The following is a 62,388-nucleotide window of genomic DNA, read 5'->3' as shown; positions in this document are numbered from 1 at the left end:
TACCCACCCTTTGGTATCCCTACCCACGTGGCTCCCTGGGCTTGTACACCTCCCAAGACAGGGAGCACTCTCCCTTTCCGGGCAGCCAGCCACTGTTTCGAAAGTGACCTCTGGGAGACGTGCTTCCTTGTGTTGAACTCCAGTCCAGGTTTCCAGAAGGTTCTACCAGCCGGCCCCTTCTTTCCCCCTCCCTGAGAGGCCCGGCAGTCTCTGTTCTCATCCCAGCCTCCAGCCTTTCCAGTGGAGGATGCTTGGGAGGAGGCACCATGATTTAGTGGTGGTGTGTGCAGGTCTTCAGCAGCCGTCTCCATGAGCTGAGGGCTGGCCAGCACGTCCTCCGCTCAGGACGATGGACCCCATGACCTCTCAAGACGGTTTTCTCCCTTCGAGGCCCTGCCAATCCCTCCACGTCCCACCCCATGCCATAGACGGAGCTGCTGAATTGGGGAAGGGCTGCTCAGAGTACTGGCTCCATCGGGCTGGGTGGAGAAGGGGAACTTTCTTCCAGAATACACAGGGGCTTGTTTCTTCCTGATCCTCAGGAGCAGAGGATATGGGGAGGGTGGGGGAGGCCACCACACTGCTGTGGTTTCTCCCGCCAAATTCCCCAGTCCTAGGAAAGATCCACAGAAAAACCCACAAGAATTTGAATGTCTGAGCTGGGGCTGTGATTGAAATGAAATTTTTTAAAAAGAAAGAAAGAAAAACAAAAACAAAAAGAGAAAGAGAGAGAGAGAGAGAGAGAGAGAGAGAGAGAAAACGATTTAAAAAAACAGCCCAAAGCCCCTCCAGCCTTCAGCTGCCAGAGGGCCCAAGGCAGCAGGCCTGCTGGCCAGGGGAAGGGGCCTTAGGGTGGTTTGCATGAGCCTTCAGCTCACTTGCAAGGCTCTGTGTCGTCAGAATAGCTCGGAATTCCGAGTTCAGTAGGGAACCGGGCCCTGCCCCGCAAGGCCAGGCTCGGGTGTGTTTGTGTTGACCCTGACTCCTGCATACCCCCGGGCCTGGGACGGAGCTGAGAGACATTTCCGGTCACTCACATGCCTGCAGCTGCCTCTGCCAGGTCCCTGGGTCCCTCGTTTCTGGATTTGCCTCTTGATCCCTCTCTCCGGGAGGTGGCAGGGCAGGACACAGAGGAGGGAGACCCTCCGGAGAGGGCTGAGTGGGCAGCAGCTGCTTGCCACAGGCTCCCGACTCCCTAGGCACCAGGCACCCTTCAACCTTTCCTGCTCCTCACATCAGTAGGCCCCAGGGATGGGGTGTTGGAGTCTGGGGGCCGATGGGTCGTCACATTTCGTGCCAGACTCTTTGAGCTTGAGGGCTGTGAGAGATGCAAAAATATATATATAAGTGGATGGGGCAGGAAGGAGCCTCAGAACCTTCCAGAAGTATGAAAGACAGAATGGGGGAGGAGGAGGGGGAAGTAGCAGGATCCAGCATCATAACAGTGACCATCCACATAGTGCTTTGTCCGCGCCAGGCATTGTCGTAGGAATCATTACGTCACCCATGTTCATAGCAACCTAGTGAGGTCAGCGCCCCCGCTATTCCCCACTAGGTGAGGGCAAGGGGGCGCAGAGAGGGTAGGTGACGTGGCCAGAGTCACTCAGCTGGTGACGAGGGGGGCCGCATTCCCACGCAAGAAACTACAGCAGCGACTGCGGAACCGGGAGCCAGAGCCCCGCACGGGAAGCGGGACGCAAGGCCCAGCTCAGGCCCACCCGCCAGGCGGCTCTGCAGCGTCCGGGCGAGCCGGGCCCGGGCAGGAGCGCCCTCTCCTGGGGGCGCCGGGCAGGGGCGGCGGAGCGCGGGCAACGACGAGGGCCCCGCCCCTCCCGGGCCCGCCCCTCCCGGGCCCCGCCCCTTCCCGGGCCCCGCCCCGCCCCTTCCCGGGGCCCGCCTCCTGGGCGGAGCCCGGGCGCACGTGGAGCGGCGGCCCAATGGGAAGGCGCGGCGGGGCCGGGGGGGCGGGCGGGCCGCGGGGCTCCGCGTCGGATTGGCAGACGCGCCGGCCAGTGCCTCCGAGGCGGAGGTGGGCTGCGGCTCAGAGCGCGAAACATGGCTGGGCTGGGCGGCGGCGGCGGCCACAAGGCCGGGGACTACGAGGGCGTGCTGAAGGCGGCCGTGGAGGTGTTCGGGAAGCTCAAGGTGCCGCGGGCCCGGGCAGGCAGCCGGGGCAGCGGCGGCCGGGCGGCGGGCGGGCAGGGCCTACCGCGGAAGCCGGCTCGGTCCCGGGCCGCGGCCTGGGGCCGGCCTCCGCTCCCTGCGCGGCCTCGCGCCTTCGCGGCGGCTGCTTCTGTGGCGGGAATCCTGCAGGCGAAGCAGACGCAGACGCGGGGAGGGCCGAGGCCCTGGCCTCAGGGAGCTCGCGGGGTCCCGGGGGACACCGGCAGAGTCGGTGCCACCTTGCCGAGTGGGCGTCCGATGCCCGCGGTAGCAGGAGTGAGGAAACCGGTCCCAGGAGATCCGATAGCCGTCCCAGGGGCCGCAGGCACCCGCCCCGCTACGCCTTCCCCCTCCGCCACCCCTCCCCGCCTTCTCCCTCCCCCTCCTCCTCGCCCTCCTCCTCGCCCTCCTCCTCCCCCTCTCCCTGCCCTGGACTCCAGATAGGCGCTATGTTCCTCGTGGTCCCATGCCTGGGACCTTGGACCAGAGTCTCGGACTCATGCCGAGGCCCCTAGTTGCTACCAGGTTAAACGGGGATACGAGCCTACAGCGGGCATACTTAAAGGAGGTGGGTGGCAGGCCACTGGGGATGTGGGCTGAGAATGAAGAGACCTTAACTCCGGGCAAGATGGACGGAGAGCCCTGCCAACAGGCCACTTGCACTCAGTATGGGGGGGCCTGGGGGTGCGGACTGGATGTGTGCTAAGAAGCTCACATGTGCCTGCAGGGTAGTAAACGTGTGTGAAGAAGGAGCATTTCAGCCCTTAAGTCCTCCTCGATTTGTAAAGCTTCCCTGTTTTCCTTTTCTTTGCTTAGGATCTCAAGTGCCCTGTCCTTGAGGGTCTGTATATCACAGAGCCTAAGACCATTCAGGAGCTGCTGTGCACTCCCTCGAAATACCGCTTGGAAATCCTGGAGTGGATGTGTGTTAGGTAACGTCTTTGTTGCTTCCTCCCCATCCCTGGGATGTGCCAGGCACCACTCAGCCCACCTGGGCAAATTGGGTGTTTGATACTGTGATAAGCAGTGGTACTCCGAGATGTCTCCATGCCCTACCGCAGGTCCTCATGAGAACAGCTGTTGCTAAGAAGTGCCAACCATGGAAACCATGCTTGAATTTGCCTTGAAAGTGCCGCCCCCACCCCCCATGCCAGGGCTTCAGGGGGTCTGTTTGCCACATTGCTAAACTGTTAACTTGGGCTTCTCACTGTTCTCATTTTACTAGTTTCAGGGCTGGCAGGGGCCTCAGTCTTTCCCTTCTCACACCGGATGTGTGAACTGTCTTGTGTCTTGCCATTGAGGAGTGAGAAGTAGAACCAAGACCCTGTTTCCCAGTCCTTCACAGCAAGCAGTGTCCTGCTGGGTGTGCCTGGCACTGTGCAAGGAAAGGAAAGCCTACTCAGATGGCGAGGGGCAAGATCCAGAAAGTCCCAAGTAATGTCTGTCTCTTGGGAACAGCAGTCCATGAGTTGAGCATCTGTCTTAAAGCTACAGTGGGGAAGGCTTGACTAAGCCTGTCATGGAGCACATGCTATGGTGGTGTTGAGCGTGACCCCCAGGGCCCTCTCTGGAGTGGCTATGGTTGGTTGGTACAGGAGTCTCTCAGGAGGCCAGGCCTGTTCCTCTTCAGCCTTGCTTCTCTGCCCTTGTAGCTAAGGGAGATGCCTGGGCAGGAGCCTGGTGGTGGAGCGGTGACGGTGCAGCCTACCCACAGCTGGCGCATCTGTCAAGCCACGGGACATCACCAGGCCTGGCCTTGGGCTGGGTGTCCTATGAGTGGCTGAGAGGGAGAAGAGGCATTTTTATGTTTGAGCCTCTACCTTTCCAGCAGCCTGTCCTGCTGTCCTCCAGCCCTCCCCCAGGTCCTACCTCGGGCCTCTGCTCACAGCGCTCTCATACCCTATTGTTCTCTTCCTGTACACACCCTCAGGTCTCTGCATGTCGCACATTCTCTTATGTAGCTCACACATCCCAACTTCTTTTAAAAAGTCTCCAGCTTCCAGGGAAAAGCATATCCTTCTTCCCCCACCTGGATACCCACATTTTGATCATGCCTCTCGCAGAGCCCTCAGCCCATTGGTTCTGTCTTGGCCTGCTGTCCTGTCTAGCTATCCAAAGCACTGGGAGCTGCTGGAGGCCAGGTACCAGGCAGGACTCCTGTGTCCGCCCCAGGCTGCGGCACGATGTTGTACATACTTGAAATGAGCTCCATGCTGTTGGCTGACAAGCAGGTGCATGGACATGTGCACACCCGTGTATCATTCCAGGCACCTCAGGCACGGATGGGTGTCCCCAAGGCCTGGGGGCTCTGGCGACTGCAGAAGGCCCAGGCATGAGTCCCACTGTTGGGCATACCTCTGCAGTCTGAATGTTGCGGATGTTGGCACGGAGGAGGTGGCATCTGGGAGGGGATGGGTAATGGTGGATGCTCATTTCAATAGGAGTGAAGAATCGAGGTGTGGAAGGGAGAGCTGGGCAGCAGTGGCCTGAGCAGCAGCCTAGGGCAGCTCATGCAGAGCCTTGCAAGCCCCGTGAGGGCCTTTCCACTTTATGCTCTGGGCAGGGCAGTCATGGGACCAGGGAAGCATCACACTGAAGTTAGCATTTTGGCAAGGTGACTCGGGAGTTCTGTGGTGGATGGATTTGGAGGGGTGAGAGTGGAGGCAGGGAGACTGACATGGAGACTGTTCCAAGAGCCCCAGGAAAAGGTGACAGGAACCTGGCTTGGAGTGACAGATGGCTCGCATCATGGCCACTGCCAACCCTGAAAGTGCATGGTCCAGGAGTCTGGGAGGAGAGGCAGTAGTGGCGATGGCCTAGACTAGTGCAGGGGTCTCAAGTGTTCTCCCAGGACGAGGGGGGCATAGCCATGTCTTGGAGGTGCTCTCATGGAGGGAGCCCAGATTTGCTGGGCTTAGGCTGATGCTGGGGACTGGGTCACCCTAGTGGGTGGGAGGGGTGGGTGGGAATCTATGGGTACATTCTTCAAATGCTTTCAGTACTTTTATAAATACAAGGAGCTGAATTCTTGGAGGAATAGATAGGGAATGTACAGTTGTATCCTACCATCCCAAGCTGGCAAAGGACCATAGGGTTTTCAAGGTCCCCAAAAGAGGATTGGATAGAGCTCAGCTTCTCCCACATTTCATGTTGGCTTTCTTTGCACATAGATTCACCAGTTCAGCCCTCACTTAGGGCTGCCTGGTCCACCCCGCTCTGGGTGGAACCTGGAAGCTGCACCCAGCCTTGGCCTTGGGGCTCAGCATGCTGGCTCTGGGGGACCCGTGGGCTGAGCTGGCCCTCGGTGTGGGGGCAGGGCCGAGCTGCAGGGCCCCCTGCGTGGCTGAATTCAAGGCACCTGGGTTTCCTTGACTCCCAAAGAGCTGTACTTGCTTTTAAGACCTTGAGTGCCTTTAGTGTCTGCCCTGCTCCCTGCTGCCTCGGGAAGATCAGCTTTAATGAAAGCCCTTTCTGAGTGAGGTCACTTAGGCTTCTGTGGATTTGTTCTTTAGTGTGGTGAAGTGGTTTGCCATAGTCCAGCCTGATGGATCGCTGAGTGTGCTCTGCTGCTTGCTGTTTCAGAAGTGGGAATGTTGCCCAGCAACCAGGCCCGGGGCCCAGCCTCGTAGCATTGCGCATGGTGGGGGCTTCTTCTGCCCCTCCTGCCCCACCCCTCTTTGGCAGAATAGCTGGTTGCCTTAGTGAGTCGTGAAGACAGGCGGTGCAGCCGAGGCCCCCCCTCTGCTCTAGTCCTACAGCGTGGGGCCTGGGACCTCAGGTCCAGGGTGGCCCCGCCAGCTCGCAGGGTGCCAGTACGGTCAGGGTAGGTGTGACCTGGGACGCAGGCATTCATTTGGAGGCATGGTCCCAGGGAAGAAGTGAGCCCTCTCCACGCTAGGTTGGCAGGTCCTGAGCGCCGGCGGGCCTCTGCACCGCAAGGGCAGAGTCGAGCCTGGCCCTCACTATCCTGTGGAGAGAACCTCTATCTTTCCGTAGGGAGGGCCTGCCCTGGTGGTGGGCCCCGAGGCCCCCTGGCAGGCAGGCGGAGCTCTTCCTCCCGGGCCTTGGTGCTGTGCTAGGCCCAGAGCTCAGGGCGGGGATGTAGTGCTCAGACTGTCCCCTGCTCATGATAGAGACCCCCTAGGGGGCCTGCCGGGGTATTATAGCTCTTACTGCCTTTATTATTTTTTTTAAAGATTTTTATTTATTCATGACATTCAGAGAGAGAGGCAGAGACACAGGCAGAGGGAGAAGCAGGCTCCACGCGAAGAACCCGATGTAGGACTTAATCCCGGGACTCTGGGATCACGCCCTGAGCCGAAAGCAGACGCTCAACCGCTGAGCCACCCAGGCGTCTCCCCTTACTGCTTTTAGATGTGGTCTGTGTCTGGAAACGATTTTGCCCATTAGCTTGCGGTCTTATGGCAAAGTGCTTATGAATGGCCACTGTCGCGTTTATCTCTCTGGTATCGTCAAGGTTGGGGCTCTGCTGGACCCTCGAGGGGACAGCTGGGATTGCTCTCTCTCAACCTGGGAGGCTGAAGCTGTGATCCCAGAGCCTATCACACTAGGAGCCCCCAAAAGGTTTAAAGCTGTGACCTGGAGCAGCATAATCTCACAACGATTGAAGCTTTTCTAAAAAGAGAAAATGTCCTTGTTTTGAAAGAGCTAAGCATGGACATTTACTGACGGCAGATTACTCCATGGCAAGAGGTCATGGTCATTCACTTATTAATATACACTGGCTGCCTGTTTTGTGCTGGTCGCCATGGCATTAGACCCCAAAAGCATAGAATAGAAAGTTGTCTCCGGGCCTCAGTGAGCCTGCAGTCTGGGAGGTGAGAGCCCAAGGGGAGGACAGTGCTCAGGTCCTGCTGTGATGGCGGGACACCAGAGTGTCTGTGGGCATGCCTGGCTCTTCCCCAGCTTCCCTGGGGAGGTGAAGTCAGTCGTGGCCTTCTCGGGACTCGTCAGAGCCAGTGTGCCTGGGCCAGGTGGGAAGAAAGTACTCCAGGCCGAGAAGAGCAGATGCACACGTGTACATCGTGGTGTGAGGGGACACCCAGGCAGGGCCTTGGGGGACATTCTTTAAACAAACTGGTATCATGGTTGAAAGAAAAGTCAGCCCCTTGGTTCCTCCTGAGAAACAGCTTCCAGCTCTGAGGAATTGAAGATTTTCCTCTTGGGCAGCCGTTTTGGTTTTTTATCATGAGAATTTAAATTGCAGTATTCAGATTCACAGTTCTGAGGTATGCTTTCAGAAATATTTTGTGTTTTTCTTCCGTGATACTTATGGAGTTGAAAGTCACATCACATAAAATCATCCATTTTGAAGTGAACATTTCAGCGGGATAGAGCACGTGCACAAATAATTCACTTTTTCAGAGCGTGTGTAAGGAGGGGTCATGAGGGGGCCTCTGCTGCCCACTCGGGACTGACCAGTTTTGCTCTTTCCCCGCAGGGTCTGTCCCTCCTGGCAGGAGAAGTCCAGCTCGCTAAAGGGGGCCCCAGTTGAGGTGAAGATCCAAGGTGGGTCTGTGTTATGGGAGTTTGGAGTGGGGTGGTGGATTCTGGACAATTCTGAGCTTATACGTGGCCTCCTTAGCAAGTTGTACTGAATTTCCCATGAGATGGTGTTTACTTCTGGCTGGTGCATACCCTGGAGATCTTGCCAGAGCCTTCTAGAATCGCAGCACACCCCTCCGCACTCACACACTGCAGATGGACAACGGGGACAGTTCTTATATGGGCATGTGAGCAAGATCAAGGATGTGTGACCCTGTCCGGCCCATCCATGAAGGCACTGGAGGCAGAGACTGGTTCTTGCCAATGCTTCCGACGGTTCACTCCCCATCTTCCCGCTACGTGCACGCTGGGCAGCTCTCCACAGGGGCTTGTCTTATAACTGTTTCTTTTCTATCCTTTGTTGGCAGAAACTGTCCTTAATCCGGTAACAAATATTAGGTAACGGGAAGTAAATTACAGCCCTCACCTTGGGGTCTCTAAAAGTCTAATTTTCTCTGGGCCTGCATTTGGCTCAGCAGCTCTGGTAGGGGGGTGACCTGGACCTTGGAGCCCAGCCCTCACTGCCAGATTAGATGTCCAGGGACAGTTGTCCTCGAGGCCAAAATGGGCCAGAAGAATGGGGCGTTGTATCTTGGAGCCTGCAGGGCTGGCCTGTGGGCCGGTCTGGGCTGCACAGAAGCACCGCCCTCCCCGGTGTGTTACATCTGGCACTTTCCTACTGCTGGGACCACGTCCAGGCCTGGCAAACCTGGCTGTCAGACGACATTGGAATTCTTTAACTGTGCACCCCTCAAGGATTCCGACCCTGCCCTTAGCCCAGCCAAAGCCTTGACCTTGCCATCCCCAGCCTTGGCTTCTTCTTCCGTGATGCGGGGGTGATAACCTCAGCCTTGCCCACCTCATGGGAGTGCGCGGAGTGTCAGAGCAGGTGGTAGACACAAGTGTCTGTCCATGGGTAGATTCCTCCAAAGAGGATTTGGAGGATTCATGAATTCGTTTGACCAGTATTTGTGGAGCATTTCCTGTGCACCTGGCATTGTGCTTGGTGCTGGCTGCGGCTGTGGATCGTGCCGCTCACAGTGGCACTTGGGTGCCAGATGGGGAAGACAGGTGGTAAATGAAGGCAGCAAAATTCTGTACTGGATGGTGAGAAGTGCCATAAACCGAGCCAGGTGAGGGCAAAGTGGCGCATGGGTGGGTTGGGAGAAGGGTGGTCCTGTTCAGTTAAGGTCATTGAGGAAAGCCTCCCCATTAAACACACCAATAAAAAATAAATTTATTATTAAAAAAACAAAGAAATTGATTTTAAAAATCATCTCCATAAAAAAAATAAATAAACACAGACTTGCAGTGAGGGAGGAAGCAAGCTGGGCACATAGCAGAAAGAATAGCGTTCAGGGCAAGAGAACAGCAAGTGCAAAGGGCCTGAGGTGGGTTTGCATGTGCCTTGTGGCTGTGAGGAGCACCCAGGAGGCCCGGGTGGCTGGTGCAGAGTGGAGGGCAAGGGGAGAGTGGCGGGGTGAGGGCAGAGAGGCAGCTGGGCTGGCCACATCAGGCCCTGGAAGGACAGCTTTTATGCTGAGGAAAGCTGCGGCCTGACTTCAGGTTTAACAGGGTCCCTAAGGCCACTGAGCTGAGAACAGGAGGCCTGGGCAGAGGCAGGGAGACCGCTGGAACGCTGTTGCAGTGATGCAGGCAGGAGACAGGAGGGGGCCTGCAGAGTGGAGCGTTGGCCAGATCCTGGGCTTACCGTGAACGGTGGGTTGGCCACACTCACTAAGACTTGGATATGGGCTAAGCAGGAGAGGAGCCGTGGAGGACACGAGGATTTGGGGTGAAGGGTTGTAGGCAGTGGGCATGCTTAGGGGTGTAACTGCTATTCATACAGTGTTTCCAGGGTTACTAATGCTTTCACGCGGACGCTCTGCTTGCTTCTTGCCCGGATCTTTCCAAAGCAGATGCCAGAGTTATGCCTGTTCTACTGCTGAGCCATCGGGGGTAGGAGCTGGGCCTTGCCTATGAAGGAGTAAGGGCATTGCTACAGGGCCAGGTCGGGGCTCAGAGCAGGCATTGGCCCCAGGCTTTCTAGCTCCAAGTCTTGGCCCTTCTCCATATACCAGATGCTTACTCAGAAAATGTCCAGAGCACCCTGTAAGATGTGGCTGGGCAGTCCCTGCACCACGCTGTGACTCGGTTTCCCAATCTGTAAAATGGGGCTGTGGCCCACCTCCTAGAGTTGCCAGCAAAGTGAAAGGAGATGATGCTGATAAAGGCCTGTGGGAAACTGATGCACATGAGCCGTGGTTCCTTCTGCTTTGACCTGGCGAGTTCTCTGGAAGGGTGGTGGCATACAGCAGCCTGGGAAGGTTCCCTGACCACTGTCAGCTTCTCAGGTAGCTGGCTGGCCTCTGCTAGATGCCAGGGTTCCTTATGTGGAAGAGCATCAGATGCGACCCCTTATTTCCGTCCAGGAAACTGGTGCCCAGGGATGTGCAAGTCATACAGCAAGGAGCAGTCCTGAGGGTGTTGTCCCCCTGCCTCCTGTCCGCCCAGGCCTTCTGGGCCCCAGCCTGGCTCCTTGGGCAGCAGCCTGCCAATGCCGGAGCAGGAGTGCTCTCACCAGAGTGGCGCCCGGCGCTCTGCACGTTCGTGCACCCCTGGGTGTTTGGCTGGGCGTCTGCAGTAACAGGAGACCCTGTGTTCCAACAGAGATGGTGAAACTAGGCCATGAGCTGATGCTGTGTGGGCTGGCTGACCAGGAGCTCCTGAAGGTAAGACAGGGTCCTCTCTGTCCCCACAGACTGGGGTCCTCAGTAAGGCTGGGTTAGGGGTGGGAAGGGTTTCTTCCTCCAGGCCTTTGCTCCTCAGGCCAGGGAGCCAGCATCCCCAGCCACTGCTCCTGAGTCTCCCCACCCCGGGGTGGGGGGCGGGCAGGAATCTATAGGATTCCCTTGCACAGACCCCAGCCCTCCCTAGGGCCAAGGGGGGATCACAACTAAGGAGGCTGGAGGCAGATCTCTGGTTATGGTGACCCGAGGGACAGAGCCTATCCCGTCCTTGGCTGAAGACTTCAGGCACAATGGCACCGTGGTGCTTTGTGTGTCGGCAGTTGGGACACTCATCTGTGGCGGGAGGTACTTGTCCTCGTCCCATTTCACAGGGGAGTTGTCAAACCTAGTCATGCTATGGTCACCTAGTGACAGGGCCTGGCCTCAAACCCAGGCCCCTGGTCCCCAGCCCGCGCACTCATCCCTGACTAGCTGCCCCCTGAAACTCTCTATACACAGGCGGCCCTAATCCACGCCCACGTCACTCAAAGAATCCGCACCCCCGCCCTTAAAATCTCATCAAAGTTTGAAACTATTAGGTTTACATTTTGGCAATGATAAATAATGCTATGAATGCCACTGTGTGTGTTTTTAACTGAAGACATGTTTTGAGTTCTTTTGGGTATATAGCTATAGGTGTAGAACCGACAGACCAGTGTAGTGATGTACGCTGAACTTTTTGAGGAATTTTGTGCCTAGGCTTTTCCAAAGTGACTGCACCATTTTACATTCCTACCAGCAGTTGTGTGAGGCTTCCAGTTTCTCCACACCCTCACCAACATCTGTTCATTGTTCGTTGTTTTGACTCCAGCCATCCTGGGGGGGTGGTGGTGGTGGGGAGGGCCATCTCATTGTGGTTTTGATTTGCAGTTCCCTGGTGACTGATGATGCTGAGCATCTTTTCACGTGCCTATTGGTCATTTGTAGGTCTTTACAGAAATGTCTATATTCGGTTCTTTGGCCCACTTGATTTGTCTTTCATTGTTGAGTTGTAAGAATTTTTTATATTTCCTGGATACGAACCATGTCAGACCATTCCCATTCCCGATGCATACTCTGGAGCACAAGTTTCTAGTTTTGATGAAGTCTATAATTTATTAACTTTTTCTCGTGTTGCTTGTGCTTTTGGCATTGTATCTAAGAATCCAGTGCCAAATCCAAAGTCATGAAGATCGACGCTTGTATTATCTTCTAAGAGTTATAGTTTTAGTTCTTACAATTAGGTCTTTGATCCATTTTGAGTTAGTTTTATATATGGTGTATGGTATGTGTCCCTCCTCGTTCTTTTGCAAGTACCTGTTTAGTTTTCCCAGCACCATTTGTTGAAAAGACCATTTGTGCCTCATTGAATTGTCTTGGCATCCTCGTTGAAAATCATTTAGCTGTAAATGTGAAGGTTTATTTCTGGATTCTCCATTCTGTTCCATTGATCTGTACTTCTGTCCTTATGCCACACTGTCTTGATTACTGTAGCTTTATAGTCAGTCGTAATGTGTGAATCTTTCAATTTTGCTCTTTTTAATGATTGTCTTGTCTATTTTTAACCAAATCCAATTCAGTGAGCCAATTCAGTTCCCTTGGATTTCCATATGAATTTTGGAATCAGGTTGTAAATTTCTGCAAAAGAGCCAACTGGAATTTTGATGAAGATTTTGTTGAATCTGTGGATCATTTTGGAGAGTATTGTCATCAACTATATTAAGTCTTCCTATACATGAACATGGGGTGTCTTTCCATTTATTTAAGTGTTCCTTAATTTCTTCTGAGGCTGTTTTATAGCTTCCAGTGTACACATCTAAATATATTGCTAAGCATTTTATTCTTTATGATGCTGTTATAATTGGAATTATTTTCTTTAACTTTCATTTAAATTCACCTTAGTTAAAAAAATAAAAAAATAAATTCACCTTAGTTAACACATAATATATTATTATTTTAGGGGTAGAACTTTGTGATTTGCCAGTTGCATATAACACCTGGTGCTCATTACATCAAGTCCCTCCTTAAGGCCCATTACCCAATTACCCTATCCGCCCACCCCACTCCCCTCCAGCAACCCTCACTTTGTTTCCTAGAGTTGAGAGTCTCTTATGGTTTGCCTCTCTGTTTTCATCTTATTTTATCTTCCCTTCCCCTATGTTCATCTGTTTTGTTGCTTAAATTCCACATATGAGTGAAAACATATGGTATCTGTCCTCTCTGACTGACTTATTTCGCTTAGCACAATACCCTCTAGTTCCATCCATGTCATTGCAAATGGCAAGATTTCATTCTTTTTGATGCCTGGGTAATACTCCATTTGTGTGTGTGTGTGTGTGTGTGTGTGCGCGTGTGTGTGTACACCACCCCTTCTTTATCCATTTATCTGTTGATGAACATCTGGGCTTTTTCCATAGGTTGGTTGTTGTGGACATTGCTGCTATAAGCATTGGGATGCAGGTGCCCCTTCCAATCACTGTTTCTGTCCTTTGGTTAAATACCTAGTAGTGCAATTGCCAGGTCTTGGGGAGCTCCACTTTTAACTTTTTGAGGATCCTCTATACAGTTTTCCAGAGTGGCTGCACCAGGTTGCACTCCCACCAACAGTGTAAGAGGTTCCCCTTTCTCTGCATCCTCCCCAACATCTGTTGTTTCCTGACGTGTTCATTTTAGCCATGCTCACTGGTGTGATTTGCATTTCCCTGGTGACTAATGATGTGGAGCAGTTTTTTCATGTATCTGTTGGCCATTTGTATGTTTTCTTTGGAGAAATGTCTATTCACGTCTTCTGCCCATTTCTTGACTGGATTTTTTGTGTTTTGGGTGTTGAGTTTGATGAGTTTTTAAATAGACTTTGGATGCTAGCCCTTTATCTAATATATCATTTGCAAATATTTTCTCACATTCCATAGATTGCCTTTTAGTTTTATTGACTGTTTCTTTTGCTGTGCAAAACCTTTTTATCCCGATGGAGCCCTAATAGTTCATTTTTGCTTTTGTCTCCCTTGCTTCTAGAGACATGTCTAGCAAGAAGTTGCTGTGGCTGAGGTCATAGCGGTTGCTGCCTGTGTTCTCCTTTAGGATTTTGATGGATTCCTGTCCCACATTTAGGTCTTTTGTTAATTTTGAGTTCATCTTTGTGTCTGGTGCAAGAGAATGGTCCAGTTTCATTCTTCTGCGTGTGACTGTCCAGTTTCCCCAACACCATTTGTTGAAGAGACTGTCTTTTTTCCGGTGGATATCTTTCCTGCTTTGTCAAAAATTAGTTGACCTTGGAATTAAGGATCCGTGTCTGGATTCTCTGTTCTGTTCCTTGATCTATGTGTCTGTTTTTGTGCTAGAACCATACCGTCTTGATGATCATAGCTTTGTAATGCAGCTTGAAGTCAGACATTGTGATGCCTCCAGCTTTGGTTTTCTTCTTCAACATTCCTTTGGCTATTCAGGGTCTTTTCTGGTTCCATACAAATTTTAGGATTGTTTGTTACAGCTCTGTGAGAAATGCTGGTAGTGTTTCAGTAGGGATGGCATTGAATGTATAGATTGGTTTGGGTAGTATAGACATTTTAATAGTATTTGTTCTTCCAGTCCATGGGCATGGAATGTTTTTCCATTTCTTTGTGTCTTCCTCAGTTTCTTTCATAAGTGTCTGTAGTTTTCAAAGTACAAATACTTTACCTCTTTGGTTAGGTTTATTCCTAGATGTATCTTATGGGTTTTGGTGCAATTGTCATTGGGATTGATTCCTTGATTTCTGTTTCTGCTGCATCACTGTTAGGGTATAGAAATGCAACTGACTTCTGTGCATTGATTTTATATCCTGCAACTTTGCTGAATTCCTGTATCAGTTCTAGCAATTTTGGGGGGAGTCTTTTGGGTTTTCTACATGGAGTATCATGTCGCCTGTGAAGAGTGAAGAATAAGTTTGACTTCTTCTTTGCTGATTGGGATGCCTTTTTGTTGTTGTTGTCTGATTGCTGAGGCTAGGGCTTCCAGCACTATTTTGAACAACAGTGGATGAGTGGATCCAAGAGTGGATGTCCTGTCGTGTTACTGACCTTAGGAGAAAAACTCTGTTTTTCCCTGTTGAGGATGATATTCTCTGTGAGTCTTTCATATTTTGCCTTTATGATGTTGAGGTATGTTCCCTCTACCCCTACATGGTGGAGGGTTTTTATCAAGAAAGGATGCTGTATTTTGTCAGATGCTTTTTCTGCATCTATTCAGAGGATCATATGGTTCTTATCCTTTCTTTCGTTAATGTGATTTATCACACTGATTGATTTGAACCACCCTGTAGCCCAGGAATAAATCCCACTTGGTCGTGGTGAGTAATCCTTTTGATGTACTGTTGGATCCTATTGGCTAGCATCTTAGTGAGAATTTTTACATCCATGTTCATTAGGGATATTGGTCTGTAATTCTCCTTTTTAGTGGGGTCTTTGGTTTTGGAATCGAGGTAATACTGGCCTCATAGAATGAGTTTGGAAGTTTTCCTTCCATTTCTGTCGTTTTGGAATAGTTTTAGAAGAAGAGGTATTAATTCTTCTTTAAATGTTTGGTAACTCCCCTCGGAAGCCATTCGGCCCTGGACTCTTGTTTGTTGGGAGAAATTTGATTACTGATTCCATTTCTTTGCTGGTTTGGGTCTGTTTAGCTTTTCTATTTCTTCCTGTTTCAGTTTTGGTAGTTTATATGTATCTAGGCATGCATCCATTTCTTCCAGGTTGCCTAATTTGTTGGCATATAATTGCTCATAATATTCTCTTATAATTGTTTGTATTTCTTTGTTATTGGTTGTGATCTCTTTCATTCCTGATTTTATTTGGATCCTTTGTCTTTTCTTTTTGATAAGTCTGGCCAGGGGTTTATTGATCTTATTAATTCTTCCAAAGAAACAGCTTCTAGTTTCATAGATCTGTTCTGTTTTTTATTTTATTTATTTTTAAATATTTTTTTAAATTTATTTATTCATAGAGATGCAGAGAGAGAGAGAGAGACGCAGAGACACAGGCAGAGGGAGAAGCAGGTCAATGCAGAGAGCCCGACATGGGACTCGATCCAGGGTCTCCAGGATCACGCCCTGGGCTGCAGGCGGCGCTAACCGCTGTGCCACCGGGGCTGCCCTGTTCTGTTTTTTAGAAAAATTTCTACATCATTGATTTCTGCTCTTCTCTTTATTATTTCTCTTCTCTTGCTGGCTTTAGGCTTTATTTGCTGTTCTTTCTGTAGTTCCTGTAGGTGTAAGGTTGTGTATTTGAGACTTTTATTGCTTCTCGAGGAAGGCCTGTCTTGCTATATACTTCCCTCTTAGGACCACCTGTGCTGCATCACAAAGGTTCTGAACTGGTATGTTTTCATTTTCATTTGCTTCCATGTGTTCTTTAAGTTCTTCTTTAATTTCCTGGTTGACCCATTCATTCTTTAGTAGGATGTTCTTTAACCCCCATGTATTTGTGGACCTTCCAAATTTCTTTCTGTGGTTGACTTCTAACTTCATAGCGTTGTGGTCTGAAAACATGCATGGTATGATCTTAATATTTTTATACTTGTTGAGACCTGATTTGTGACCCAATATGTGATCTATTCTGGAGAATGTTCCATGTGCACTTGAGAAGAATGTGTATTCTTCTGCTTTAGGATGGAATGTTCTGAATATATCTGTGAAGTCCATCTGGTCCAGTGTGTCATTTGAAGCCTTTGTTTCCTTGTTGATTTTCTGTTTAGATGATCTGTCCATTGCAGTGAGTGGGATGTTAAAGTCTCCTTGTGTTACTGTATTATTGTCAGTGAGTTCCTTTATGTTTGTTATTACTTGGTTTATATGATTTGGCTGCTCCCAGGTTAGGGGTATAAATATTTACAGTTGTTAGATCTTCTTGCTGATAGACCCCTTTATTGTGATATAGTGTCCTTCATTTCTTATTATAATCTTTGGTTTAAAATCTAATTTGTCTGATATAAGGATTGCTACCCCAGCTTTCTTTTCGTGTCCAGTAGCACGATAAATAGTTCTCCACCCCCTTGCTTTCAATCTGGAGGTATCTTTAGGTCTAAAATGAGTCTCAAAAAAAAAATAAAATGAGTCTCTTATAAGCATCATATCAGCGGGTCTTTTTTTTTTTTAATCCAATCTGATACCCTATGTCTTGTGTTTGGAGCATTTAGCCCATTTACATTCAGAGTAATTATTGAAAGATATTAATTTAGTGCCATTGTATTACCTATACACTGTTTCTGTAGATTCTCTCTATTCCCTTCTGGTCTGTGTTACTTTTGGGTTCTCTCTCTCCGCTTATAGAATCCCCTTTAAAAAAAAATCCCCTTTAGTATTTCTTGTGAGGCGGCTTTAGTGATCACAAATTCCTTTAGTTTTTGTTCGTCCTGGAAACTCTTGATCTCTCCTTCTATTCTGAATGACAGCCTTGCTGGAGAAAGTATTCTCAGCTGCATATTTTTCCCATTTAGCATGTTGGATCTATCATGCTAGTCCTTTCTGGCCTATCCCAGGTCCCTGTGGACAGGCCTGCTGCCAGCCCTATGTGTCTACCCTTGAAGGTTAAGGACCTCTTGTCCTGAGCTGTTTTCAGGATTTTCTCTTTATATTTATAATTTGCAAGCTTCACTATGTCAAGGTATTGATCTATTTTTGTTGATTTTGAGGGAGTTTCTCTGTGCCTCCTGCACTGGAGTGCCTGTTTCCTTTCCCAGATTAAGGAAGTTCTCAGCTATAATTTGTTCAAATAAACCTTCTGCCCCTTTCTCCTGCTCTTCATCTTCTGGAGCTCTTATAATACGGATATTATTTCCCTTTATGGGATTGCTGAGTTCCCTCAGTCTCTCTTCGTGGTCTAACAGTTTTCTTTCCCTCTTCTTTTCAGCTTCATTATTTTCCATCATTTTATCTTCTAGATCACTAATTTGCTCATTTGATTTGTTCATCCTCATTTTTGTGGCCTCCATTTGAGACTGTGTTGGTTGTAACATTTTTAAATTTTGGCATGACTAGATTTTAGTTCTTTTATCCCTACAGTCGAGGATTCTCTATTGTCTTCTATGCTTTTTCAAATCCAGCTAATATCCTTATAATTGTTGTTTTAAATGATAGTTCAGACATTTTACTCATCTGCATTGATTAAATTTCTGGCTGTTATTTCTTCCTGTTCTTTTTTGGGGGGTGAATTCCTCAATCTTGTCATTTTGGAGGAAGAAAAAAAAGAAATAATAAGAAAAAATAAAAAGTAAAAAATAACGTAAGATAAAATAAAATATGTCTCAGAAGCTAGATCCTACGTGTGCTTTGGTCTGCTTTTTATGAGAAAATTCCACGGGTTGTTTTCCTGGTTTCTAGTTGTGCAGCTTCGTTCTCCAAGACTTCTGATCGATTTTGTGGGTGTTCAGAATGATCTGATCTTTATCTAGCTGTGTTCTAGTGAGGAGGCAGGCTTAGGATCGCCCTACTCCTACACCATCTTACCACTCCCCCTGGAATTTTCTTAATTTCATCTTTGTATTACTCATTGCAAGTGTGTAGGAATACAATTAACTTTTGGATATTGCTCTTGTTTCCTGTCAGATTGCTAAACTTGTTTATTAGTTCTAATGATTTTTTTAGTAGATTCTTTAGGATTTTCTATATATGAGGTTGTGTCATTTACAAATAGAGATAGTTTTGTGTCTGCCTTTTCAATTTGCATGTTTTAATTTCTTGTTCTTGTATAATTGGTCCGGACAACATCTCCAGCACAGTGTTGAATAGAAGTGGTAAGAGTAGGCATCCTTGCCTTGTTCCTGATTTTAGGAGGAAAGCATTTGATCTTCACTGAGTATGATGTTAACTGTGAATTTTTTTAAGATTTTATTTATTTATTCACGAAAGACACACACACACAGAGAAAGAGAGAGAGAGAGAGAGAGAGAGAGAGAGAGAGGCAGAGACACAGGCTCCATGCAGGGAGCCCGACGTGGGACTCGATCCCGGGTCTCCAGGATCATGCCCTGGGCCAAAGGCAGATGCTCAACCACTGAGCCACCCAGGGATCCCTAACTGTGAATTTTTTATAGATAACCCTTTATCAGGTTGAGGGTGGTCTGTTCTATTCCTACTTGATAAATGTTTTTATGACAAGAGGGTGTTGAATTTTGTAAATGCTTTCTCTGTATCTACTGAGTTGATTATGTGGTTTTGTCCTGTATTCTTCCTTTGAGTTATTCCAAGTTTGTTTCTGGTATTATTTCACTTCTGTCTGAAGGATAGCCTTCAGCAATTTTTTCAGTCTGCTGGGTCCAAATTCTCTTAGAGTCCATTTATTTGGGTATGTACAGTTCCCCTTTATTTTTGGTGTATAGCTTTACTGATACAGAATTCTGGGTTTGCGATTCTTCTTTCTTTACCAGTTTCAATGAGTAATCTGCAATCATTTGAATAATTTTTTCCCTATGGGTCATACATTGTTTTTCTCCTGCTGCTTTGAGAGTTTTTCTTTGTCATTCGTTTTCAGCAGTTTGATTATGTGTTTGTGGAATATTTCTTTGGGTTTGTCCTGTTTGGATTCTCTCAGTTTCTCAAATCTGTAAATTTGTGTGTTTTTCTAAATTGGGCAGTTTTCAGCCATTGTACTTTCAAATATTTTTTTTTTCAGCTCACACAGTTTTCTCCCCTCTTTTTGGGACTCCTATGACACGTGTTAGACCTTTTATTATGGTACACAGGTCCATGATGCTCTTGATTTTTTTCAATGCTTTTTTTCCTCTCTGTTGCTCACAGTGGAAGGTTGCTATTAATCTGTTTTCAAATTCACTGACTCTTGCCTCTGTCCCCCCATTCTGTTGTTTGGCCCATAAGTGAAATTTTTATTTCAGTTATTCTGTTTTCCAGCTCAAAAAGATATTTCCTGTTTTAAACAATTTTTTTTCTTTGCTGTTTTCTATTTTTTGTTTCAGGATTGTTCATGATTACTTATTTAGCATTTTTATGACTGCTTTAAATTTGTCAAGTAATTCCAACATCTGTACCATCTTGTGATTGGTATCTGTTGATTGTGTTTTGTCACGCAAATTGAGGTTTTCACGGTTTTCTTCATGGAGCCAAGTAATTTTGGATTGCATCCTGGACATTCTGCCTCTGACTTTGACTCTGGGCCTTATGAGATTTTATGGAGAGTGTTGGTATTTGTGTTTGTGCAGGAACTTGACCTTCTTAGGTTCGAGCTGCACGTTCTGCCTCCTTCCCTGGCCTGTGGTTCCAGCCAGTGTCAGCTCGGTTTCCGCGGCCTGTGTGCTGCTATTCCAGCCTGTCCTGTGTCTGTACCCCCCGATGCTCAGCCTGGGACCTGGCTCTTGGTCCCTCCCCTGTAATCATGCTTCCGTATGCTCCTCAAGATCAGATCTACCCCTGCATGGGTGGGGATGAGCCTAGGCATTCGTAAACAGATTTATAGGGTCACTTTCCCTAGATCTTCCTTCCCTGTCATCTCTTTGATACTGTCTGGCTCCTGAGGAAAGAGCCAGCCTCTGCTGTCCTGCAGCCATAAACCACCCACTTCTGTGAGTGTACCACAGTGGTGGGAGGACAGAGTGGAAGAAGCAGTAACACGGTTTGGCCCCCCTCATAGCTCCACTGAATGCAGAGGAAGGTTCCCTGCTCCCAGAGTGGTTTTCTGTTATCAGCCGCTTTTGTTGCTGCTGCCCCCCCTTGACATGGTGTTGCCTGGTGTCTGGGGCCATAGAGCACAGGGAGAGAGAAAAGCCCTTCCAAGACTATAGACACCTGCCACATGCTTTCTGTCATGTGGGAGGAGAAACCTGGTCCCTCTGGCTTCCATGGATCTGTAACCCCTCCCTTTTTATCTGTAAGGATTTTTTTCATTGTGGTAAAATGCACATAGCATAATATTTACATTTTTTTTAAAAGAAGATTTTATTTATTCGAGAGAGAGAGAGAGAGAGAGAGAGAGAGAGAGAGAGGCGCGCAGAGACACAGGCAGAGGGAGAAGCAGGCTCCATGCAGGGAGCCTGACGTGGGACTCGATCCCGGGTCTCCAGGATCATACCCTGGGCTAAAGACGGCGCCAAACTGCTGGGCCATTGGGGCTGCCCAATATTTACCTTTTTGAAAAATAATTTACCTCTTATTTGAGAGAGAGAGAAAGCACAAGCGGAGGAGGGTAGGGGGAGAGGGAGAAGCAGTGGGGAGCTCAATGGAAGACTTGATCCCAGGACCCTGGGATCATGATCTAAGCCAAAGGCAGATGCTTAAGTGACTGAGCCATCCAGGTGCCCAAGTATTTACCATTTTAACCATTAAAAAAAATCCCAGCAGTCTCCAAAGGGTTCTTTTTAAAAATATATTATTTTTGTTGTGGTAAAATACACATAAAGTTCCCCATCTGAACTATTTTTAAGTGTGCAGTAAGCAGCACTAAGTATATCTATCTAGTCCCAGAACATTTTAATCACCCTAAAAGGGGATCCTGTGGTCATTAAGCTGTCACTCCCCATTATCCACAGGCCCTGGTACCCACTATTCTCCTGTCTCTATTTCATATAAGTGGAAGTCATACAGTATATGGCCTTTTGTAATGGCTTCTTCACTTAGCACAATATTTTTTTTAAAGATTTTATTTATTTGAGAGAGCATGAGTGGTGGAAAGGCATGGAGAGTAGTAGAAGAGGGGGAGAGGAAGAAGAGAGGACGAAGGATAAGCAGACTCCTGGCTGAGCAGGGAGCCTGACATGGGGCTCCATCCCATGACCTTGGGACCATGACCTGAACTGAATGCAGTTGTTTAACCAACTGAGCCACCCAGGTCCCCCTAGGCACAATATTTTCAAGGGTCATTCATGATGGAACATGGATCAGTACTCCATTCCTTTTTATGGAATACAGAATAAATACAGAAGAATTATTTATGTTGGTATTATTGAGAGCTGGGAGTTGGGGCATGGGGGAAAGGAGATACTGGTGTAATATTATTAGGTTTGGTCAAACCCTGTAGTCTGGAATTTGGATTGGGAATATCAGTGTGAATTGTTACTGTTTATTTTCACTTAAAAAACAGTGCAGGAATATCTGTGTATGTCCTTGCTTTGTCCTCTTAAAAGGCCAAAGACAATGACACTCCAATTGTAAGACAGGCCTGAGACAGGAAATGTAGCAATTGAGTCTGGAATGGCTTGTACACGAGAGAACAGGTACATCTGAAGGAGCCAGCTAGTGAGAGAAGCCCTCATTGGCCAAAGAGAGGACATTGTGCGCATGGTGTATCATGTGTTGTAAGTACAGTGACTGTGGTAGACTGAGGACCTTTGTGTGAATTCTAATGCATGAGTTCACAATGCCTTTAAAAAATCTACTTTGATACCAAAAGGACTAGTAAAGAAAAAAAAATAGATCAATTAGACTTCACTAAAATGAGCAACTTTTTTTAAAAAAGATTTTATTCATTTACTCATGAGAAACACAGAGAGAGAGAGAGAGGCAGAGACACAGGCGGAGGGAGAAGCAGGCTCCCTGTGGGGAGGCCGATGCAGAACTCGATCCCAGGACCCCGGGATCACGACCTGAGCCAAAGGCAGATGCTCAACTGAGCCACCCGGGTGCCCCTCCTTTGGTGTTTCAGAGGACATCAAGAGAGTGAAGAGAATGCACAGAATGAAAGAGTCTTTGTCATCCGTGGATCTGACAAGGATCTAGTATCCAGAATGTATACATAAAGAACTCTTAGAACTCAGTAAGAAAATAGCAAGTAACCCAACTCAGAAATGGGCAGAGGATCTGAATACATTTCTCCAAAAATATGAGCAAATGGCCAGGGAGCCCACGCAAGCATGCTCACCATTATGAGTCGTCAGGGAAAGGCAAGTCGCAATGTTGATGAGCTCCCCTTTCCTGCACCCTGGGCTGGGCAGACCCTGGGGCCGTCGCACCTTGCTGCTGGTGTAGCCACTGTGGTCTGGTGGCTCCTCGGAAGGACAAACCCTAGAGTTCCCGCACGACCAGCCATTCCTGGCTCTAGGGCCGGGAGAATGGATGTCCACACAGAAACTTGGACATGAACAGGAAATACTGAATAAGAGCCACAAAATAGGAAAAAAAAAAAAACCCTCGATTCCCCTTAGGTGGTGAGTGAATAAACTAGCAGTAATAAAGGACAAACTACTGACCTGTGCTGCAGCCTAGAGGAACCTTGAAAACATGCTGAGCAAAGGGAGCCGCTCACAAGAGACCCCATACGTGAGATTCCATTTCTAGGAAATGTCCAGAAGAGGCAAATCCATAGACACAGAAGAGCGATCAGTGGGTGCCAGGGGCTGGGGCAGGGGGTGTGGGGAGTGACTGCTGGAGGGGACAGACGTGCTTTTGGGAGTGATGGTAATGTCCTGAACTTCCCTGGTGGCAGTGGCTGCACGGCTCTGTGGCTGTCCTAATAACCACTGCACTGGCCACTTAAAAAGGATCACTGGTGCGCTTAGCACCACGGTCCCAGCCCTACCCCAGGCTGGCACAGCCCTGAGCGGGACACCTATCCTTTCCTGGGCACCGGGGGTCTCTGAGAGTCAGGGCTGTGCAGAGGAAGGGGAGCAGGTTGGGTGTCCCAGGCCTGGCCACTGCTCAAGGCTCTGGGAGACCCCGAGCCATACTTGCGGTCGTGTTTCTGTCTTGGCTGTCTGCTGTCTGGACGGTGTCCCACCCACCCCCACCTGTACCCTCAGGCCACCCTCATGCGTGTCACTCAGACAGTGTCACTTGGGCAGATGGGGAGAATGAGTCAACGACGTAGTAATCAGGCCCAAGTAGCCAGTTTTACTCGGAGGAGCTTCCAGAGTCGCCGGCCCTTTGACGTGGCTCCATGGCCCCGAGCAGGCTTGCAGGGCAGTGCCAGGCGGCTGTAGCCCAGAGGCCCGGCGCCCAAGGGCAGGGAGCTGGGCTGCAAACGCGAGAGCCGAGCACGCCCCCGGCCCCACATCTGCTGCCCCCCCCAGGGCTGCCTAGCCCGAAACGCCACCACAGCCCGAGCCTCCCTTGCCCACCTCAAGTGCAGACACTTGGAGGAATCTGTGGTGATGCTGGCTGTGCAGATCATTCCGGGGCGTTCCTCAGAATAGTAGGCGTGTCAGGGCGAGGGGCAGCGGGGACCTAAAAGGGAGAGGCAGGCTCAGCGTTCCCCTTGATTCCACTGCTCACACGGGGCTCTCTGGAGCAGGCCAGGCCGCTCCGGTTGTCAGGGTTTGGGTCCGGAGGATCGGTGGTCAGCCTCCCCCTCCCTGAAGCCCTGAGCTCCAGGCCAGGCGGGTCCCTGTCGGGGATCCCAGTTGCCCTCGGGGTGGGGACTATGTCCGCTGGGAAGTCTGGCCAGCTGTTCTTCCTGTGAGGACCAAGGTCGTCACGGGCCTCCCCTGCCTGGGGTGGACGATTTGCCAAGGAGAATAAGCTTCTCCCGGAGGTGTTCCTGAGGAGTAGACTACCATCAGGTCCCCCGCAGGCTGTGTCGTGCCTTCAACACTCTGGATATTTCTACAGCGCTGGCCAGAGCGTGGTCCCCGGCACCATCACAACCCAGGCCAGTCCCAAGCACTCCTTTGCAGGGGCCCCAGCAGGGCAGGTGCGGGGCGGGGGCCCCCCGGCCTGGCCGGCTAGTGAGCGCCACGCTCTTCCCTGCCCAGGGCCGGGCCTGCGCCCAGAAGCAGTTGCAACTCATGGACCAGCTGCTGGATGCGGTGCGGAGCCTGAACGTCGGAGGCGCCAGCTGCTCCAGGTAAAGGCTCGGGATGGGCCCTTCCCAGGATGGCTGGCGGGCGAGCCCAGGGAGGTCATCGCCCCTGAAGGTGCAGTGCCAACTGCGGCAGGTGGCACCGGTGCTGTCCCTGCAGGGAGGCGGGCTCTCCAAGGCGAGGGGCTCGGTCCCGGCTGCTAAGGCAGGGCAGGGACGGGGGATGGGGGAGACACTGTCTCCTGGCCTGTATGCCTGGTGTCGTTTTGCCCTTTCGGTCTCCCCCAGGGGCTGAGGGCTCCCTTGGCCCGAGGTCTCAGGCAGTCTGCCGGCCGGTCCCTGGCGGCCATGCTCTGGCCAATGACACCATGGCCTCGGGGCTGCCTTGGCAGTGCGAAGGAGCACTTGGAGGACACCAGAGAGAAGAACGAGGCGCTGCTGGGGGAGGTCCTATCCAGCCCATGCCTGCAGACGCTCCTGAGCCCAGAGTGTGACCCGTGGCCCGTGGATGTGCAGCCCCTCCTTGAGCAGCAGAGCGATGACTGGCAGAGGTACGTGTCCGCCTTGGCTCTGTCACCCGAGACCGGCCCTTCCACGGGGGGCCTGTGGGGGCCCCGATGCCTGCCGTGGCACAGAGCTGCCTGGATCCTCTCTTTCCCTGCAGGGCCTGCCCCTCTGTGGAGTTGGAGGAGGAGAAGGTGATGGAGCTGGCCAGGCAGCTTCAGGAGAGTGTTGCCAAGCTGCAGACGCTCAGGGTAGAGGTGAGGGGTGCCAGCTTCTGGGGGCCGTGAAGCTTGGGAGTGGGTGAGGGCCTGACTGGAGAGGCCCCCCACTGTGTGTCTTAGGGCAAGGAATATCACTTCCCCAGCCTCGGGTGCCCCATCTTTACAATAGATGTGTTGTGAGGCTTAAGGGAGGTGGTATATGCCCAGGGCTCAGTGGGTTCTAGAATGGTGTGGATGCTCAATGCATGTGAAGGGGAGAGGCAGACAAACCTTGGGCAGCTGTGGGGAGGCGTTCTGAAGAATGGAGAGGATCCCCCTCCTGCGGGCTGTGCACCAGGCCCTGGGGTCTGGGCTTCCATGTGCTTTCTTACATGTGGCCTTCCCAGCAGCCCTTGGCCTGGCCTTCTTTTCTCAAGGGGGAGACTGAGGCCCACACCGGCCGCTGTGGGGGGGCTGAGGCTGGTGGGGAAGCCAGGCGGCTTTGCTCAAAACCAAGCTGCTCTTTTTTGCGTCTGGTTTTCTGTACGATGCGGGGCGAGCCTCGGTGGCCCGGGGCCAGGCGGGGCAGCCTCAAGGGCCCCTCCGCCTCTGGCTTTGCAGTGCTTTGCGCAGCAGAAGCAAGGAGCTGCTGTGAGTGGGGCCGACACCAGCACCCTGGACCAAAAGCTGCGCCTGGTCATCTCCGACTTCCACCAGCTGGTTGTGGCTTTTCTGCAAGTGTACGATGACGAGCTGGGCGAGTGCTGCCAGCGTCCGGGCCCCTACCTGCACCCGTGTGGCCCCATCATCCAGGCCGTGTACCAGACTCTGACTTCGTGCAGCCAGGTAAAAACCAGCCTTTCCTCCCCTCCTCCCAGCGGCCACTGCCACAGGGGGCTGGGAAGGGCTTGGCACAGGCCTGGGGCGGGTGGAGAAGGCGCTTCTCCTGGTGCCCGGGAGGGATGAGGACTGCCAGGGATGTCTCCTGACAGCCCTGCTCCCCTTCAGGGGGCTCTTAGCTGAGCCAAGCCCCCAGGCCCAGAAGAGGCCCATGTCCTGCCCACGCTGGGTCCTGCTTGACCGTGTGGGACCCTCGTCCCCGCCTCTGGCTTTGGTCTCCATACTGGGGTCGCTGTCTTCACAGTACGCACAGATGTATCATGGCCTCTTTATTCTGGTGTGCAACCAGGAACGACGCCAGCCAGCCAGCCAGATGTTTGGCTGGCTGTGCTCTTGACCCAGCTCAGACAGATAGGAAAAAGTGGTCTCACGCTGCTGAGCTGACTACATAAATATTGACTTACTCATTTTGTTGTTCACGTGTCAGATCCCTAGAGTCCAACCTAAAACCCTGGGTTGCTTAGGATTATGAGTGCACCTGCCACACGTGCCACACGTGCCACACGTGCAACTCGGACATTGACTCATGGCCTCCATGACATTTGTCTCGGTTTCCCCCTATTTTAGTTTAAGTGCTGCTGAAGCAGGCCCTGGCTTGGTTGTCTAACACAGAGACTCCTAGACTTCCAGACCTCTGACGGGCCTGTCCTTCGCAGTTCTGCCAACAGGGCAGGATAGGATACATTCCCTTCTCATCAGGAAGCCCCCCCCCCTTTAAATCTTGGGAGATTGATTTTCCCACTGCACTGGGCCTGGAGGAAGGGACCAACCATGGGGAACTCTGGTTGGTGACTCCCCAGCTGGCCGGGAGTCCTGTCCTCACCCCAGGCTGTCCGTCTTGCGGGTTGATGCCACATGCTCGAGGGTCTTGGGAAGAGCATGTGTCCCACGTGACCCTGGGTGGGAAGCGGGATCAGACCACCAGCATTTCATGCCTCCCTCTCACCTTTCCTCCCAGCTGTTGAAAGCGGTCACGGAGGTCACTGACACCTCGGCAAATGCCGTGCAGATGGTGGAGCAGCAGCAGGGCGAGCAGATGTGTTGGGGCAGCAGCAACTCCATCATGAGTCTAGGTACGTGGGTGCCGCTTCCTGGGGCTATGCCCACCCGCATGCCGGCGCATAGGGCTGTGCCACACAGGGCTGTGCCAGTGTACTTTGGCCGAGTGCTGGCCTCACACACAGCTCCTTCTTGCTTGAGCAGCATTTGGGGAGTGTCTGGGGACCGTCCCTGACTTTCTTCTTCTGACGCATAAGGTTTTTCTTCCCTTAAAAAAAATTGCTTTCTACAGATTATAATATAAAAATATTATTTGTGGGAAGTTGGGATAACTCAGAGATGGTTGATGTTCATATTTTGGTCTATTTAGCTCTATTTTAATATTTTTGCCTCTCATCGTTTTTTATTTCTCTGTGTAAGCGTAATCTGAACACATTTACACTTTTATGTTATGTTCTTTCCCTGGGACCACATCATAAGCATTTTCCTGAGGCGCCTGGCTGGCTTAGTAGAGAGAATGCGACCCTTGGCCTTGAGGTCATCAGCTCAAGCTCCACGTTGAGGGGTGTGGATGTTACTTAAAAGAATGTTAGAAGTATTTTTGCATGTTCTGGAAGTGAGGTTTTTAATTATCAAACACTCTTCTACTCAGGTATTTGCCATAATTTGTTTGACATTTCCTATTATCCAGCCTGTAGGTCATTCTCAGCTTTTTACTGTTACGCATGGTGCTTGGCCCGATTCACAGTAGTAGAAAATGGAAGCAATCCAGTTTTACCATTGGGTAGAGCTTGGGTAAATAAGGGTACGTGTGTATGGTGGGGTCATTGTTATTGCAAAAGTCGGTTTCGAAGACAAGAAGGACTGACTGCACACTGCAGAAGGTTAAAGGGAAGGTGCAGGATCATGTCACCTTTGTAAAGGACAGGAGTGTCGAAGACCCCCTTGTGGGAAGCGAGCTGGGACGTGGGCACTGGTTTACTCTGTGCGGGAGTCAGAGGTGGTGTGGTTTCTCTACCCCGCTCCGTGTTCTGCGGATGCTCCCTCATGAGCCTGGGTCACTTAGGTAAGCCACCCCTCTCCCCCGGGCAAGCTTGCCAAGAGATGCAGGAAACACATTTAGACATAAAGCATGTTTCTTTCTTTCTTTCTTTCTTTCTTTCTTTCTTTCTTTCTTTCTTTCTTTCTTTCTTTCTTTCTTTCTTCATTCATTCAATCCACCAACAGGTTATGTTTTATTTATTTATTTTTATTTAAAAGAATAGTTTTATTGGTGTTCAATTAGTGTTCCCAGTTTAGACTGTGTCCTGAGGACGGGGCTCCCGGCGTCATGGTGGTGTGGCCCAGTCAGCATTTGTGTCTGAGGCCACGCTGGGTCTGTCTGTCTGGTCAGTGCTAGGTCAGACCCTTCTGACATTTCTGTTACTGGATGTGGCAAATTGTATCTGCAAGTAGTCTCAATTAAACTTTTTTTTCTGAATGAGTTTATTGTTTTATTACAGAAATATGCATTCGGAGAAGGTCTTTTTTATACAAATAATACTGTTCAGTTAGGAACCTCAGTTCACAGGAAGAGAAATAGAAAACAGTTGCTTATTTTCCCTGGGCTCTGGCCAACCCCCTTTATTCCAATTGAAGTGATTTTATTCTTATTTATTTGTCTTTTAAAGATTTTATTTATTTATTCACGAGAGACACACACACACACACACACACACACACACAGAGAGAGAGAGAGAGAGGCAGAGACACAGGCAGAGGGAGAAGCAGGCTCTATGCAGGGAGCCCGACGTGGGACTCGATCCCTGAACTCCAGGATCACGCCCTGATCATGACAGCAGAGCTTAACCGCTGAGCCATCCAGGCATCCCCAATTGAAGTGATTTTAAAGTGACTACTTGTCTAACCATGACCCAGGTCAAGAGAGAGAGAATGTGCTAGCAAACCTAGAAAGCCCCACGTCTCTTCCTGTCAGCAGCTTCATCTCCCACGAGTGTATCTGTCATTTGTTCGTTGTCATCGCCGCGTAGCTGACAGTGGCAAACTTGTCTGGTGTAGAGCCAGATAATAAAGTTAGGCTTTGTGGGCCACAGTAGCTGGCGATGTGAAACTGGCGGTCGATGTCATAGAGATCCTCTTGGTCTGTGGCTCTGGACAGTCAGGTAATAATCTGCCTCGGTGTGGGTTGCTTTGACTTCACCCCATCTGGAGTTCGTGGAACTTCTTGGACAGGTAGCTTCATTTCTCATCCACACTCAGCCAGGCAGCGCACAGCTCTTGCTTGTCGTGCACTTCCTGCGTGCTCCGAGCCTCGGGGCCTGGCCAGGTCTCCCGGGGGTGTCGGCACAGCCTGGGCGCACCCGTGGCCCGCTAGACAGCCGGGGTGGGGAGAACTCGGAGCCCTTGTGGACATCTCACTCCCCGGCCCTCTTCCCCAGCCCCAGCTTGTCCAGCCTCAGGCAGTAGCAGTGAAAGAAAGCATTGGACTGTAAAAGTTTCTCCTGAGCTCCGGCCCCCCCCCCGCCCCCGCCACCAAGGGGTGGCTTTGGGTCCCAGAGCCTCTGAGTCCTCCCAGTCCTCCCTGTGCATGGACTTCCCAGCCAGCCCTCTCCCCGGGCAGCCAACCTTCTTGCTGCTCTTGGCCTTGGCACACCTACTTGCCACATGTATACCAGGCACTCGGGAGTCTCTTCTCCCTCACTGGCCGGCCACAGAATCATCCGTTGTAAAATTTGTCCCAACATTTATCTTAGTCACCACTGTCACTGACTCCCCCCCCACTAAAGATAATTGCTGTTAATAAAATGCTCCGAACCATGCTATCATTCATAGAATAGTGGTCATTCGTGTCCTTCGCCGCATGCCGCCTCACCTGTGATTGCAGGCCTGCCGGCAGGGCTAACACACCCAAACTATGTGTCTCCCGCTCCCCCAGTGGGAGGCACCAGGGGGGCAGGCCTGGGGCTCGACTCTTGTCGCTGCAGCCTCCAGATTTTGTTTGAGATGAGTTCTTGGGCTGCAGACACACCAGAGAAGCGGTCCGTGCCGACTCCAGGCCAGGACCCATCATCAGAACAGCCCTCCCACCTTCCCTGTTCCCACCTGACAAACCCAAGGCCTCGACCTCTGTGACCTCTTCAGGCCACTGTGGAAGGTCCCTGTGTCTGTGGCGTGTCCCTTCCTGGTAGAAGAAGCTGGGCCACTGTTCTGTGTGCTGGTAGCCACGCTGTGTTGGTGGCACATCACTGCCTGTGAAGTGAGGGACCTGAGTGAGGGGTTGGGTGCACCTGCTGGGCCTGTGCCTTGGAGAGGGCCTCGGTGACATGGCGTGGGCAGCTCGTCCCTTCGTCACTCACCAGTCACCATCTCAATTGGGTGGACCCGCAGTCCCATTTCCCTCTGTGCTGAGAGTCAGGGTGGGGGGGGGGAGTTGACAGCACCAACACGGAGGGGTGGATGGTAGCCATCTGATGGCTGCAATGGTGGGGGAAGCCACAGCCCGAGAGAGAAGAGGGGGGTGTGTGTGGCAGGGTGCGGCAGGCCCAGGGAGGGGGCCGTAGCAAGGGTGCTGGAAGCAGAGGGTCCATACGAGGGGTGGGGTGCACCCAGTGAGACCCTTGCCCATTCTTTCATAAAAAAAAGTGACCGAAATGAATGGCAAACCCAGTCCCCTGGCTGGCCACCTGGCCGAAGCCATCTTTTTCTGGATGGGGGTCCGGGGCATGAAGGCTTCTTCCATTGCCTCCCCGCCCACGGAGCTCCTGCTGGGAGAGTCCACCTGCACCCCAGCTTCCCAGGCCTCCTGTCCCCAGCCTGGCCCAGCACCATGGAAGGGAGAAGAAAGACCTGGAAAAGCAGAGCTAATGGGTCATTCGGAGAAGAGACCTTTCCAGCACACCTTAACCTAGAAAACTGAAAAACCAGCAAAGAGAAAAGCCAACAGCCTTCGCAGTTACAAGTGGTTGCCAAAATGCTGACAAAAAGCAAGGGGAAGAGCTCTGTGGGGGCAGGACGCAGGAGCAGGCAAGTGCTGTGTGAGAATAGAAGAGAGACAGGTAAACAGAATGAGGGCCCAGCTGGGTGGCTAGCGGGCCCTCCGGAGGAGGAAGGGAAACAGGGCAGAGGTGACCCGTGAAGCGATGGGCGTGCGGATCACACAGGACCCCAAGCGTGCTGGGGTCCAAGCTTCCAGAGAGCAACCGCGGCCTCCAGAAGCAAACGCCTCGTATGTTCAGAGGGTCCAGGGCTTCCGGCCTCAAACCAGCAGCAGCCAGACTGAGCCGAGAGCGCCTAGGACAATGGGGTGACGTGGGAACAGAGGGAGCACCCAGCGTTGGGGGAGCCCCCGGAGGAGGCTGGGAGAATGTGAGGTTTCGGGAAAGGCAAGTGATACCCAGAGGGACCTAGGAAAACTGTACCTGTGGAGAAATGTGATCAGGACAGGGAGTGCGGTCAGCTGCCCCCAGCAGGGAGGGTCGTGGGGGCCGGGCTCTTCACCCCAAGGCACACCCGTGGTTCCTGAGCCTCAGAGTCACCCTCTGGACAGGCAGGGCCAAGTGTCAATTAAAGGCCTTGCCACGTGGAAGGGAGGAGACAGGCTGGAGGCAGAGGGGTAGGTGTGTATTTAAGTGAAGGCACCACTACCAGGAGAACCTGCTGGAAGACCCCAGAGCACGCAGGGTGGGGGAGTGGAGTGAGCTACAGTCCCTGAGTGGTCCCTATCTGAAATGGGGACCTCACGGGGCAGGTGCGAATTAAGGTGCCCCCCTCCCCCGCCAGCCCTGAAAGCCCAGCAGCAGGTCATGGCAGTTGCCTGCAGGGGTGAGGGACAGCTGAGGCCATGTCACTTGATGCACACGTGTGAGTGGGTTACCGGTCTGAGCAGTATTGAACACATGGTCACACTCAGAAGAACCCCCGGCTCCTGGGCTCTGCGGTGAGGGTCAGGGTGGGTATGGACGTGACCTGGTGAGTGCGACCTGGCCTGGACCTCAGCCTGGCACCCACAGGGGCCTTCCAGCTGCACCCACCAGCTCCCAGACCTCCGAGCAGCTCCTGCTCGGCAGTTTGTGGGTCACGGTGGGAGTTGGGCACCTAGGCTGCCGAGGGTCAGGTGCAGGGCCGCCTGGGCCCCGAGACCCAGTGAAGGCTTGGCTGCGGGGGTGGGGGGATGTGGGACAGAGAGGGAGCGGCCTCTTCTGGGCTGGAGAGCACTAGGGGTCACTTTGCTGTTTTATTGTTTTGTTTTTTTCCTCTGCAGCCAGCAAAATGGAAGAACTGACTCAGAAATACAAGGTCTTCCGTGACAGTCTGCAGAAAGGCGTGGAGTAGTCTGCGAGCGGGCAGCTGGGCCCTGAAGCGCCAGGTGGCGGGGGCGGGGGGCACAGGGCCGGCAGGAGAGGCCACACCGCCTGCCTGCGCCTCTGCCTCCGCAGCAACTCGGGAGGGAGGAGGGAGAGTGCAGGGGAGAGCTGGCGAGAGGGAAGCTCGGGTTCTGAGGAGCCGCCTCATGACTGCCTCTTCCTCTGCCGCCCCACCGCCCGGCCTGCCCTTCTTCCCGTGCCGGCACCCCAAATCCTGGGCCGCACCTGGCTGTGGGCTCACTCCCTGCTGTCCCGGGTGTCCCCACCCCTGGCCGTCTTCACTCTGTCTGCGTCGCATCAGCTCCCGTTGCTTCTGTTCCTCCCCCTGCCCAGAGTGGGCGATGCCAAGCCCCAGAAGGCCCCCCTGCTGCCTCCATTGTGAGTGGCCTCGGGGTCCCACGTGAGGCCTCCCTGCAGACCCCCGGCCCAGCCACCCGCACTGGCCCCTCTGGGCCCCAGCGGCCGGGGCGTACGTTCACGGCCTCTTCAGGGCTCCCCCGCACCGGCCTGGGAAGTTCTTGCCAGTGGCCCGACTGGTTGTCCAGGAAGCTGCTCTCTGGACTTCCCAGGGTGACCCAGTACCTCCCGCGAGCACGGGAACAGGCATAACTGGCGGGGCCTCTGCCTCCGGCAGCCCAGGGGCAGGCGGAAGGGAGCGTGAGGAGGGGCCTGCTCGTGTGCCTTCACCTCCCCGGGGTGCTCCGGACAGGCGGGCCTGGGCTGCCTCCTTGTGCCCCTGGCAGGACGCTGGGCCTGTGGGCACCCGGGAGCTCTTGCTCCGGAACCAGGTCCTCGGGCACACCACCTACTTCTGGCCGGGGAGGGCTTTCTTGTGTGGGCCCTGAGGGGTGGGCTTCACTCCCACTGCCAAGCTCCTGGGCCGGGGGCGCCGCGGAGGCACCTCGCACCCCACCTCGCCCGTTGCTCATCCTTCATCGTTTGGTGGGGCAGGATTGGCTCAGCCGGAGCCCATGTGGCAAGTCCGGTCAGGCCTCGCCTCTCTTCCTCCGGCCCGGCAGCCTCTGCAAAAGGCCTCTTAGATATTATGGGTCATTGTCCCCGTGAAGCAGATACCATCTCCCCCTTCCTGGTGGAGGACGAGCCTGTGAGATGTGTGTGCCAGGCCGCGTGGAAGGTGCCCGAGGTCACTGAGGCGACACCGAGGTCCCATCCCGCAGGCACCTCTCACCTGCTCCCGAGCTCACTGGAGCCTCGGGATGGGCAGCCTGGTTCTTTGTGACCCCGGTGGAGCTGTGCCCTGGGGAAGGGGACTTCTGCCCCAGTGGGAGTTGCCCTAGCTCGGCTGCTACATCCTGGCCCCGGTCAGGCTCGGAGGGAAGGCTGGGTGGGAGGCTCTCACTTCCTCCTCGTGCCTGTGACAACACGTTTCTCCCGGCTCGCGGGGAGCCTGCGTGTGGCCCAGGAGCCTGCTTCCCAATTTGTAAACACGGGGCGTGTGTCCCAGCAGCTGAGTGAGCGAGGGGGCGGCGAGCCGGCTGCACAGGTCCTGCGGCCTTAGGCCTCATTGCCCAACAGGCAGCTGGGGGCGGGCCGCGGCCGCTGATTAAAGGCCGCCTGGAGCAGCCTGTGTGGAGACAGGTGCCCAGCAGCCCAGGAAGCCGGCCAGCACCCGCCCAGGTAAGCCAGCAGCAGGGTGGGTGAGGACAGCTGCCGGGAGCCCGGACGCAGGTGGCCAGGTTGGGGAGAGCGCCTGTGTGCCGGGGAGGCCGGCGGAGGCCCGGCTGCGGAGGCTTGGCTGCCTGCTTCCCGACGCCGGCCCCAGGGCTGCAGGCCCAGGGTGCTGTGCCGCAGGCTCCCAGCCAAGGGGTGTCAGCGGAGCTCCCGTCCTGGGCTGCCACCTCCCCAGGTCCCTGGTGACACGGACCTGGCACACTTGGCCTCTCACGTCCCTGGAGGCGGGTGGCAGAGGCCTCCGGGCCGGGGTCTGGGCACGTGAGCGCTACCTTGTGCTGTTTCCTAGTTGGTAGTAGTGACAATGGCCGGGGAGAGACTGGGGCACAGGATGGAGAGGGTGCCTGGCCCTGGACAGAGGGCTTGGAGCGTCGGCCACGGGGGCATCCCCGTCACTTTGGCCTTCAGGTCTTGTGCCTCTTGCTCCGGCAGCTTTAGGCTTCGCTGTCCCTGTGAGCGCGTCACCATGTCCGAGGCGCCCCGGGCCGAGACTTTCGTCTTCCTGGATCTGGAAGCCACTGGGCTCCCCAATATAGATCCCGAGGTGGCCGAGATCTCCCTGTTTGCGGTGCACCGCTCGTCCCTGGAGAACCCGGACCGCGACGAGTCCGGGGCCCCCGTGGTGCCCCGGGTCCTGGACAAGCTGACGCTGTGCATGAGTCCGGAGCGCCCGTTCACCGCCAAGGCCAGCGAGATCACCGGCCTGAGCAGCGACAGCCTGGCGCGGTGCCGGAAGGCCGGCTTCGACCACGCCGTGGTGCGGACGCTGCAGGCCTTCCTGAGCCGCCAGGAGGGCCCCGTCTGCCTCGTGGCCCACAACGGCTTCGATTACGACTTCCCGCTGCTGTGCACGGAGCTGCGGCGCCTGGGCGCCCACCTGCCCCCGGACACCACGTGCCTCGATACGCTGCCCGCGCTGCGGAGCCTGGACCGCGCCCACAGCCACGGCACCCGGGCCCAGGGCTGCAAGGGCTACAGCCTGGGCAGCCTGTTCCGCCGCTACTTCCGGGCAGAGCCCAGTGCAGCCCACTCGGCCGAGGGCGACGTGCACACCCTGCTCATGGTCTTCCTGCACCGCGCCGCTGAGCTGCTGGGCTGGGCAGACGAGCGGGCCCGAAGCTGGGCCCACATCGAGCCCATGTACGTGCCACCTGATGGCCCGAGTGTTGAAGCCTGAGTGCCAGGGACTGGGTGATGCCACCACCTGGGGGGGGGGGCGGGACGGGGGATGAAACCCACTCCCAGCACCGTGGGCGGCCCCGGTTTGACCCTTCAGTCAGGCTCTGCGGTCCGGAGCTGGCACCGGACCAGTGCCCCGCGGCCCCTGCCCCTGCCCCCTTAGCCAGCTAGCCCCGGGCCCGTGCACCTGCTAGGCCTTCTCCTGGCCCTGGCCGTCTCACCTTGTAGCCCTAGAGCTTTCTCCCAGCTCCATCCCGGGACTGTGCTCTAGTGGTTTGCTGCTGCAAGCTTCCACCCTTCACTCGGCCTCACAATAAATTTATTATCAACGGCTACTCACCCGCTGAGTTTCCAATTGACCCGTCCACCCTGCCCAGAGGGGGCAGACAGGGAGCCAGGCCGGAGCGGAGCCCCTGGGGCTGTCCCCTTGTGACCTCTGCTGGCGGTGAGCCCGGTGGGTGGGTGAGTGGCCGTTGCTCACCAGCTGGGCCGAGGTGACAGGCGGGGGCTGTGGGTCCGAGCCTCGGCCCTCCTCCGTCACTGGTCTGCTGTAGCCTCGGTTATCGTACCCTCCCTGCGTTGTCATCCCAGAGGCCCCGAAAATTGGTGAGCAGGGCCTTAGGGACATCTCCCTGGACGCGGAATCACCTGGGAGGGAGTTGGAAGAGAGCCGCCAGGCAGCTCTGGCCTTTTCGGCTCGGAGTGCTGTGCGTTCAGAGCTGTCCGTCTGTCTAGGTGCACGGCCTGCCGACCCTGGGCCACTCCTTCCTCTCCTGAGCACCTGGCCCTGCTCTGCAAGGTGGCAACAGGCTGAAAGGAGGCGGGCACGCAGTGCAGGACAGCTCCTGCCGTGCTCAGGGCGGTGGGGGATGTGGGTGCGTCCCCCTTCGCACACGGGCGCACACGGAAAGGGCCTCATGTGGGCCAGTCCTCGCCCAGGAGGAGCCACTAGTGCACGCGGGCTGGGGGTGCCTGGGGTGTGGGGCTGGCTCGGTGAGGAAGGACCTTGCGCCGGGCCCTGTGTCCCGTGTGGCTTGGCCTGAGGAGGGCCAGGAGGCTGCTGTGTGGGGAAGGCAGCTTCGCTGTCTCTGCTCGGCATTGGGGAGCCAGTAACCTGCCTCTGGGGCCCCGCCTGTGTCACCAAACAATGGGGCAAGGCAGGGCGGGATGTCTAGAAGACAGGGAGAGCAGGTGAGAAGGGGTGGGGTGGGTGGGGCGGCCACGCCCGAGAGTGACTCGCATGAGCAAAGGCCTGAGCCTTGAGCCAGCCGGGCCCTCTCGGGGGACTAACTAGGTCAGAGTGACTAGAGCCGCGGCAATGTGCAACGTACAGGAATGGTGAGGTCGGAACGCAGGCAGTGGTCACCTCGGGCCACCCCCGCGGCCGGGGCGAGGGCTCTGGACTGACCCAGGGCGATGGGGAGCCACAGAGGGTCGTAGGCAGGAGAGGGGCAAGAAGTGATCTCTGTTTCTACGGGCCTCTCAGGCTGCTCTGCGGAGAACGGACTAAAGCCGGCCTGGGCGGGCGGGGGGTGGGGGGACAGGATGGCAGCGGCCGGAGAGAAGAGAGCGGGGTTGGGGTTGCCGTGTTGGAGGGGAGCCGCCGGCCTGGCTGAGGGCGCGCGGTTCGGGAAGGCCGTCTAGGGCGCCAGGTCGGGGTGCGGGGTGCTGTTGAGCTTCCGCAGCAAGGCTGCTTGGCCGCCTGCCCCGCGACAGCACCCACCGGGAAGAGGGGCACAGGCCAGGCACGGCAGCCGTCAGCCCCGGAGCCCATACCAGGCAGGAGCTGGAAGGCCGGGGACCGCCACCCGGGGGGAGGCCGAGCCATACGGTGCCCGACGGGGCTGCGCCCCGGTTGTCTAGCCTCGGGGCTCTGGGCCGCCGCGTTGCTGATGCCAGGAGGGCCCCTTCTCACTCGGGGCCGGGGCGGGCCGCCAGCCTGAGCTGTGGTCTCCGGGCCCAGCGGTCTCTGGCCCCCAGCTCGGCCTCTCCTGGCCCCCCTCCCTGGGCCACACTGCTTTGGGCCCCACGCACGCAGCCGGGGGCTGCCCCACTGCTGCCTGGGAGCAGCGGCGTGCTGGGAGCGGGTGAGCCTATGGCTGTGTGTGCCTGTGTGCGCGTACCTCCCTCTCTGAGTGTGTGCGTATGTAAGCACACGAGTGTGGGTTCCGCATAGGTGTCAGTTGCTATTTTCTTTTACTGAGTAAGAGGAAGTGAAAGAACAAGATGTATGTGGGAAGCGCCCGTGTTCACTGTCACATGAGCCCGTTGGGTAAGAGTTTCCGAGATTGCACGAGCAGCCCCCCGCCCCCCGCCTTTTTCTGTTGCTACTCACGACAGTAGACTGTGGGCTCAGGGTCACACGATCGGCCAAGCGATAGTGGACTAAGGCCCGCAGGCCGCTTGCGCTGCCCCCTCGGTGTCAGGGAACGCCAGGCTGCAGAGACGTCCACGCAGGCGCGCTGCGGGGGGACCCCTCCCCGTGGGCATGAGATGGAGCCCGGACATGGATGGCAGTGGGCTGCTCAAATGCAAATGATGGGTTTGGGGAACTCCTCTGTGTTTTTGTTTGTTTGAAGATTTTATTTATTTATTCATGAGAGACACAGGCAGAGGGAGATTGGGGAGTCCGATGTGGGACTCGATCCCAGGGCCCTGGGATCATGACTTGAGCCAAAGGCGGACGCTCAACCGCTGAGCCACCCGGGTGCCACTGTCCTTTGTTTCTACGATTACTGGAAGTTTATATAATTTCATTTCTAATCATGGTGGCGGTCCATAATCTGCTCTTCAAATCCCTAAGCATTTACCATCTATCAGAACGGCTGCCATCGAAAAGACAGGCCACAGCAAGTGCTGGTGACCACGTGGAGGGACTGGGAGAAAAGTAAGATGACACAAGCACTGTGGCTGTGTCTTAAAATGTTCAACGTGCACCTGCCACGGTGACCCAGCAATTCCACTCCTCGGTCTTTACTTACCCAACAGAGGTGAGTTTATGGGTCCACACAAAGAGGCACACGTGACTGTTCACGGCACCTCCATTCATAACAGTCCGGGACTGTTGTCCCTCCGCAGGTGGCACAGGCCACAGCGCCTCCCTGTCCCGCCACGCGGCTGAGCAACGACGGGGCTCTTGACACCCAGCAGTGGGGGACACACTCAGGGTAATTATGCTGCACGGAAGGGGCCAGACCCACAGAAGCAGCCCCACCGCTCCAGCCCACCCTGGCCAGCCACCTGCCTGTCGTCACATGTCACGGCTCGATAAGCCATGTCCACATCTGCCAATGGGGATGTGTCTGTGATCGGGAGCACACTGGGAGGACGTGGCACGCAAGCCAACCAAAACCAGAATTATTGTGGTAGAGGGACGAGACCCAAAGTAACAAGGCCGGGAGCCCTTCAGCTTGTCTTCGTGTAGGACATCATGGGATGACGACAAAGTCTGCACCAGGCCACGCACGAGCCTCAGGCAGAAAGCTGGAGCCACGACCCAGGCCCGCCGTCCTGCCGTGCTTTCTTCGGGGACCCACTGGGCGTTGGCACTTCCCGCCCACGATGCCTGGCCTCGTACAGACTTCCTACACGGCAGACGAGTGTGTGCCACACTCACACAGCCCTCCCCATGCACCAGGTCACACAGGGTGCAGCCCCGCTGCCACAGGTGCCCCCCCACATTCTTAGATGCACCTGGTTCACATGTGCGTGTATGATTCTGCATAAATGAAATTTAAAAAATATTTATTCAGGAGAGACCCAGAGAGAGAGGGAGAGACACAGGCATAGGGAGAGGCAGGCTCCACGCAGGGAGCCCGACGTGGGACTCGATCTCGGGACCCCAGGATCATGCCCTGGGCCGAAGGCAGACGCTCAACCGCTGAGCCACCCGGGGGCCCCTGACTCTGTATAAATGGTATCTTATTAGATGCCGCTTTCAAAAACTCCTAAGCACCCGTCCATTGTTTCAGAGCCTCTACGGTCCGTCTCCTGGGGGTTCAGGTGCATCGCCAGGATTGTTGCTTCAGTGTGTGCTGCGCTATCCCCTGTCTCGTGCAGACATTTCCTTGGTCTTGGCAAAGGGACAAAACCCAGGATTTTGATTCACCCTTTCTTTCTTCCTCTCTTTTTTCCCCCCATTTTCTGCTTCATTAACGTCAGCCCTTTATTTTTTTTATAAATTTATTTTTTATTGGTGTTCAATTTGCCAACCTATAGCGTAACACCCAGTGCTCATCCCGTCAAGTGCCCCCTCAGTGCCCGTCACCCAGTCACCCCCACCCCCTGCCCTCCTCCCTTTCCACCTCCCCTTGTTCGTTTCCCAGAGTTCTCCTGAGGGTTTCTAATCCTGTTGGATAATGGTGTGAGGATGTCTCGGGGGTGTATGAGTTTCCTAGGGCAGCCGTGCCAAAGCGCCGCACGCCGGGGCGCAAACTCGAGGAACCCCTTCTCCCGCAGACCAGGGGCCGGAAGCCTGAGAGCCAGGTGTGGGCAGGGTTGGCTCCTCCCGGCGACTCAGAGGGGACGGTCCTCTCCTTTCCAGTGGCTCCTGGCAATCCGTGGGGCTCCTGGGCTTGTGGAGGCGTCGCCTGGATCTCCGCCTTCAGCCCCCCCACCGTGGCCTTCCCCCTCTGTGGCTGTCACTGTGTCCCGCTGTCCCCTTCTGATACAGACACGGTCCCGTTGGATTAGGGCCACCCCCCAATGACCTCGGAGCACCTTGATCACCGCTGGGCAGACCCTGTCTCCAAATAAGGCTGCATTCACGCAAACCGGGGCGGGGGGCGGCAGGACCCCAACATCTCTTTCTGGGAGGGACACAGTTCAGCCCATAACAGAGGCCAAATCTGTCAAGAACTTGGAAAACATGTTCCACAGACTGAAAAAAAAATGCATGTCCTTAAGTGTGCTCTTCTATATTTCTCCAGGAGCTGGTGTGACAGTCGTACTATGTGCTTCACGCTTTTGTCGACGACATCGATCCACTTCTGTGGCTTTATACGAAACGGTCCCATAATAACTGCCTTTTATTGACATGTGCCTGCGTGGGTAGTAGTTGTGCGTTCGTGCTTACGGCCTTATAACTGTCTAGCAGCCAGGATTCCCCTGAGAAACACAACCAGCACGATATATACACAAGAGACGGGCTCACAGGGTCTGGGGGTGCCGCTCGGGTGCCAGGGCCCACCCACAGGAACGCAGGCTCAGCTGCTCGCCTCAGGCTCTACCGATTTCAGTGTTAGTGTCGCCTGAAAGATCCCTTCACGGCCACATTGACAGTGATGTGTGACCAAACCCTGGGGCCCCTAGCCTAGACCAGCTGACACACAATGAACCGGCACCAGGCTGTTCTCTGGGCTTCTGCTGTCCCCCGAGGCAGCACTGCCCACTTTGCGTCCTGAGGCCCCTGCCCCGCTGGCTCTAGCAGCTTTTCCTTTACTAAACAGTCTGTGAGGGCAGCCCCGGTGGCCCAGCGGTTGAGCACCACCTTCGGCCCAGGGCGTGACCCTGGAGACCCGGGATCGAGTCCCGCGTCGGGCTCCCTGCGTGGAGCCTGCTTCTCCCTCTGCCTGTGTCTGCCTCTCTCTCTCTGTCTCTCATGAATAAATAAATAAATAAAATAAAATCTTAAAAAAAAGTCTGTGAGCTTTGCTGCCCCCCCTCCCCCGCTGGCTGAGCCACAGGCCGGGAGTGAAACCCCGGGGCCACTGTGCATCTGCCCTGCACGCATTTCTCCAGCTTCAGGCCTCCAGAGCTGCCCGGGGAGCCGGCACGCTTCGATCCACTTCTCTGGCCGATTCCTTCTGTTTGGAGCTTCTAAGAGCTACGAGGGTGTTCAGGAACGTTCACCGGGCAGTGCCCAGCTCGCTGGCAATCTGCTTGGGGGCCCGGCGAGCGCACGTGATGTGCAGCCGAGGGGCCTTTGTCTTCTCGAGGAGGTTTTCTCTTCTCAGCTGTTAGCCTCTTCCCTTCCTGATCCTGCTCCCTAATTCTTATCTTTTGGCTGCCATCCCAGGCAGCTCTCTTTTAATTTAAAATTTAATCGTATTTTTCTTCGTTCCAGCTTTATTGGGGGACAGTTAGCATACAAAACCTTGCATGCAAGCACCGTGCACACTGCTGAGTTTGGAGTCCCTGGAGTGGGGCGAAGTGCAACCGTCACTATAGTCCCAGCGAGGCCAGAGGGGGCGGGGAGGGCCACGGGCTCCTGCGGGGCCCGGATCGTCCCTGCCCCCAGAGCTGGGTGCATCAGTTGTGGCCCCAGGCCCCCTGCCTCTGCGCCCTGCCTGCGTGAGGAAAAACTCAAGGTCCTGCCCACCCACAGCCCTCTCCACAGGTGTGGAAAAGCAAGCAAACCATTTCACTGCCGCATAAGCATTAAGCAGACGTGGCCACCGAGCATGCGCACACTGCTCAAGATCATCCACCCAGGTTCGTGGCGAGTTCACCCGCTAATCGCGGTGGCCCCCTGGGCTGGGGAATTGCCTTCATCCTAAGGACAACGCAAGCTTGGTCTCCGTGGCGTGCAGGGGGCCAGAGCCCAGAGTGGGAGCTGACGGGCCTACCTGCCTCGACGGGTGCGTTTCAAAGAGGTACCCCTGGGACCCTAAGAAGAAACTTCCTGGGCTCTAAGGCTGGCGGGAGGCTCGTTGGGGTTTCTCACGCAAGTGCTCTAGGGAAGGGACGAGACAAAGGTCTCCTTCTAGCAGGGAAAATTCTGCTGCTTTTGATCCGCAAATGCAGCAGATGCTGATGATGCATCAGCAAATGCGGCTGATGCTTCCAAGCCGGGCGAGGCGGGCGCCCAGGCCGAAGCTCACCAGGGCAGTTGCAGGCCCGAAGCGCGCTCAGGTGTCCTCCGAACTGCCTAGATTCTTCCTCGGACCGCTGTCTGCTGGGTGCAGCGGTCAGCGTCCTGGCACGCTCTGCGCCTGGCCTCCCAAATGCCTGACGTGGATTGTCCCTCCCCGGCGATCTCCCCTGCGATCTCTCTGCCTCTTCTCACCTCCACCACAACCTGGCCAGACTAGGAGTCCTGGGAAGTTCTTGTTTTGCTGGCCTGGGCCTGCCCCACAGGCAAGGGAGGGAGGGCAGGCTGTGGGGGGCCAGCACACAGGGCGACGGATGATGGTGGCAGGGAAGGGCTGGTGGCCCGCCAGGCAGGGGGGTAGCAGGAGGAGGCAGGCTGGCTGACAGAAGGCTGGGCGCAGACTTTGAGGCCGTTTCTCCTATTGGAGGCCAGAAATAGGAGGGTATGTGGAGTATGTGGAGCATCTTAGCTGCCCGCCAGGGCGTGTCAGGTTGGGAACCTGGAAATCCTACTCCTGGAGAAAGAGGAAAGAGAGCCAGGAGTCGTGGACCTTCCCCGCACACGTGTCTATTGGGCCCTGGCCCTGTGGGGACAGCGAGAAGACACCCAGCATGGGCTTTGCAGCCACAGAGCCTCAAACACACCATGCGTGTCCTGTCTGTAGGGGCCCGAGTGGAGGCCATCCGGAGGATCTGTAGGTACGGCCGCATTAAAGATCTGGAGATGAGACCGTCCAGGATTACCTGGGTAGGTCCGGAAGCCAATGACAAGTGTCCTCGTGAGAGGCAAGAGAAGAGACCCAGAGAAGCCCAGGTGACATTGGAGGCGAGGATGGGAATGATGTGGTCACGAGCCAGGGAGCTGGAAGAGGCGAGGCAGGACACTGAGGTGCCCAGGATTCAGTACGACCAGCTGCTCGCGATGGACGGAACTGCAAGGAATCAGCCCCAAAGGGGAAAGGTTGGGGAAATGACAAGACCAGCCCGGAGCCTGTAGTTTGGGCAACTGTCAGAGGGAAGTTAGCGCCAGGCCCGAGTCCCCTCCGCACACGCTGGCACTCTGCCAGGAGGCGACAGACTCGCACCCTACCCCAGGCTGACCTCATCTTTCCTAGTTCTATCTGCAAAGACCCTATTTGCAAATAAGGTCACATTCTGAAGTCACCGGGGGTTAGGACCTCGACATATCTTTTGGGGGGACATCATTCAATCCATCACATCACCCAATATCCACTCTAGCCCTCTTTGGGGACGAGACCCCCGTTCTGTTCAGAGCATCATTAGGCTCAGCCTCAGGCGACAGGTCCTCTCAGGACAATCCTGTCCCCAGGTTTCCCCAGCCTCTCTTCCAGCTAAGGGTGGCCATGTGATTCAGTTCTGACTGAGACTTACATGGAAATCTCCTGGGCAAGTTTCGGGAGAAATTGTTGTTTTCTTGATAAAAGGGGACAGATGCGGTTGTCCTAGTCCTTTCCCTTTTCTGTCCTTGAAAGCATATGTGATGGCAGGAGCTTCAGTGGCCATTTTGTGATCACGAGGCAAAGCTACACTAATTGCATACTGTGCCTTGCCAGGGCTCTGCTGCGGAACCGATGCCAGCAAGCCACCCCTAGATTCCTCACATAAGAAAATCAAATCTCTATTTCATCACCACAGTCAGATTTTCTGTTCTGTTGACCCTTGAACAACATGGGAGTTAGAGGTGCTAATCCCCTGCAGAGCCGAAACTCTACGTGTCACTTTGAATCTCCCAAACCTTTACTAATAGCTGGCCATTACCTGGAAGCCTCATGAATAACAACAAACCCTAGTCACACCTATTTTGGATGTTGTAGGTATTATGTGCTTCATTCTCACAATACATCAGCTACAGAAAAGAGAATGTTCTTAAGAAAATCATAAGGAAAGTACACTTACGGTATCGTACTATACGTAACACGGAAAAAATCTGCACATAGGTGGATGCGTGCGGTTCAAATCCATGTGGTTCAAAAGTCACCTGTACTCATGGCTACTTTCCTGATAACCTGTGTGTGTTTCTACACCCCATCCCCTCGTCTGAGGAGATCACCGAGGTGTGTGCTACTTTCCTTGCCCCTTGTCTTTCTCTCCCCACCCTTTCTCTGCCTGCCTGGCTCATTCTCTGTCCACCTCCTTTCACCTTGTTCCCATCGAAGTAGCCAGAATATGGAAGAAAGCACGTTATATATTAAGCAAGGAATTTTTAAATAGGATTTATATGATTTTTAACATATATCACAAAAGACCAAAGATTAATTTGGTCAAGGCCGTTATCGAATACAAGCTGCACTACCCAAAGGCATCATAGGAACAAATGCATGCTCCTGATTCGGAAGGGAGGCAGAGAGTCATCCTCTCCTCCCAGCACCCGCTTAGATGTTACTGTATGTCTGTGGGATGAATGAGTGAGTGCACGCGAGTGCAGGGTCACCAGGGATGGTTGGAACAGCAACCCTGGAATCAACCAATGCTGACACGTGTGTAAGACTAGGATGTTGAAGTCACAAGCCGTTGCCGAGAGGAAGTAGGGAAGGCCCTCGAATGAAGAGCTATGTGATGTCCACACACTGGAGGGCTCGATCTTGTTTAGATGTCAGTCCTCCCGCAAATGATGTATGGATCCGATGCAATCCCACCCGAAATCCCAGCAGGCTTCTTTTTTCATATAAATTGACACCGTACTCTAAAACTCCTACAGAAATGAGACAAACCGAGCATAGACAAAAGAGGTTTGAAAAAGAACCACATCAGAGGATTCACGTTACCTGGTTTTGGAGACTTTTTATAAAGTCACAGTAATGAGGAGTACCACAGTGGCAGAAAGATAGACAAGCCCGATGACGGAGCGCCCTAAAGTGTGCGGAGGCAGACTTCCGCACAGCCAGTTGCTTTTCCACCAAGATATCAAGGCGGTTCAGTTGGGGAAAAGATCATCTTTTCCACAGACAGAGCTGGAGAAAGTGGATACCCAGATAGGAGAAAATTAAACTGTTACATCACCTCACACCACACGCAAACCTTCACTCCAAATGGGTCATAGATGTAAACGTGAGAGCGAAAGCCCTGCAACTTCGACAAGGAAACAGGATCCCATCGTAGTGGCCTGAGTTTTGCAAAGACGTCTTAACTGTGGTACAAATGTGCGAACCATAAAATGAAAAAAATCCATACACTGGGCTTCTTTGAAATAAAACAAATGCGTGTTCTTTAAAAAACGCTGTTAAAGGAATCCCTGGTGGCTCAGCGGTTTAGCGCCGCCCTCGGCCTAGGGTGTGATCCTGGAGTCCCGGGATCGAGTCCCACGTCGGGCTCCCTGCCTGGAGCCTGCTTCTCCCTCTGCCTGGGTCTCTGCCTCTCTCTTTCTCTCTGTGTCTCTCATGAATAAATAAATAAAATCTTTAAAAAATATTAAAAAATTAAAAACGCTGTTACGAACATAGAAAGGCAAGCCTCAGTCTGGAAGAAAATGTTTGCAAAACATGTGGGACAAAGGACTCGTATCTAGAACTTTACAACTGCATGAAAAGACAAACGAATCAATTATGATTTGGTGAAAGATTTGAACAGACACTTGGCCGAGGAAGATGTATGAGTGGCTCAGGACGCGAAAAGATGGTCACCGTCATTAGTCAGCGGGGAAATGCAAACGGAACCACTACCCGATGCCATTTCATACCGACCAGGGTGACTAGAATAAAGAGGATGGACACGCGGAGAAACCAGGACCTGCAAACACTGCTGCTAGGGACGCAAGACTTTGTCCCGAGTGGCCATAGAGCTCCCGGAGGACCCAGCACTTCCACTCCTCACTATATGCCTGGGATAAACGAACACACGTCCACGCAAACACCTGTACACGCGTGTTTGTAGCGGCTTTGTCTGTCATGGCCCCAAACCGGCAACAACCCAAGTGGGCATCCACAAGTATTCATTCGACAGGTCCTGTGGTCCAGCCACACAAGTGCTCAGCGACAGAAAGTGAAAGATTGGTAGGGGACACACACCAACCTGGATGCACCTCGAAATCATTCTAGAAATTGCAAGCTCATGTCTAGGGACAGGCACAGAGCAGGGGTCGTGGGCCTGGGAAGCAGGGAGGGGCAGGAAGGAGGGAGGGCTGGAGAGGGGCCCGGGAAGTTTTGGGGGTGCTGAGTGTCCATGTTCACCGTCTTCACTGTGTTGATGGCTTCGTGGGTGTATACGTGTGAAGGCTCATTTAATCGTGCACCTTAAACACGCACAGGTTCCTGTTGTGCCAGTGACACCGCTATGTAAGAAGGATGAAGCAGCCGTGACCTCACATCCTGGAGGGCCCCAGCACGCTCTAGCAGCCAGAATTCATGTCAACTCCCCCCCCCCCCAATCTTAGAATGATCCTTTCATGTTCACAAGAAATTGTCCCTCATCGGGAGTCACATCCACACTTCATCTGGCCTCCCAGGCTTTCCTGCTCTCGGCTTCCCATGGCCGTGTACCCCACAACCATCCTCCAGAAACTCCTCTGCTCTCCCAGGCTCCTGCCCACACCCTGTGCTCCCCCTCCTTCCCTCCATCCTGCCTGAAGTCCCTTGACCCCTACTTGGTGTTGCAAGAGCTCCCCTGATACTTCCTCCTGCTCTGGCCTCAGGACACCGCTTGTCACCTCTGCCACCTAACGAGACGTGCACTCGGCACCCGTGCTGCCCTAATGGCCAAGCAGAACCAACCCCGGGGGGTGAGAGCAAACCGTTCCACAGACATTTAGAAGCTAAGGGTGTTGGGCAACAACGGCAATGGGAGCCTGAGCGCCCCCTTCCCACGCCTGCTTTTCCCTCCCTTGGGGGCGAATCCGAGTCCCACGAACACGGCGTCGGCCTATGTGTTTGTTCAGAGCACCTGCCAGCTGCGCAAAACACAGCGAGTCTTGCAGGCTCTCTGAGCGAGGTTCTAGACAGCCCATGCTTGCAAGGTGTAGAGCCCCAGCGTGGGTGCTGCCGTGAGCCGGGTGAGCACTGGGTGACCCACCCTTGCTTGCACTCAGACGTGGCCGCGCGCGCGGACAGGACAGCTGGGGCAACCAGGATCCAGAGCGGACGGGATCCGGTGGCTCAACGATTATACCGATAGGGGACAGAGGAGAGGACCAAGGGCCCTGGATGTGGCCGGGCGAGGAGGGGGACAGCTGGCAAGACCAGGAGAAGGGGCCTCCGGGCCCACAGGTGGATAGGCGTCCACACTGGAGCCCCTCCACGCAGGGAGGCCATGAAGCAAACCACAGAAGGGGGAAGGTGGAGCCGCCTTCCGCACACAGCCCCCCGGGGCCGGACAGGGCACCCACCCGAGGGCGGGGGTGCCGCCACGCACCCGGAACACACAGAAGCCACTGGAGCCAAGACACGGCAGTGTTTCTCAGGGCACTGCTGTGCCGCTCTGCCCTTCCTGGCTTCCACGTCCCCGTGTCCCCTGGCCTCGGATGGCCGCCCCGCGTCCGAGGTGTCTCATCCTCCAGGGTTTCTGCTCTACCTTCACCCCGAACATCGTCCCCTGGCTTGGCCCCCGCAATTGCACACTGGTGACTTTAACCCAACTGCTATCTGGTGACCCTAAACCACGAGGGTGCTCCTTTCAGGGCCAGCACTCCCACACCCTCCTTCGATCGCACCCATAGTAAATGAATTCAGTCAGGACGATTTACTGGTTACATGGGGGTACCGCCACGGCATTTCTTTATTAATTTTTATTTGTTTTTTAAAGATCTTTATTAATTATAGAGCAAGAGGGAGAGAAAGTGCACGAGCGGGGGGAGCAGAGGGAGAAGCAGACGCCCCGCTGAGCAGGGGACCCGACGCGGGGCTCCATCCCAGGACCCTGAGATCGCGACCTGAGCCGAAGGCACACGCTTCACCGGCGGAGCCCCCCAGGCGCCCCCTGCCACGGCCTTTCCACAGCTCTTGAAAAGTTCACAGCTCTCCAAAGCTTCAGAGGGCAAGTGGTGCAGAGGCTCAGGCTGCGCGGACGCAGCGTCTCCCGGGGCCAAGTGTGAAGCGGGCGGCCCTCCAGAAGTGCAGGGGCGCTGGTGTCCAGGAAGGTTCTTGGGAAAGGTGCTTCCAGTACATTCCGAGGATCCCCAGAAAGCGAGTGTGGGCCATCACTGCTGTCCCCACACAGCCAGGGGTGGGAGCCCATTTTCCAAGCACTTTCGAAGGAAAAACACAGATGTCCACCCCCCGCCCCCCCGGCCCACTCTGACTTTGATTCCAGCCACCCCTGCCCAGCTCACCCTGCAAACCTGCTCACCAGTCAGGGGGGAAATGGTACTCCTGACTGCCCCGCACTGCAAATCTCAGGAAGACAAGCAAGAGCATAAGGACAACTGACAAAAAAGATGCATTGCTGTGCTATTACAAATGTCGCGTATCCGGGTAAGCGTTTGGGGACCGTGGGGCCTTATCAGGGCGCTCCAAAGCCAGGGCACGCGTGGCCAGCATCTCTCTTGGCAGATCCACTTTCTGCTGAGAACACCTGTCCATTGCCCCCCACCCTGTACTAGTCATCTGTGGACGTGAGTCCCATGAAAAAAAGAGCTCACGTTAATAGTCAAGTTGGCTTGTCCAGGAGAACCAATGGGCTGACACTAGACTGGCCTGCAGGAGTGACAAGGGTCACTTACCAGAGCGATGGAAATGGACATCAGAGCCCACGGATCTGGTTTCTTTCTGGTTCCCCTCACGTGGCACGTGTTGCCCCAGTCCGGGTCAGGCCACAGGTGACCCAGATGAGGCTGGAGTCCCAGTGCATGGCCTCCTGCCACTGTCCCTTGCTCTGCACAGGGACGGGTTTGCCAGCCCTGACGAAGATTGTGCGTCAGGAAAACACAGACTTCCCGATGACCCATGCGTGGGCTTCCAAGACGCTTCCTGATACTCCTTTTTCCACTGGAAAACCCCACGTTGCAGGTCTGTCTGAGCAGAGCTGGAGGTAAGGTGCTAAGGGGGCCACAGCCACGCCAAGTTTATGATGCGCCAACAAGGACGAACGTGATGCAAAGAGCAGAAGACAATCAAAGGACAAGGGGATGCAAATCCAGTGAAAGGGAACATGAGAGAAAAGCAAGTTATAAGAAGGCTAGAACTTTCCAAAAGTTGTAAATGCCTGAAACTCATTTGAACAGGGCTATGTCAAACTTCTACGTCAAGGTCTTTGTTTCTATCGGTATCTCTCACTTCTGGAGCCGTCCTAGTGACTGGAGCTCCAAGAAGCGTGCTCGGAAGGAACTCTGCTTCCGGGTCTTCCCACGGGGTCCTGATGTCGCGGCCAGCCGCCCCTGGTGGCAGGGAAGGTGCACGCTCCTCGGAAGCCCAGCCCTGGGGCTGCCAGCACACGCTCACCTGCCAGAGATCCCGGCGGTGAGGACGGCTGGAAGGAGGTGGCAAGCCGATCAGGACGCTGGGTTGAGAATCCCCGGGGCAGAATCCCTGGGCCCAGCTGGGGGGGGCGGTAGGCAGTGTGGACGGAATAGGGGGAGCCTGTCCGCCGCTCGCCAGCCCCCGCCGCAGCCCGGGAGCCTGAGGTCAATGCCATTTAGAAGGGTGTGCCCTGTCTCCTCAGGGGTCTGCTTCTCCTGCCTGAGTGCACCTCACAGGGTGCGGGGGGGGGGGGGCGCGGGGGGCGGTGATTCTTATTTAAGGAGTGATTCACCAACACTCTCATATGGCAAAAATCTCCATCTTTAACTTACGTTACTCCTGAATGCAAAAATATCCAAAGCAGCCGAACCTGCAATATTATAAAAATGTTCTGTGAAAGGCAGATCGAACGAGAGAGCCGTTACGGGGCCCGCTCTGTGCAAAATCCGAACCCATCCTGTTTCTTTTCCGATCCGACGATCGGCAGCAGCCTCGACGTGGGGGGGGTGGGCGGCTGCTTGAGGGGGAGCAGCTAAGTGTGAAGCTTCAGGCACTGAGGGTGGGAGGAGGGGCAGGGAGGCCGGGGTGGTCATTGCTGGGGGTCTGGGGGGGCAGAAGGCAGCGAGGAGGGTGAGCCTGGGGGGCAGGGGGGCAGCTGGTGCCCTGTCTTACCCGGAGCCCACACTGACGGGAGAGGCCGGAGGGTCCCCCGTCCCCCCGCCCTGGCCCAGGGCTCCGAGAAGAGGGGACCTGGGCGCTGCTTGGCCTCTAGAGGCAGCCGGGGGCGCCCATGGGAGGCAGTGTTCAGGCACAGGGACAGATGCTGTCCTGTTTCTGCCCACGGGGCAACAGGCTCAGAGGGGAGGCGTCACCTCCTGTGGCCTGACAACTGGGCACGAGCAGTCCATGAGTTTACTGGCCCGAGTCCAACCTCAGACCCTTTCGCGATGACTTTGAGGTGATGTCCCAGTCCGGCCACGGCCTGGTTCTAGAAGTCTCTCCAGTCCCCTCCATCTACAGGCTCCTAGAGGATTAAAGTGCTTTCAGTGCTTCTACCTGGAAACACTAACAAGTCTTGGTGTGAGGCGAACGGTCCCACAGGAGGAGACAGACTGCTCCCCCGGAGCCCCAGGCACCCGAGCCCACGGCCGGCTGTCCTCGCACTTGCATGCGTAGCTGCGTGCATCTGCCCAGATGTCCGCTCTGCACGTGTGCCGGCACGCCGGTGCACGCCGCATCGTCACTGAGCACAGGGAGGGGAGCCGGGGGGCCCCGTGTCCTAATCCCAGGCCTGTCCTGGACCGGCGCCGTCACACCGCGCTGGGGGCGGCCGCACATCCCGGGTCTCCCTGGAGTCTCCGAGCCGTGGGGTGCCGCTCAGACGCGGCTCTTCGGAGGGCCAAGGACGCCAGCGCCTTTTTGCCGCCACTCTTCTCCGAGGGCTTCCCTGCACCACGGGTCTTCTGAGGACGGCCCGGCCACGATCTGCCCTCGAAGGCTTTGCCACACTCGCCACCCGTGGCGCCCTGGCCGCCTGCACAGGGCTCCTTGCCCTCCGGGGCGCGCTGCTGTCCGGGCAGCTGGGCGCCGGGGCCACCCTCGCCGCCGGGCGCCAGCCGGTGCTCCCGCCGGTGCTCCAGGAGCACGAAGCCGCTCGGGAACGCCCGCCCACAGTCTCGGCGCCCGTGGGGCCTCTCCTGGCGGTGAGTGGCCTGGTGCTTGAAGAGGTTGGCCCGGCGGCCGAACGTCCGGCCGCACTCGCTGCACTCATAAGGCTTCTCGCCGCTGTGCACGCGCTGGTGCTGACTGAGCCCCGAGCATCCCCGGAAGGCCTTCCCGCACTCCTTGCACGCGAACGGCTTCTCCCCGCTGTGCACGCGCTGGTGGTGGATGAGCTGGGAGACGCCCTTGAAGGCCTTCAGGCACTGGCCGCACGCGTAGGGCTTGGCCCCGCCGTGGGTGCGCTGGTGCTCGATGAGGTTGGAGCTCCGGCCGAAGGCCTTGCCGCACTCGGGGCACGCGTACGGCCGCTCACCGCTGTGCACACGCCGGTGCTCCAGGAGCGCGAAGCGGCGCCGGAAGGGCTTCCCGCACTCGGGGCACGCGAACGGCTTCTCGCCGCTGTGGATGACCTGGTGCTTGATGAGGTTGGAGCTGCGCGTGAACGTCTTCCCGCACTCGGGGCACGCGTACGGCTTCTCGCCGCTGTGGATGCGCCGATGCTCCAGGAGCGCGAAGCTGCGCCCGAAGAGCTTCCCGCACTCGGGGCACGCGTACGGCTTCTCGCTGCTGTGCACCACCCGGTGCTTGATGAGGTTGGAGCTGCGCGTGAACGACCTGCCGCACTGCTGACACAGGTAGCGCCTCTCCGCGGCGGCCGAGCAGCGCGGCCCGAGGACCGGCCCCGGCCCGGCCCCCCGGCCACTGCCCTGCCTCGCCTCTCCTGCCTCGCCCGGGCAGCCGCTCTGGCCTTCGTCCCCGGGGCGGTCACCCCCGCTGCAGCCTGCCTCTGGAGAAGAAGCAGCTTTCCCTCTGTGCCCCGGTGTGTCCCCCGGTGGCCCGGCTCCCTGGCTCTTGTTATTACCGGCTGGAAGGTCGGTCCTTGGGAGTTCCTCTAAGCAATGTTTCGGCTTCGAAATCGATGTCCTGGTCTTGATCCTGTCGTCTAGAAAGACAGAGAATACCCACTAGTGTCACTCGCTCCCTGGAGCTTGATTTAGGGCTCGTTCTCCCTTCTTACTCCCACACCAGAGCCCAGGAGGGATGAATCCGGAGAGGAGGACCGGCGGGAAGGCGCAAGGTGATTGCCCACACACAGGACAGGAAGGCGGGAGAACGTGGGAATGAGCTGGAAGCAGCAGAACTGCGGTGACCCCGCAGGAGGTGCTTCCTTCATCTGGAGCCTCAGCGGGAACTCCCTGTGACGTTTAGGTCTGCCACAAAAGCGAATTGCTCACCCAAAGTGGTGGCACTACCCTCCTCTGACTGCTGCTGTTTGTGAGTGGTGCGGGTGAGGCGGCCCAGGGCCCCACACTCACCTGTCTGTATCCCTGCGGCGGCCGGTGTTCCACACATGTCTGCTCCCCAGGGCCCCTCTCCTTGTTCCAGCCAGGAGACCAGGTGAGGCTTGGAGGACAAAAAGCCTGTCCATGGAAATGAAGCAGATCAGTCACTCTGGAACCCAGCCCAGCCTTAGTATCTTCAGGAACAGAGAACAAAGAACTTTCTAGAGAGGGCCACTGGGAAGGTCCAGAGTAAGGACAGAGCCTCTGTAAGGAAGGAAAGGACTATGAATGTACATGGGCCAGGCGGGCATGGTGGCGGTGAGGGGGGCCAAGAGGATAATGATGTTACCATGTTGTCTGCAGAGAGGACCGGAGGCTCGTGGGAAATGGGGAATGTGAGTGGTGATCCCAAGGGACAAGGGGCTGGAGCAGGGACCCAGAGGGGGCAAGGCCCCATGGGAGTATTAGGAAGCAGACAGAGCTGAGGAACGCCTGTGCCCCAAAAGCCCCGTTTCCACCATTCAACGGAACAGATGTCTCAGTTCCTTAGGCCAAACTCAACCGGCGATTCCAGAACTCCCCTTGAGCCTTGGATCTGCGCAGAGGGTCAGAAAGAACCAAGGGGAAGAAACTAGCCTCCCTCTGTGTGGTGAGATTACAGAGATGAGATCTGTAGGGAAGAGATGCAGCAGGGGAGCGTGCCTAGCTCCTTTCTGGATTTCTCCAGGCTCAACACCAAGTGCCCGTCTTAGCCTCGATACAAGGAAAAGGAGCAGCTCCGCTCTATAACGTGAAATGAATGTACGAGTCAACCTTGAGAAGAATGAGTTAAGTCTACAACAGTGGATATAAATATTCAAGGATAATGTGCACCCATCTTTTGCATAGAAGAGGTGCATGTGACCCCTGAGTTCATATGCAAAGTAAGTTTGATCCCCCCACCCCCACCCCGCGCGCATTTACCACTTGCAAGTCAAAAGCATCTAGCTGCAAACCATTCTACAGACACAGAAGCCAAAAGCTGGGCTGCAGCAGACTACTGCTCCCATGCAAAAATGCATTTATTCTTGGGCCCACAGTCACCAACAAAGCAACTTAAAAATAAATTGAGTTTGGAGACAGAGTAGTGGGACCGGACACGTGTGTCACATCCTTACCCAGTGACTCCAAATGGCCATAGTTCTCCAGCATCACTCTCTTGTATAGGATCCTTTGTCGGAGGTCCAGAAGCTTCCATTCTGTCTTGGTGAAGTACACAGACACGTCTTCAAATGATACCAGCACCTAAAACGAGCCATTGCTATGGCTGAGGGGCATTCGCCCCCATGAGTCCCAGGATAAGAGGGCAGCAATTAAACATGGGGTGGGGGGACCCGAGAACCCAGCATTTAAGGGGGGACCGGGAGTTGCAGGAGCTGCAAGGTGGGGGGACACGTGGAGGCGGCAGATGGAGACAATCAGGGAGCCCCACTCACCTTGGGTCTGGCCTTCAAGAGGATGGCTGCCATCGCAGGGGTGCAGACAAGCTATGGGGGTTGGAAAAGCCCAGTGTGAGATGAGGTGCACCCAACTCCACACGACCTCATCCAAGTCAGGTCCCATTCCCAGCAACTGGGGGACAGGACTTCGCCACATCCTTATGGGAGTCAGTCCAACCAACTGACACTTTCCCAAACCGAGCTTCTGTCCTCGCTCGTCACCTGGGCAGTGGGCCATCAGACAGGGAGTCTTTCTTCCTCTTTTTTGCTTCCTTCTTGCCATGCAGGCAGCACCCCACCCCGACTTTCCAGCCACCCATAGAAGCTCCACTGTCACTACCCCTTTTCCTCTGAGTGCCGGGTTGCTCACAGGAAAACTGTAGCACGCACACACACACACACACACACACACAGCACTCCACCCATAAACAGACTCACTCTCCAGGAAAAGAGAAAGATGAGAATAGCAAGACGCACTTTGGGGGGATCTGCAATAGCTGGAGGGGCGCTCTCGGAAGGGGTGAGCTGAAGGCTGAGAACTGAAGGCTGGGGGCAAGCACAGACAGTAGCAGGTAAGGGCATGGCCCATATCCAGGCCTCAGACAGGCCTGGGCTTAGGGGTCCTGGTGTTGAAACTGGGGGCGGGTGGGGAGTGCAGAGGGCGAAGCCATGTGGCTGCTCTGGGGACAGAATCAGATTTCGCTGGGTCAGTTCTCAATGCTGGAGAACAGTGAGGGCAAAAGGGACTTTGCTCTGAGGATGTTATCCCCACCAACTGGAGACCACAGTGTGGAACTTCCTGGTGGGGAAGCCGAAGAACCAGGTGGTGGCTGGTGGGGCAGTGGGTCCAGGGTGCTTAGGCTGCGTGGGTGACTGCAGCTTATTTCTGCTATAGGAGAGAGGGCGACATTTTTGATACCTGCATTCTGTCATTTGGGATATTATGCTGCTTGAAATTAGCATCTCTAGCAAGGAGAGAGAGGGTATTTTGTGTATGTGTGTGTTAAGGATTAAAAACGACTTTACAGTCGGAGAAGGACAAACATTATATGTTCTCATTCATTTGGGGAATATAAATAATAGTGAAAGGGAATAGAAGGGAAGGGAGAAGAAATGTGTGGGAAATATCAGAAAGGGAGACAGAACGTAAAGACTCCTAACTCTGGGAAACGAACTAGGGGTGGTAGAAGGGGAGGAGGGCGGGGGGTGGGAGTGAATGTGTGACGGGCACTGGGGGTTATTCTGTATGTTAGTAAATTGAACACCAATAAAAAATAAATTAAAAAAAAAACGACTTTAACACAAACAGCAGACTTCCTTAGGGTTGAAGAAACCTTACTGAGAAACAACAAAATGGGAAAGTGTTATTTGGCTCCCTTATGACTTAGGAAATTCAAGACTATATTGGCTTTATCAGGATGAAGCAGGCAAACCAAAAAGGCTGGAAAACACCCTCCACATGATTAGCCACGGATCTTCTAAAATTCTCAGAAAAGTAGTGAAGCAATGCCAGCTTATCTCATTCCAATAAGAGCTACCCTTAGAGTCAGGCCAAGGGCGGACTGTCCTGTGTGGTCGGTGGGCCCAGTGCCCAAGGGCAGGCTGTCTCGCGATGGGTGCAGCTTCCATCAAGTGCCTAGGATGGGAAGGACATACACAAATGAGACTTGAGAAATAAAAACTCCTCCTCCTTCAAAAAAAAAAAAAAAAAAAGAGAGGGCGAGGGGACAGGGTCCCAAGGCACTTAAATTCCTGCAAGGTCCCTCATCACCCAGGATCAGCTGTCAATCAACATTGGCCCAGAATAAGTAAACTCATATATCAGATGAAGAAATTTCTATTAATCAGAGAGGAAGACTCCTTTTGGGTGGGATGCACACTGAGACCACTGGGTGGAAGACCCAGGGAGAGGGGATGGCCACATGATGTCAAAATGTCCTCCCCTGTGCACTGCTGGCCACGCGACAGAAAACCAGCCTGAGGGCTGGACGGAGGCAGCAAGGACCTGCTGTGAGGACGGACGCCACCCCAGGGGAGCGCCCAAGGCTCTTGCCAAAGCTCCACCCAATTCTCACCCAGCCTTGGGACCCCACACCCAGTTCATAGGGAAGAAGGAGCACTTCAACCCGCCCTGTGAGGAAGCAACCAGCACGTCTGTCTTCGGCTCTTGTCTTCGGCTCAGGTCGTGATCCCAGGGTCTTGGGATTGAGTCCCCGCAGGGAGCCTGCTTCTCCCTCTGCCTGTGTCTCTGCCTCTCTCTCTCTCTGGGTCTTTCATGAATAAATAAATAAAATCTTAAAAAAAAACGGCCAGTAGTCAAGTGCACCCTCCTGATGAGACGCTGGCGTGCAGGAAAGGGGAGTCAAAGGCACCGGGGACTCTGACAGGAGACTGCGGGGCGGCTCTCGGAGGACAGCGGGCGGGGGCCCAGTGGTGCTGCTCACAGTGGTGTTGGATGGATAATGGCCCTGGGTCATGGAAGGACATGTCCTTCTGGAAGCACTTAGGGAGAAAGCAGCGTGGGAACTTATTTTAAAATATTAGCCCTTAGAAACGACAAATACCCACCATTTGCTTCGACGTGGATGGACCTGGAGGGTATTATGCTGAGTGAAGTAAGTCAAGCGGAGAAGGACAAACATTATATGGCCTCATTCATTTGGGGAATATAAAAAATAGTGAAAGGGAATAAAGGGGAAAGGAGAGAAAATGAGTGGGAATTATCAGAAAGGGAGACAGAACATGAGAGACTCCTAACTCTGGGAAATGATCAAGGGGTAGTGGAAGGGGAGGTGGGCGGGGGGTGGGGGTGACTGGGTGACGGGCACTGAGGGGGGCACTTGGCGGATGAGCACTGGGTGTTATGCTATATGTTGGCAAATTCAACTCCAATAAAAAAATCTAAAAAAAAAATATTTCAGCAAAAACAAAGGAAAGAGAAAAGGGGGGGAGGGAAGGGGAAACAAAGCGAGGAGCAAACATGAGGCAGGAGGGAGGCCTCTGAGCTGAACAGCTGCGCCCTATTAGGCTCCCCCCCCCCCTCTGTTGGCTTAATGCACTCCCGCTCTGATCAAAAGGGAAAGTGGTCTGCTGCCGCCTCAGGACATCAACACAGCGACCACGTGACTCAGCACTTTCACTCCCAGGTGTATGTTCAAAAGACCTGGAAACAGGTGTTCACACGACACCGTCTGCAGCCAGGCTAACTGCAGCCTAGGACAGCAGCCGGAAGGCGGACACGACCCAAGGCGGTGCACAGACCAGATGTGGTCTGTACACACGACGGAATGTTCTGGCGCCGTGAAGGGGAGTGAGGTGCTGATCCACGCTACAGGGTGGATGAACTTGGGAGCCACCGCGCTCAGCGAGAAAAGCCAGACACGGATACAAAATGCCTCACACAGGATGATTCCACGTATATGAGGAGACCTGATACTTCACAAGAGTTGTCTTGACCTAGTTTTGAGGTCAGGTGCGAAAATTGTCTTTTCTCTGCCCTTTGCGGGCACTTTGCTAAGCCCCCGCCCCAATGATCTCCCTCATTGGGGCGCCTCCCTCTGGGACCACTAAGCACACCCCCCCATCTGGCTCCCACACTCCGGGGCCAGGTACCAGACAAGCAGGGACAGCTCCAGTGCCAGAGCCGGAGGATACCATCCCCACTCTGCACGGGGCTCCTGCAGGAACTACCGACCCCTACCCCAGGTGCCCCCCCACGTGGCCCCACAGGGCAGCTTCCTGTCTCTCGCAGCCCTAAGCAACACAGTTCTGCCTTTCATCACTCCGAATGTCACTGACCTGTGATTTGCCATCAAAAAAATCTTTGAGTCTTATAAAAGGGTGGCCCCTGCGGCACAGGGAAATCCCGAGGGTCAGAGAGCAGATGGGGAGGGCATGGAGACCAATGGCTCCATGGAAGGGGCTTCTCCCTGGGGTGATAAAAAGGTTCTGGAACTAGAAAGAGGTGGTGCTTGCCCAACACCGTGGATGTATTTCATGCCCCTGGATTGTTGGCTCTACAGCCAACAATTTTATGTTCTGTGAAAATCATCTCAAAAATCAAAGGGGGAAGGCGGGACGCCTGGGTGGCTCAGTGGTTGAGCATCTGCCTTCGGCCCAGGGCGTGATCCCACGGTCCTGGGATCCAGTCCCACATCGGGCTCCCTACAGGGAGCCTGCTTCTTCCTCTGTCTGTGTCTCTGCCTCTCTCTGTGTGTCTCTTATGAATTAATAAAATCTTAAAAAAAAAAGATTAAATGGGGAAGGTGTCACTGTCAAGTAATCCTTCTGATGTCCACAGGTTACATATGTTTTGAGAAATAGCACAAACTTCTTTGCCATGACTGTACTGCTAGGTCATGATCCATTTTGGAAAATCCACAAGTCGAAAGGAAGAAGTGTTATCCCTAGCCCCCCGCACCCCCAGCATGCTGGGCTCCCCTCTGAGCCCCCAAGAGAGAAGAGATGCTTGAGCTGTGACCTCCTGAGGGAAACACCATGCACAGGGGGAGCCAACGCTGAAGCTCAACGCCACGAGGCGCACCCAGGCGAGCCAGCCATGCGAAGCGGTCACACCCAAGTGTCCATCCCTGAGACCTAGGCCCCCAAAGGCAGCATACTTTCAAGTCTCGGAAAGAAAGATATGGCAAGCTCTCCTTATGGACCCTAATGCCAAGTAGGAAAGGGGGGACACTCCTGAGCACGCGCATAAGGAAGGACCAGGAAGGTGGGCTGCCTGAGCAAAGGAGAAGCTGAAGGATGATTGCAGGCCATGAAAACTCAGGTCTCCCCGAAACCCGAAACCCGAAACCCGACACTAAGCATACAGGGGAAGGGCCTCAGAGAGCAGTGCCTCAGGCAAGAAGCCAGGAAGGCCCCTCGGCCTGGTGAGCAGGTGCCCGGCATCCTCCAGGGCTGGCGCACCCCAAGGAGGGGAGCGGAGTCCCACCGTGCTCCGTGCTCGAGGCCTGGCCCAGGTGAAGCCGAGTGTGACCCCCGCCCCCGCCCCGGGGAAGGAGACCGGTGCTGCGAAGTGACATGCATCATGGCTCAGGGAAGGGAGAGGCAGCCCGTGGGCTTCGCTGCTGATGCCTCCAGGAGACCACGAGATGGGGCTATTTCCCCAGAAAAAGAAAACAGAAAACAAACAAACAAACAACGTGAAAGGCAGGCAGCACTGCCACCGGCCGATGAGGGAGACAGAACATAGACCCCTAACTCTGGGAAACGAACTAGGGGTGGTGGAAGGGGAGGAGGGCGGGGGTGGGGGTGACTGGGTGACGGGCACTGAGGGGGGCACTTGACGGGATGAGCACTGGGTGTTATTCTGTATGTTGGCAAATTGAACGCCAATAAAAAATAAATTCATTATTAAAAAAATAAACTAGAAAAAAAAAGGAATTGGGGCTGTTTCATCTGCAAGGAGTGACGCAGGGCGGCTGCAGTCAGGCTCCTTCCTTCCTGGTGGAAGTTGCCCTGAGCTCCAGCAATTCAACACCCCAAGTCCCTCCTCCTGGCGCCGGGAGTCTTCCCTGGGGATCACAGCACTTGCTACCCACCTGGTGGAAGGGCCTGGGGCCCCAGGGAGGCCACAGGTCAGCCCAGGGTCTTCAGGGCTGCCCGACCTGGCAAAGCCCCCACCCATGACGATCATCCTTGCTACTGCTGTACCCCTGCCCTGGGGGACGGGGGGGGGGTGGGCAGAGGCCGAAGCGCACATAAAGAGAGCCATCTCCTAATGGGGTTCTGTCCTTCCCTGCTCAGCGGCCTCCCCGGGGTGCCCGCCTGACCCAGAGTAAACCCACCTGGCCCTTCCCCACCTCACCGTCCCCTCCTCCCACCCGCTTGCTCCCTGTGCTCCTGCCACACTGCCCTCTGAGCATTCCCTCCCGAGCACCATGCCACTCATACCTCAGGGCCTTTGCACTGGTTGTTCGTCGGTGTGGAACAGTGTCATCTCCTAGCCACACTACTTAAACTTGTAACCCAACTCCTCCCCAGCCTTCCTCTGCTCTCTTCCCTCCGGGGCACGCACCGCCATGGAACACAGCCTAATTCGGAGTTTACAATGTCTGTGCCCTGCCACTGGCACTGGACCCCCGGTGGGGCGACAGGTCTGCAGCGGCCTGGCCCACCCTGGCTGCCCCGATGATCTGCTGGGCCCGAGGGCTGCAAGAACTAGTTCCCCCGGCTCCGCTCGGCTCACTCCCTCTCCGGCTCTTGAGGGGCTTCCGTCCCACCAACGTTTGGCACCAGCAAGGGGCAGGCCCCTGAGGCGCGGGGACACGTGCGGGACCCTCACGGCCTGTGCCCGCGGAGCGGAGTGCGGGACCTCGCACCGCCAGCCACCCCGCGCTCCCCAGCACCGAGGCGCAAGAACCCACACTTACCCGGTGCCGGTGCTCTCTTCCAGCCCTGGGGGCAGGGGCAAAGCGCGGTCGCAGGAGACGACCTGGGACACACAGAGGCTGCCTTTCCCGGGGCGTCCCCTGGCCCCTCGCCCCTCGCCACCTGCCGGGCCGGCGTGCCGGGCTCCGCAGGCCCCCTCCCCGCCCAGGCTGTCCCCCGCCCCCCGCCCCCCGCAGGCCCGAGACAAGGCTGCCGCCTCCGAGAAGCCCTCCGGGACAACGGCCCCGGGAGACGGCCGGATTCCCTGCCGGGTGTCGTCCCGGCGCCGCTGCGGCGAGGCGCGTTCTGCGGGGCCGTCGTCCGTCCAGCGGACCAGCGCCGAGCGGCCCGGGGCGCGGGCGGGGAGCAGGCGGGGCCGGGGCGGCGCGGCGTGGGAACCCGGCGCGGGGGGTGGGGGGCATGGAGCATGCGCGGCGCGGCGGGAGCGCGGCCCGGCCTCGCGAGTCCCCGCGCGCCCCACGGGGGTCCTGGCCCGACTCCCCGCGCGCGCCCCGGCACCTCTGCTTCCCATCCGGGCGGCTTCCAGGACTTGGGGCGCAGCGGTCCGCCCGCCGCGGTGCCCCCAGGGGACAGGGGAGGGGCGGCATTGGCCCAACACCTCCCATGGGACAGAACCGGGGCCTTTCCGTCCGGCCTGTCGTCTGTGCAGCGGTTCCGGATCCATGAGACCCTGCAGGGCACCCAGGAAGACACGGGCGCCCTTAAGCCAGGAGGGCAAAGCTGAGAAAATGGGGTGCCCTGAGCAGGCACTGGGGAGGGGCCCCGCCCGTGCAGACACGGAGGGAAAGAGAGTAGTGAGAAGAGCTGCATCCGTCTCCCCTCTGCCGCCCCCCCCCCCACCCCCCGCCCCACCTTCTGCACGGTGAGCCCTTGGGGTATCCTTTTTCCAACAGGTCACCATTCAGGTGGCAGAACCAGGATTGAAATGCACGGCCTACCCGGGACACGCGCCACCCCCCCCCCACCCCGCCCCAGAATGAATTCCTGGAGATCAGGACTGTGAGAAAGGAGGTCAAAGAAAAGCAACAGGAAGACGCAGCTTACTGTGGGGCTCCCCCTTGTTTCACCCAGTCCCAGGGTGGGGGTCGGAGTGGTGGGAATTGAGCACAAGGTGGGCACCCCCTCTGCCTCTGAGCTGTACCCCTTCTTACAAAACCAGAGCTCAGGCACTTCTTTCTTCCCAATGGCCCTAAGCCCTGGTCGGGACAGCCTTGGTTTTTAGTGAGAGCTCTTCAGCATGCCCATGCTTTCGGGAGGGCAGCCGCTTGCCCCCCGCTTTAGCGGGAGAGCTAGGACACCCACTTAGGGTGCTTCTGGCTGCAGGGAGCAGGCCTCATAGGAAGCCAAGGGCAGCACAGCTTTGGGGACCCTTCCTCGGAACTGAGGCAGAGAGGTCGCCTGTGGTCCCTCTCTGAGCTCTGATGCTCAATCTTGTCCTCTCACCTGGTGACTGGCTGAGCCGGCCTGGGTCTGGGCTCTTGAGGTACAACTGGGTGAACAGTGGTCCCTCAAAAGATGTGTCATGTCCTAATTCGTGGAACCTGTGACTGACCTTTTCAGGAAAAAGTATCTTTCTTCGCAGATGTGATGGAGGTAAGAATCTTGAAATCATCTTGGGTTCTCCAAATGTGCCCTAAATCTGATGACCAGGATCCTTATTTTTTTAATAGTATTTATTTATTTGAGAGAGAGAGAGAGAGCACGTAGAAACAGGGTTGCAGGACGGAGGGAAAAGTAGGCTCCCCACTGAGCAGGGAGCCTGTTGTGGGGCTCTATCCCAGGACCCTGGGACCATGATCTGAGCCGAAGGCAGATGCTTCACTGACTGAGCCCCCCAGGCGCCCCGACAAGGGTCATTATAAGAGACAGAAGATACACATGAAGAGAAGTCCACATGCTGACAAAGACAGAGGCTGGGGTGGTGCAGCCCCAAAGCCAGGAATGCTTAGAGCCCCATGAAACTGGACAAGGCAAGGAAGACGTCTCCGCTCCCTGACTTTGGAAGGAGTGCAACCCTGCCCACACCTCTATTTTGGGCTCTGGCCTCCAGAACCATGAGATAATACATTCTTACTGTTTCAAGCTACCTGGTTTGTGGGAATTTGTTGCAGCAGCCCCAGAAAACTCATACACAAGGGAGGGGCCTGGTCATGAGCCAGCAAGGGAAGGGGCTGCGCCTCTATGCCCCCCATCAGCTAGGAGTAATGGGAGGGGGCAACTGTGGATAAGGTAGCCC

The 62,388-nt window shown here is 55.0% G+C and overlaps 3 protein-coding genes across 4 annotated transcripts; 2 read left to right on the top strand and 1 right to left on the bottom strand.

Moving 5' to 3' along the window:
- The first annotated feature begins 1,987 nt into the window (after window positions 1-1,987).
- On the top strand, window positions 1,988-32,210 carry HAUS7 (HAUS augmin like complex subunit 7). Its single transcript, XM_025460648.3, has 10 exons — window positions 1,988-2,145; window positions 2,980-3,095; window positions 7,625-7,692; window positions 10,399-10,460; window positions 24,162-24,253; window positions 24,601-24,759; window positions 24,873-24,969; window positions 25,534-25,758; window positions 26,771-26,885; window positions 32,072-32,210. The coding sequence occupies exons 1-10, from the start codon at window positions 2,056-2,058 to the stop codon at window positions 32,140-32,142; spliced, it is 1,095 nt and encodes a 364-aa protein (XP_025316433.1). The 5' UTR covers window positions 1,988-2,055; the 3' UTR covers window positions 32,143-32,210.
- A 1,463-nt stretch (window positions 32,211-33,673) lies between these two features.
- Window positions 33,674-35,380, top strand: TREX2 (three prime repair exonuclease 2). Its single transcript, XM_025460649.3, has 2 exons — window positions 33,674-33,812; window positions 34,299-35,380. The coding sequence occupies exon 2, from the start codon at window positions 34,333-34,335 to the stop codon at window positions 35,041-35,043; it is 711 nt and encodes a 236-aa protein (XP_025316434.1). The 5' UTR covers window positions 33,674-33,812; window positions 34,299-34,332; the 3' UTR covers window positions 35,044-35,380.
- A 14,257-nt stretch (window positions 35,381-49,637) lies between these two features.
- ZFP92 (ZFP92 zinc finger protein) lies at window positions 49,638-60,490 on the bottom strand. 2 transcript variants are annotated; one of them, XM_025460650.3, is made up of 6 exons: window positions 60,134-60,490; window positions 55,283-55,380; window positions 53,742-53,792; window positions 53,424-53,550; window positions 52,300-52,404; window positions 49,638-51,926 (listed from the first exon to the last, which is right to left on the bottom strand). In XM_025460650.3, the coding sequence occupies exons 3-6, from the start codon at window positions 53,772-53,774 to the stop codon at window positions 50,572-50,574; spliced, it is 1,620 nt and encodes a 539-aa protein (XP_025316435.1). In that variant the 5' UTR covers window positions 53,775-53,792; window positions 55,283-55,380; window positions 60,134-60,490; the 3' UTR covers window positions 49,638-50,571. The 2 variants fall into 2 exon arrangements, with proteins under 2 accessions (XP_025316435.1, XP_048963186.1); XM_049107229.1 differs by lacking the exons at window positions 53,742-53,792; window positions 55,283-55,380; window positions 60,134-60,490 and adding an exon at window positions 52,903-53,049.
- Between the last annotated feature and the right edge of the window lie 1,898 nt (window positions 60,491-62,388).

Source organism: Canis lupus, chromosome X (assembly GCF_003254725.2).
Source record: "Canis lupus dingo isolate Sandy chromosome X, ASM325472v2, whole genome shotgun sequence".
In the NCBI taxonomy this organism is placed as follows: domain Eukaryota; kingdom Metazoa; phylum Chordata; class Mammalia; order Carnivora; family Canidae; genus Canis; species Canis lupus.
This window is presented reverse-complemented; position numbering and strand designations above follow the sequence as displayed.

Bases quoted from the DNA above. Each gene is read 5' to 3' on its own strand.
- HAUS7 (XM_025460648.3), top strand. From the start codon at position 2,056: ATGGCTGGGCTGGGCGGCGGCGGCGGCCACAAGGCCGGGGACTACGAG. The intron at 2,146-2,979 runs GTGCCGCGGGCC...TTCTTTGCTTAG, and splicing joins AGGTGTTCGGGAAGCTCAAG to GATCTCAAGTGCCCTGTCCT. The intron at 24,970-25,533 runs GTGAGGGGTGCC...CTGGCTTTGCAG, and splicing joins TGCAGACGCTCAGGGTAGAG to TGCTTTGCGCAGCAGAAGCA.
- ZFP92 (XM_025460650.3), bottom strand. From the start codon at position 53,774: ATGGCAGCCATCCTCTTGAAGGCCAGACCCAAG. The intron at 53,551-53,741 runs GTGAGTGGGGCT...GGCTCGTTTTAG, and splicing joins TCTTGAAGGCCAGACCCAAG to GTGCTGGTATCATTTGAAGA. The intron at 51,927-52,299 runs GTGAGTGTGGGG...CTGTCTTTCTAG, and splicing joins CGCCGCAGGGATACAGACAG to ACGACAGGATCAAGACCAGG.
- TREX2 (XM_025460649.3), top strand. From the start codon at position 34,333: ATGTCCGAGGCGCCCCGGGCCGAGACTTTCGTCTTCCTGGATCTGGAA.